The 72,089-nt window shown below is 41.8% G+C and overlaps 1 protein-coding gene across 2 annotated transcripts; it reads right to left on the reverse strand.

Moving 5' to 3' along the window:
• Nucleotides 1-1,527: 1,527 nt before the first annotated feature.
• MICAL2 (microtubule associated monooxygenase, calponin and LIM domain containing 2) lies at nt 1,528-53,428 on the reverse strand. 2 transcript variants are annotated; one of them, XM_058025966.1, is made up of 25 exons: nt 53,104-53,428; nt 35,719-35,926; nt 34,972-35,088; nt 33,918-34,019; nt 31,928-32,083; nt 30,625-30,725; nt 28,216-28,473; nt 27,309-27,424; nt 26,228-26,354; nt 25,949-26,039; nt 25,709-25,856; nt 23,676-23,875; nt 22,681-22,793; nt 19,556-19,627; nt 18,831-18,980; nt 17,618-17,722; nt 16,187-16,405; nt 15,883-15,984; nt 15,156-15,284; nt 9,522-9,620; nt 7,486-7,672; nt 6,321-6,409; nt 5,896-5,995; nt 2,988-3,045; nt 1,528-1,681 (listed from the first exon to the last, which is right to left on the reverse strand). In XM_058025966.1, exons 1-24 carry the CDS (start codon nt 53,365-53,367, stop codon nt 3,005-3,007), a joined length of 3,294 nt encoding a protein of 1,097 aa, XP_057881949.1. In that variant the 5' UTR covers nt 53,368-53,428; the 3' UTR covers nt 1,528-1,681; nt 2,988-3,004. The 2 variants fall into 2 exon arrangements, with proteins under 2 accessions (XP_057881949.1, XP_057881948.1); XM_058025965.1 differs by lacking the exons at nt 1,528-1,681; nt 2,988-3,045; nt 9,522-9,620 and having other exon boundaries at nt 5,494-5,995.
• Between the last annotated feature and the right edge of the window lie 18,661 nt (nt 53,429-72,089).

Raw genomic sequence — 72,089 nt, forward strand, 5'->3', positions numbered from 1 at the left:
ATCCTCCTCTCACGCTGATCACTTTGTCTGTTTTATCTCTTATCCATACACTGTGTCCTGCCTTGCCCACAAGTGCATGGGCTGTCTCCTGCAAGGTGATGCCCCTGCTGACAGGATAGCCTGTGATGTGACTGCCTGGGCCTCCTGCACCTCTGGGAGAATAAACCCAGGCTCTAACGTCACCCCAGTTCCAAGTTACTGCACCGATATTTTAGCAGGAATGAGCGAAACTTTATGAGAACAGCATGAACAGCTGATGCCTCTCAACGCTTCAGTGCCACACAAATCATCACCTTCTGCAGGCAAAAATGCTCTTCTGATGTTTCCCTGTCACTGCCTCGGCCTAAAACTGTAAACTGTGCAGAGAGCGAATTCAGTTTTACCCCAATTGCTTTGTCTGATACAATCAAGTGCCAAGGATTGTCCTCAGTGCCATTTGTTGCCCCATGTTTTCATAATGGATATCATCTTCCCCTCAGACAGCAAACTTTTAACTGAGCCTGGTGGCTTTTCCTTTGGCAGGGAAGATGGAAGAGTTCATTGAGAATAATATTTGCTCTTCTTTGGCAATGATGTTGTCTTTAGCAACAATTTTTAAAAAAATAATTTCTGTCATTCAAACAACCCCAGTGAGGTTCAGTTTTAATTCATTAAAAAAAAAATAAAACCACACAATCTTTCCATTAAAGTCTTGGGACTATTCTTTCTGGGATTTGTTTGTTTTCCGTTTGTTTGTTTTGGTTTTTTTTCTTGAAATGCAAAGGAAGAGATTATAGCTTAAGAATTGCAGAGTAAGCAAAAGAAAGAAAATGAAGGGGAGGAAGACTTAGGAAAGTTCTTTTGGAGAACCTGTTGTTTAAAAAGAATTCCACCACCAGCTTAAAATACAAAAATTAAAATAAAATTTTAAAAGAGTAATTAAATAAAGCAAGGCAACTGTTAACAGGCAATGGGTCACCACCAGCTTCAGCTTCCAGAGGTCCAGCAGGTACTGGGAAGAGCACTCCAGAGCGAGTAGCAAAGGTAAAGATTTATCCTGGGTTATTGCCTGCTTTTCCCGAACACAACAAAAAACCCAAACACATTAACTTATTACCTTTATGACATATGTTAATATGTAAAATAGCAGTGTAAGGAAAGGTAGCAGAGGCCAAAGAGGGGAGGACAGCGCTGTTTGTGTGTGCCCCATGCCCACCAACACCAGCTCCTCATCCCCAGGAAGGGTGAATCCCAGCACCAGTCACCCTGGCCAACTCCTCAGGGACCTTGATGTGCATCACAAGGGACACACATGCAATGACACCACCACAGGGAAACTCTGGGGCCTCTGCTCGGGCCACAAGCAGGGTAACACCACAGCATCCACCACAAGAGGAAGGTGCAAACCCAGCGTGAAGTCACTACTAAGTCTCTGAACCCAGGAAATCTTTATAAAAGGAAGAGATGAAACAAGGAGACTTATAAAGAACTACATTTATTTTTGTTTACAGCAGATATCATAAATAAAGCTAAAACAATTTTCACCATGTGCAAAATACAGAATTTCCATGTGAAAATTTAAATACAGAGTTAAAAACTATTTAATAAAAATATTCAGTTAAGATTATAAAGTAAAATGAAGACAGAAGATTTAGGAAGAGAAGGACAGAATCTTCACTGAGCAGGAAGAGCAAGGAAGACTCTGCAACAGAGAGTAAAAAACACAGCAATAGGAAGGGTTTGAAATGGCAGACCTTTATGTCATGACCTTCATATTAAAGCATGCTGAGCTTTGTAACAACCCACTGCAGCCCTGAAATACACTGGGAGTCACATCCCAGCCATTTGTGCAGGAAATGACGTTTGAAACACTGAGAGATTCTGTGTGGGCACAGCATGGGGACTTTCAGAGCCATCAAGTCATTTTAGGATACCCACACAAATAAATACAAGTGGCTGAGTCGTGCAAATGTACAGACCAGCAAGATAAGAGCTCTGGCCCTGCTGCCTTCCACATTCCTGGCTGAGGTGTGTGAAATGGAGTAGATGGCAGAGGATGTTTGGCCCCTCCTAAAACTGCTCCTAAGATCAATTCCCAAAGGCCCTTCCTTCCCTTTGAGAGGGGTCCTTGGCAGGGACAGCTGGGTTATGACCACATCAGCCAGACCCTCAGTGTACTTGCTGGTCACCCTGAGCCCTTGGGTCTTGCTGGGAATCATTTCCCCTTCTAGACTGTCACCTGTACAAACTGAACCTTATGTAAAAAATTCATACAAAACAATGGTGGGAGTTGGTCATGGAGAGGGGAGCAGCAAGAGAAACCAAATCATCAGAGTGCCAGGCAAGGCCCAGGCAATAAAACCACCCAAACCAAAGCACTCTGGCATGTTGGTAGTTCAGCCTGAGAACTACATGCACTTTTAACTTATTACCTTTATGACATACGTTAATATGTAAAATAACAGTCAATTTTAGGCCTGTCTACAATGTCACTTGGGGTAGAAGACTAGAACTTGCATAGTTTAGGCTACTTTGCCTACAGAACCTTTTACACCACACTTTTCCAGTAGGAAAGCAGGGAAGTGCTCAGACACTGCTTGCTCATTGGGTGTGTGAGCTCAGTGCAAATAGGTGCTCATGTTAACCCAGAGAATCAGCTGGGCAATCACACCCTGACCTTATTACAGATCTTTCCTTCAGTTCTATGAAAGAAATAAGGCTTTAACAAGTTCTTTCAAGAAACCCTCTACTGCCTAACTTACCTTAAAGGCACAGGGAAGCGCACATGCACAGACACAGAGAGAAAAACATTACTTTTTCTAGAACTGTGAACTCAGCAACAGGTTAAATAATCATGCCAAAGCTCTATTAATATACCAGACACACAGATTGCTTCAACAGTTAAAAAAAAAAAAACAAAAAAAAACAAACCAAGAACACACAATGAAATGCTTTCAAACAACAGGGTTAGTCATGTAATTTTGGATTGGAACTGGAAAAAAAATCACCTGAGAGCAGAAAGGCTTCAGCCAGTGAGCGGGTGCAGCACCGGAATGTTGAATTGGACTAAAAGCAATGAGGGAGATTGGCAGAGAAGACAGCAGGGAAGAAAACACAGAACTTCACTTGGTTATGTAGGAAAGCATCAGGAAGATTACATAGGTACAAAGAATAACTGGCCAAAATGGAACTGCCTTTTTTCATTTAATTATCAACGAGGACAAGCAGGTATGAGTATTACTAGCACAACAGTAAGATGAAGAAGTAAAAAAATTGAGCAATTGGAGTAATACCAATAAAATAACCCTCCCAACAGAATCATCTGCAAAATCCCAGTGGAATATGCATGGCAATTAAGATTCCTCAGGAAAACATTTTCATTACACAAGTTCCTGAACTCTGCTGTGGAAATGTAGGGATTTATGCCCCATTATACAAATCTATACAAAATCAATACCATATTTTAATTTGTTTTTAATCTTATTTTTATACTTTCTACTAGTAAGATTCATTTGGTTTAAGTTCATTGGCCAGAGATTCCAAGTTTCTTGGAAATCTTCTACATTTTCTACAAAAACTTTTGTAAATCACCATTTTCCCTACGTTTACCATTATGATCTCTCTGCCATAGTAAACAGCAGGAGAAAACTTTAGGAAGAAGTGTTCCTAAAGACTCTCCTATTGACAAACTGAAACCAAAATTGATAGCAGCCCAAATTTGAAAACTCAACTGCCCAGCAGTTTGCTGTGCTGCAGGAGTAACTACACTGCAGACTGCCTCCTTTTTAGGGTGAAACAGTTTCTATCATTAGAAAAATTATTAAAGAGAGTGCAGTGTTTCCAGGTCAGGTTTTTTAAGTACTGTAAGAAAGGTACAGATACATTACATATATACAGATGGCCACCATGTAACTGTAATTATTGCTGTGTCCACTCAATGTCATAGCAAAGTTTGGCTGAATACATGTTTGAGCATTAAAGGCAATTTTTGTCAAAGGAATGCTACCTTATATCTAATAATTTTCTTCAAGCACTTTTTCAAGTTCTGTGCATAAAAATAACATTTTTTACCCCAAAATACATAACCACTCTAAAATGTGAAAAGCTCATCCTCATAGTTTAAAGAAAGTCAAACTATCTAGTAGGAATATCCAGTTTGCCATTTATTTTAAACAGCAGACACATTTCCTTTTCATACCTAAGAGGCAAAACAATTCAAATCATCTTTTCCCACATTATAGCAAATCAAATCAAATCAAAACAACAAACCCCAAGGCCTGCCAGCCCATAGGCAGCACTGTCATTTGGGACCACTGGCAGGTGATCCTCAGTTTTGGTACTAACTGAATGCAACAGTATTTCCTATTGTTTATGCCACATTCTTCTGGCTACAAATAAATGCTACAGACGCTTTTCATTTTAGGCTACACATATTAGATTTACCTATTTCCTGGTAAACTTCTGAATATAAAGAAGTACTTGAAAGGCAGGGAGCATGCTTACCTCGCTGGCTAACTAGGCTGAAAGTAATGAGCATTGGGATGTCACTGTGTCCTTGCTGCTTAACAGATTAAGGCAGACCACCTGATTAAGGCTGAGGGACATCTGAAAGAAATGTACTCATCTGCTGCTCCAGATAATACAATTTCACCTTTCTGCCACTAGGTGCACACGTTGAAATGAATTACCCAAGTAAGAAGTTATCACCTAGGAATACATTTTTTGGCTTTTGATGTTTGTTCTAAACCTGCATTTTTAAAAAATTCCAAAAGAGACTGGGAGCAGTGCCTGCACAGAGGCACAACAGGAGTGACTTCACTTACAGAGGAGTGCTCCATAAATTGATATGCCTCATATCAGCCACCAAATGAGGAAGCCTTGACTTGAGGAATGTTCAGTCTACTTCTTTCTACCAGTTTCTTTGACTTAAAATTTCAATCAAGTCTTCACTCAACTATCATTTGCTCTTCAAATTTATTGAAAAACTTCAAATAAATTAGTAGAACAGATAGTACCCACTATCAACAAAAGGTATCCATCACATGTAAAGCAATGTAAAAGGCATTTGACTTGGAGCAATGTGAATTATGTACACTATCTTTTTGAAACATATTAACGCAAGTAAAAATCTCATAACCTAGAGCAAAGATGAAAGCAAGAAGAAAAAAAAGCTACGTGCTTTACTCAGGTTTCAAATCTCAGCCATTTGTCAGAAATATTCCTGAAAGAACAGACATTTTTTCATGGTCTAACTGAAAAAAGAAAAAAATAAGCTGGGGAGAATAGGAGGAAAAATGGTTTCAAAATGTACCATCTTCTCCAACAGTCTGATCACAGAAAATAACAGGGAGGAAAATAATCTAGAAAATATCCTTCATATGACTCCATGTTCTGGAAATGTGTTTGGACACTGTCCTTCATGCTCTAACATACAGTACATTTTGTGTTGAAAATTTCAATTGTACCTCGCTTCTATCAGAAGGAATCCACCATTCAATGAAGTCACGCGTCACATTGCACGAAGAGCAAAAACAAAGCCCTCCAAACCAAAATTTCCCCTCGAGAAAATAGCCAGGCTGTTAATTTTGAAAATTTGAAAGGCACAACTGAGCAAGACACGCGGAAAGATTCAAACCCTACAGAATCTTTTCACCCATTCAAGTATGTTTTCAAGTGATAGCTCTGCTTCCCGGTACATGTGAGTGAGTACCTCTAGGAGAGCGCAGAGGAGTGGCACCCCAAGGCTCAAGAGTTCGTACAGGTAGGTATAGTTATATGCATTGTCCCTGAAATGGAGGTGGGTAGCGTGCAGGACACCATGCATCCAGTTAGACAGGCGGCTGGGAATGTCAAGCAGATCCCTGGTCACCCGCAGGGGCCAGCTTAGCGTGCCCCCTAAGAAGGAAGTCAGGATACCTGGGGACCTGTCCTCTGGACTGCTAGCAGTGGACAAACTGCTTTCTGTGGTGATCTCTGTGGGTTTGGCTTCCACTTTCTTCCACGCGTCTATCGCCTCCTTAGGAAAAGCAGTAATAAAATAAAAAGTGTTAAATGTGTTTCTAAAGTATGTAAGTCCAGTTTCTGCTACTGTCTTCAAGTCTTTACATACATTTTCATTTCCAGTTGCTCCGAAGTTCAACTTTACTTTGCATAGAAAAGCTAAATTCCATTGAGAACCAGATTATTATTAGATATGCTAAGCTCACAGAAGGAGGAGGTTTGTATTTCAGCACTGATTTTCCTGCACATGAGGTAGAAAACATCCACACACACACATGTATTTCACTCTGCCCCAGATAAAGGTGCCTCAGCATTGCACTGACAATAAAATCTTTCCATACCTTTCCATGGATCTGTATTGTTGCCCTTCTCTTTCTGTGTTTCGTACTGATTTTGCAGTGTGTAAAATGAGGTTTACAGTAAAATTTACCTACAAGAGGGAAAAATCATCAGTTACAGGATATGTTATCTATACATATATGGAGTGAAAAAATCACAGTTGCATCTATTAAAAAAATGAAACCAGGATAATGAACAGTTGGGTGGCAAAAGGAAAGGGAAACCTGGCACTGATTCTGACTAACAGCTCTGAATAGGTTTCTTTTACAGATTTGCACATTAGTTCAGCAACACAAGGTCACTTATCTACCTCTCAGGTATAACATTAATAAACAGCAAAAAAACAACATCCCATAAATACAAAGTTACAAACCAACACAAGACATCAAGCAGGAAAAAAAAGAGGTCAATAATCTGCTCAAAAGACATCTTTTCAGAATCTCCACACTTAAAAAGAAAAAGAACCACTTTGACCTTGAATCTTTAGTATTTTTACAGAGGGAGATCAGGTTAATACTCTGATCTACTCAAGTACTTTGGAAGAGACAAGGGAATTTCAATTCAGTTTGATAATTCCATTCCAAACTTTAAAAGAAAAAAAAAAAAAGAAAAAAGAAGGAAACCCCCAGGATTTAGGTGGGATGAAGCACCCAAGATCTGAACCTCTTGTTCTACAGCAGCCTGGAATAAATCACACTGTGCTTGGTCAGTCCTACTGCTTTCAACTCCTGACCATAACACTGTAACAGAAATAACCTACATTCCCTGCATCCATGTAAATCTGCCACTGTTATGGCTTGTCCTTATAGATCATCTTATTTAATGGCCAGCTTTAAACGGAGATAAGAATAACTTTATATTATTGGAGAAACCTCACCCCTTTTTTCCCCCCTTACTCTGACCTGTGATTTGACAAATTGCATTTTGGTTACTCAACTTATTTTCCACTGAGGATTTCTTCATTTACAGCTCAGGTCTGTCATAACTCAACTCTTCTGAAAAACTAGGACTGCATGTACAAGGACTCAAAGATCAGCAGGGACACAAACAGCACACTTGGCAGACCTCCTCCTGACCGTGCTACCAGGACAGACCTTTCTCCTTAGTTCCAGCAAGAGCACCAATCTCAGACATTTCAAAATACTCCCAAAATAGCTCCTCCATTACCTTCTTCAACATCAAAGGCATAAATTCCTAAGCGGAGTGTTGTAGAACAGATTTCACACTTGAAGCACTCCCTGTGAAAGAAGTGGCCCTCTGCACTCAGCCTCTCCATGACATAGACCCGTTTCTTGCAGAAATAGCAGATGTCACTGCCCCCGATGGACTTGGGGAATTCTTTTCGCAGAGAACCCTGTTCAAAGATAAAAACAGAACATAAAGCTGTGGCTCCACACCCAGATATAAATCCTTATGAAAGGGGCAGCTGCTTTAGCTTCTTGAACGGTTGTACAGCACCCTCCAAGCAAAATTACAGTACGCATCAGTCAGCTTTTTAATTACTCATTATTGCAATTCTGTGGGTTTATGCAAAAATTAATAAATCAGACATCACAAGGACTTTAAAGGGGTGACTTTGATGCTGGACTTGCATCCAGTTTCCCTCTGGGAGTCCACCAACATTTTGATTACTCAGGTCCAAGAGCAGCATCATCCCTGAGTGCTCCCTCATCACCCTGCACCGTCCTGGCTCCAGGACTCGTGTCTCTCTCAGAAGGGGAAGACACACCTCACCAGCCCCAAATAGCAGACTTGCATCTGCAGCCAAGCAAAAAAACACCCTGAACTCAGTTCAGACACAATCTGGAGGAAAATGCAGGCTTGTGCTTTAAGTTCCAGGAGGAAAAGCAGTCTTCAAACACTCCATCCTTCCCATGGCCACAGTCGTGCCTCCCCTCTCAGCCGTGCTCCTCCTGAGACCACAGCCCAACCTGGGGCTTGGTTAGCTTTAAAAATCACTTGGTTTCCTACCATACACATTCAGAACATTTTTAATGCATTCAAAATACAATCCATATTAACCACACAAAACTATTTTGAAAGTTTGCTGCAATTAGGCTGGTAATGAACATTCTTTAATTGCCACAAATTTCATCCCCTCTTACATACACATGCAAAAGGTACAGAAAAGTGAACTAGAAATTGATTAGATGCCACTGGACTTCCCTTTTCTTATTAGAGGCAGGTATGAGGGTGTTACTTTGCATTACGGTATTATAGTTGGTACAGGTGAGCATGCTGTGCCTGCCATGTCGTCCATCACCACCTCCCTCCCCTTCCACTACCCCTGCTGCCACAGGAGAGCTACCACATGTGGCATGGAGGAGGAAAGGTCCAAGGCACATTCAGACAGTAGCACACAGTCCACACAACTCATCTTCCATTTGTGAGCAAAAGGCAGCCTTGGAACAATTTTTTAATGTTAAGTAGAACTCACAAATGTCGTTGTCACGTATTCTTGTGCTTAAAAGTTGAGAATTCTATTCCACATCTGCCATTAGTAATCCATTTTGCTCTGATGGATCATTTTAGAGCATGAATCCTTCCAAACAAACAACCATGCAAATGGAAAACCACACAGATGTGCTTTTAAAAGCATGGTGTTAATAGATCAGATAGTTACAGTGAAGCTGAAACAACTGAGTTTAGTGCTGGCTGGTAAGTAAAGTGTCATCAGCACAACACAACACCTTACTTGGCTTCCCAGTACCTGACAGCCCTGAGTGGTGGAGGCAGCAGATGGAAAGTGAGGAATGGGGCAAGAACCTGCAGCTCTGTCCAGAGACCGCTTCTGAATTCAAATTCAACACAGAAGAGTGTCAGAGTTGAGAAACAGCCCTCTCCAAAAGGAGGCACAGTGATTCAGCACTCGAGTGTTAAAAATAACTGCATAAGCATGTACTGCACAAAACTTTCCTTAGAAGCCACCCTGAGTAATAATTGTCTTCTGTTACTAATTCTACAGTAATTACATTTAATAAAAGCCTCCTGAAGTTTTAATTCAGTAACAGAAATAGAAATAGAAGATGTGGAGAGCAACATTTCCATCAGCACATTGTGCTGATGTGCACTTGATTCTTTCATAAAGTGTTAGACATTTCATAAGGCTTCAAGTGCTCCACATCTGGGGTCTTAATCAGGATGGCATTCTGGGAACATTACTCTTAAGTCAAGTTACTGTTTCTTTGCGGGTTTAGTCTTACCAGTTCAAGCTGTGGCTTGGGTCTGTGATCATTCACATATAGATTTACAAGAACTTCAGCCACAGCTCCAATTGCACGTGAGACCTTTCCTACAGTCATCTAACCAGGAAAGGGAGGAAGATGAAGAATAGAAGGAAGAGCTTTAGTTACCCTTGAAAGAGAATTTAAAGACAAAAAAGGACAAGAATGATTTGGGCACATGCAAACATCAATACAGGGAGGCAGGAGAAAGAGCAGAGGGGAAGCCCAGCAGAGCACAAGCATGTCCATGCGTGACCAGCGTGGGGCCACAGAAGGCTTCTGTGCAGCCCACAGACTTTTCCCTGAGGATGATCCTGATGGGAACAAATGCTTCTCCTCACGGCTTCCTGCTGTGTCCATGAAAGGCTGAGCTGGGAGCCACTGCATGGCTATCTGAGCTGGACGTTCTGACATTAAAAAAACCCCTATTGTTCACTTCAACTTCTCTGGGACTTGGTTATAACATTTCAGAACAGAGGGTGGGATTGAACTCCATATTAACACTCCCCAAACTGTGACATTTCAGGGAACATTCTATGAAAATGTATGAACCAAGTCCCACACAGAAATGTTTTGTTGGCGCTCACAGGGCAATCATTTGCCCTCTCCCCAGTGACTCATGGCAATGCCAGGGAAGACTGGAGAAACCACGCTCATGAGAGGGAAACTTCTCCTTTAATCTGCTTCATCACACTGCTGCAGCCATGAAAATTAGGCTGTTTTTAACCAAATGCATCAATCAGGCCTGCAAGAAGACAGCAGTGGCTTAGGCTGTGCCTTCAAAAGCTCAGTAGAGAGACCAATGACTGCATGGTGTGTGCTTCCCTGCCCAAACCCCTGCCTGGGCACTGGAACAAGGGAAAAGGGTATGTGCATGGGTGTGCAAGGGGCAGCAAGCAGGCAGGTACTCTGCTTCTGGAAAACAGACAGTAAAGGCTTCACAGATTCACAGAAATATCTTCTGCTCTAAATCAAATTTCCTGTATTGATTGGGATTCCAGCTTTCTAGTCAATGTAAGGTCCCACAGCCTCCCTGGCAGCAAATGCAGCAAGGGCCATCCTGGTCTGGCCAGGGGTCTGGTACTCTGCTTCTGAACTCAGGGCACTGCTTTTTTCCATGAGGACAGATACATGACATCATATCTAACACTCCTTTTGCCTCTCACAGAGCCCAGATCTCAAAGAAGTCACCCTCTTCTCAGTGAAATAATTTGTCTACTGCCACCACACCAAGTCCTGCTAACTGAAGGTCTTAAAGTACCAGAGAGTTACCATGAAGAAAGGAAAAAATATAAATGCAACGGTATTTGGAATACTTTAAAACAATTTTAAAGCATTTTTGATCAAGTTTAAAAACATTTATAATGCACTGTGGGTGTGTTTTCAAAAATTATTAGGGATTAAAAAATTCAAGGGAGTATGTCCAACCCTTTACAGCTCCCCTTATCTTTTGAGAGTTATCTCATAATTAACTTGATGTCCAGGCAGGTATAAAATATACACATTAAGACTACAAAGGCTATTTAAGGGACAAATTTCTTTCCTGTTTGGTTTTAGTTAGTATAAAAAGACTTAAAAATATTATTCAGTATCTGGACAACTTGTGGGTAACAACTGCAAAGTGAACTGCTAATTTCATACCACAACACTGTCCCAAGTGGCACATCAATTTATAAACCCCTACAAGAAGTGCTACTTGCTACTACAGGAAAACTATGCTCCTTTGATGTTCCTTTGATTTTTTTTTTTTTAAGAACATGGAACAAAAAAAAAATTTCCTCCCCAAATTCTGCACCTGTGAATATCCAGAGCCATTTCCAGGCCATGTTGTACATGTACAAGTAATATACATGTAAATGTACAAGTTCTTGTCCACAAGATCCAAGGTAAAAGAAAGTGTTCAAAGTCAGTTGAAGCAGAAAGTTTTCCTTGAACTAGATAAATACTGGAGCAATCAGTTAAATAACAAGGTTGTGCTTGAATTTCAGGAAAAGTATCCTTGAGCCTGAACTACACCTTGAAATTCTTCAGGTTGGCTGATTTCTGTTCTCCGTCCATTGGAACAACCTATGTCAACATTAAAGCAGTCAAAACAAAACAAAAAAAAAAAAAAGCATGTTTATACACACTTTAAAAATGCTATTAAAAGGAAATGTTCCTATAACAAATGTGAATTCACATTCCAAGTAAAAGCAAGTGAGTTCTCACTTTAATTTAGCAACAATGCCCTTAAAACCATGCTTTAACTTTTGGTCAGCCCTGACTTGGTCAGGCAAGAGATGTTTTGTTGTACATCCCTTCCAACAGAACTACTCTGCTCTGCTCCAGTGCCACTCAGTCACCAAACAGAAGCATCAGGGCAGGATGAGGATCCATCAGGGCAGCCCCAAGGGCACCTGCCACCCTCAGAGACACCAGAGAATGTCCTCAGTGCCCCTGAGGCTGCTGCTCTACTGAAGGCACACACAGCTTTGTAATGTTCCATGCACTGTCTGCATGGAACAGGCTCCTGCTCACAGCTCAGGCAGCTTTAAAGCCCTGGCTGAACAAGAATCCTGAAGAGTTACCTTACATGGTGAATTTCAGGCAACAAGCAGAAGACACTTAAGAATCCCAAGAGTTTGTGATTTCCTCAGACCATTGAGCTACAGTGGCACACTGCTTTTCAGCAGGTTGACCAGGGTGGTTATTGCCATGGGAAGAGAAAGCTGCCTTCTGTATTTCCCTGTGTTATTATTCAGAACTGCACAGCCAGCCAAGTAAGCCTCAGTAGCATTCTCATAAAACAAAGGAACTATGCTCTCTGCCTCCAACAGCATACAATGCTTTCCCTTTGTTCTTTCATATCCTTAATGATTTTCCTGGTCTTATTTTGCTTTGAGGGTGATTTATTTACTTTGTGTACAAGCTGCTACGTGTATTTTCCCTCTGAGATAAACAACATTTGAGTAATAAGTTACTGTGTGTAGGAAACACCCCAGCCCTGCTTACTGCTGGCAATTAGAGTCACGTCACTGAAGGGAAGTTGTCGGTCCAAGCTCTGCAGGGAGTAAATTGATTGCAAAAACTTCCCAGTTCTTACAACACACGGTGAGGACTCACTCATGCAAAGCTCAGATGAACAGTGTTTTCTGAAGGTCAATCCAACCTTGAGCAGAAAACAGGAATAACCAAAGCCCAGCCTGTAATGTAATATATGCTAACTCATTATTCTAGCTACGTGAATTTTGACAGCTGATTGAAGCTAGAAGGTACTTTTGATTACTATTGACATATTGCACACAGAAGGTAATTCTTACTAAGTTGTAATGACTGTGTGTCTTGAAAGAAACAATACAGTCCCACAGTCTTCTTTTCAAGTGCTCCTTGCAGGACTTAAATAACAAGTTTCTGTAATTAGAGAGTATGATTTCATAGCCACCCTTTTCAATAACTATGTCCCCATAACTAACACTGTTCCAAGCAAAACTGAACAGGTGCAATGGTTTCTCATGTCTGGTAACAACCTCAGAACTCACCTGAAATTTAAATGACAGCACTAGCTATTTAAAACCATGGGAGGGTGCTGATATTTATAGGTCATACATCATGAAGCCTTACAGAACTCTGAACACTTCTATTACCTTCTGTCTGTGCCGGGGAAAAAAACAGAAACACTGACAGCAACACACAGCAGATCTTCCTGTTGGTTTATCAATCCCAAACCACTTTCTGATACTGAAGTCTACACTCAGCTAATGATACTTCTCAGAACATAGAGCAGAAATTCACATTTTGAGACCCATAATCCCCCTCCTCAAGATAATGGAGAAATAGGCAGTTCCTGGCATATTCACAGCAGAGGTCCAAACATATTGTTGAACAGCACTTGAAAATGCACACTGTGCATCTGAAATACTGTTGAATTTTTATTTAGATAGCACTGCATATTTAGTCAGTGTTTTATAGAGCAGGATAAAATTTTCACATTCTGAAAAGTGTGCAATCTGTAAGGATAAAACAAAGGGACAACTACTTGACCATGAAAGGGCAGGGACAGATTCTATTACCACCTGTGCCCCTGAAAGGAGGAGCAAAGATCACCTGCTCATTACTAGACCTGCTGTTTAAAAATTCTCCAAAATGCCACACAAAATGCACCACATTTACACCTATGAAATGCATAGTGTACAAGAGGCTGGCAGCCTGTACAACACACGGAGCTGGGTATGCATGCATCAAAATGCTCATGCATGTAGATCTGCCAAAGTGTAAATGCAGGCCTACTTAACCAGCCAAATATTTACCCAGTGAGATGAACGTGTATTTACTGTACTGGTGACAGAACTCGATTTTCTTGCTTCAGCTGAACTGCATTCTACCAGTATCTCTAGAGAGAGCACTTTTCAGCTGAAGTAAGCCCAGCCTGAGTGAAACCAAGTAACAACAAACTATTGCCACACCAAATACAAAGGCAAACTAATCAAGGCAGGCAGTGCACTCTAAACAAAATCCATATTTAAAATATCCAGAAAAAAGATTGGTCAGGACAAAGGTTCTCCAAGAAGTGATGTTAAAATCCCAATGAAATTATTTCTCACAGAGTTCCCATATGATTAAAAGCCTAGTTCTCATATTCTAAAGGGTTTTTCAGATAGCTTGGGTTTGACTTTTGGGGTTTTTTTATTCTCTTTGCAGAGTCACAATAGTCCTCCAAATCAAATGAGCATCAGCTCCCAATCTTTTGGAAACCATGACTTAGCTTAAAACCCATCACATGCTACACCTCTTAGCTCATAAAAATAAGAGGTAAATCCAGGCAAAGGAATTACTTTGAAGCTGAATGAAGGGAATTAGGGGATTACTGCAGCAAGGCACCTGCTGAGCTTGCAGTGTCCTTGAAGGGCCATGTCCCCTGGATTTCCCTGGGGACTGGGAGCCAGGCAGTCACTGCAATGCAGCCCATGAGCATCAGTCTCTGTAGTAAGAACTGAGTATCTCTGACCCAAGTGTCACCTCCTTCTTCCCAAGTATGGATGTTTCCAGAAATTCTGCTGCTACAAAGAAATGTATTCTACCTATTCACTTGCAGAAGCAAGTTTAAAGTACTAATAATTAAACAAACAATAATTAAATGTCTGTATTGGTAAATGCTTGTACAATTCTAAGACATGTCCAGTCTAAGATGGGGTTAAAATAACCACCATTGTGCAGGTTTTCCCCTGCAGAGCAGATGGATATTCTTATGAAAAGAAACATAAATGCCACCCAAAAAAACTAACCAACCCCACAGCACATAGTTTGCTTTATAATGTGAAGCTTTCCTCAGCATGCCTGTGGTATCATCCTACAGCAGATCATTTAAAATAAGCAGCGATGTAAAATTTTCAGAATTGAAGTAAAAAAATGTTAACCATTTGCTTTGTTCTTCAGCTTTTACCTAAGCCATATCTGATGACAACATTTCTCTTACAAACATGCAGAACTAACAACAGCAAAAAAAGGAAAGCTTGATTTAAATGTGAATTACAACCCATACAACAGGTTTGCTGGCTGCACCTTCCATCCAAGCCATTTCTCAAGCAGCTTGAGCACAAGTCTGGGTTTTACATGAAAAATCTCTTAATAGAGTACCTGTTGAGAAGAAACAGCAGAGGAAGCTGAACCAACAGATGATGAAGCAGCAACAGCTGAATGATGAGGTGGAGGGCAAGAGGGAGTTGGGGGCTGAGAATGGGGTAAGCCTTTAGTAGGTAGCTTATTCTGTGTAGAGCAGAAACAGGAGAGTTATCCAAGAGACAGTGACATCAACACAGGTTAAGTTCACAGTCATGCATCAAAAAAAACCAGAAACATAACAATGACAGATCTACTCTTCTTGCTACCTCTGCACAGTAAGGGCCCATGGAAATCATCATGGCATCTTCATGGTAAATGGTATTATTGTACTATTTCTTTAATAGAAATATTCACAGTGGGCAGTAAGGTAAGATAGTACTGGGAGAGAGCATAATGAAATCCAGCAAAAACCAGAGTGCACCAAGTACCATTGCTCAGCAGCTGATCAGAAACTGTGAGCCAGCAGTGTGTGCTTAAGCACAAGACAGTTTATTTGAACACATTTCTCTCCTGCTAAAGCACTCTGATTAGCTTTAGGATTCAGATTGTTTCACCTCAATTGAACTATACAATAATATTTAAACAACACTTCTTACTGGTTTCAGTGGAACCCACATTACTTTTCAGATCCACACAGAATGAAAGGAAGTTAAAACCAAAACTACTTCGATTTCTTTCCCTTCATGAATTCTTATACATCTTCCAAATAAGCAGTTCTTCAGGTGCAAAACTTAAAATTCACCTTTGGAAACTCCATGTATCCAAACATTGAGGCGAGATGTGCTGCTTTCTCTTTAATGTTCTTTTTATGGAATTCCCTATTTGCTATGGTCTGAGCTCTTTTCTGCAGTGACAGCCATGGAAGGACAGCCAAGAAAAGAAAGAGAGAGATTTCAGTTAAAACCACATCCATCAACAAAACACAGAAGTTTGTAGAAAGACATCTTATTGTCTTAATACAACCTACAGTCAACAGAGAACAAGCCAGCAAAACCACAGTACACAGATTATCACAGAGACAGAAAGGAAAAGAAGTTGCTTGTCACCTGTTTCATTTTTTCCTCCAGGTGCTGAAGACGCTCAAGCACTCCAGAAAGTACAAATGCAGCAGAACAGGCAGAGGCGAGATTTTCAGAGGTTTCTGACAGACTGGGCTGGGGATCTGTTTTGTGCACAGTCTTTGCTCTCCTGGCCATATGATCAGAACCATTTAAAGACTGTTTGGGTTCCCTGACCTCGTGCTCACTCCTAGCTACCACCTGAAACTGGGAAACACTTGAAGTGAACAAAACTCTGCTTTCTGCACTACCATGCAGGATATGCAGCTTTTAAGGATGCTTCCGACAGAACGGCGCAGTCATGCACATAACCAGAAATAAAATATTCTCACATCACTCTTTGCACACTGTCTACTGCACTTGTGGTGCTTGTGCACATGCACTGAAATAAATCAGTCCTACACAACTTGTGCAGGCCTTGACATCCTTCTGTACACTTGTGAGCTTTTGTGAGTAACCTTGGACAGCAGCAGTGCAGAAGAACATTTTCCTCTAGGGTTTACAGCAAAGGTTTTGGGTTGGGGTATTTTAGCAGCACATCTGCCTAAAACTAAGCTTGCAATTATATTTATGAGGATTTCAACAGTCATTCCTGTCATAGTTCTAGATGTAGTCTGACCTAAATCAGCATATCATGTATTTCAGATTTAAGGCATTTTTTGAGGAGTTCAGAATGCATCTCTGAATTTGAGTTTTCATATAAAATACGTTCTGATCGGCTGATTTCCATATGCAACACGGATCTCATTTCACTGCAGACTGCTCTTGAAATGCCATTACAGGATGTTTACTTCAATTTAAAACTCTGATGAAAAGTGAGTATCAATACTGTTTGAGATGAGATTGCTTTCAGTCAAAGTACTAAGAGAAAAATTTAGACTACATTTTTCCCCATATATGTGATGCTGCAAAAGAGCTTTCAGCAGAAATTCTTATCACAAGTTCTACTTATAGAAATAAAATACCTGGGCACCAATATCAACTTTTCCATGCTGAAGCCTTTATCTTAGATATTTTTGCCAGGTTTCTCTCTTAGCCATATCATTACAATAACCCAAAGCATTGGGTATATGCACAAATTTTCAGGTACTACTGTAGTTTTCTCATATGTTAAAAGCAGCTGTGTAATTACATTCATACAATTTGGAGTCTAGATATGGTAACACAGAAATCAACACTTGTGTTTTCAGGGTATTTCCACACTTTCAGAGAGTTTTCTCATCTGGCAAAGTAGATGTAAAATAGCCTTTAATTTCTACTGGCATTTTTACAATTCTCAGCTAAATGTGTCTGTGAACTCCGCAGTTTCCATCCAAATATTGCTTTGTATCTTATGTAGCTCTGCAACAGCAGTGAGTTCCCAGCAGTGAGAGAAATGCTGTGCTTGCCAGGTGTTTGTTACCCACAGGAGCTTCCTACCTGCCTTTTTGGTTGAGGTGGAAGAAGGCTTGGATCCATAGGTTTAGCAAAGCGAGGATTAACAGGAGGGTCAGAGGAGAGCAGGGCTGGTCTATCTGTTAGCTCCTTGTAAAGCATTTTTAAAATTGCAAAGACAGAATGAAGGAGAAGAAAAGGAAGACAGTAAATAGGATTCAAAGAATTTCTGAGACAGAAAGAAAGAAAAGCTTATTTTAAAGATGCATTACTGTGAAGCTTAACAACACATTTTGCATATTTTTGCCACCTACCCATTTTATTAGCAACTTCTACCATCAAAGATATACTTCAAGATGAGCACATTCAGTACTTTTTAACAGAGTTTATGATCAAAATAACTCCCTTCAGCATGGCCAAGGAAATCTCTGGCCACTTACCACACACTGAAAGCTCAGGGCATTGACAAGTAGCCAGACAGTGTGCAAACAACTTTGGTTCAAGGATAGACAAAGTCACTGGACATCTATAAAGCCTACAGTACTGGAGGACCTCAATATTTCAATAAACAAGCAGATACAAGGATGAAGAATTAAGAAAGTCACCATCTTTGTCAAAACATCCACACTTTGCTCATCCTTCCTTCAGGTCTTTCAGATGACAGATCTAAACTCTGCTAATTCCAGCTGTTTCTGGCTGAAGTGTGATTTTGAGCTTCTCCCCTCTACCTTGGCAGCATGGGATTGTTTTTAAAATACCTCTAGTCACACTAACAACAAACCATGAAAACACTGTACAACGTACAAATATATTCCACTCTGCCTAGTTTTGGAATGAAAATGGCAGCCAGACGTATCTTGCAAGAGATTAGGTTTCCTTTTAACACGTCCTAGGTTTCCCATAAAGACAGACTCCACAGGATATGCAGTGTCCTTTATTTGAAAAACACAGGCCACAACAGGCCTTCTGCAATACTGTATGCAGCCACCTTAGACTTCCAAATAACACAAATTCCACAGGCTGGCTTCCATGAGATTCCTAGACACTATAACACAGCAATATGTTATTGTTAGATGCATTAGTCAATCTATATGACTTGTATTGAGAGAAATACTTTTAATTTGCATAAAGTATTAAAACAGACAATCCACTCCAAACACCTAAGAGACTCCTGTCTTCCTGGGAAATCTGCATTACCTCCACAAGGAGGGACTACAGCTCAATTTCAGAGATGCTTTCGTGTTCATCTCTGACCTACCTGTCTCCTCAGAACTGTATTTGAAGCATTCTCTTCAAACTTTGCCAGCAGCTGAGTTGCCATAGATTTGACTTTGTTCTGGTTCACTCCTTCTCTGCATTCGCTCTGTTCTTTCCCACTGTTTGTCCCCTGGCTTGGAAAGCCTGAAGTCTGCAAGGAAACAACAAACAGTGTTTTTCTTATGTTTCCTACAACACTCATGAAGGGAGAGGAGGAAAGAGGTAACATCCTTTTCAGCAAAGGGTGAAAGGAAATACAGTCTGCAGTATACTAAAATGACATGTTTAGCATGCAAAAGTCACCCAAAAAATATTTTCTTGGGTCCCAGAGTACAGTAAAAGGGAACATTAATCGGTGCTGCTAATCATAAAGCAGAGTCACAAAGGTGACTAATCAGAGAAGGGCTGGAAACCAAGCTGCAATGTAAACTCTTCAAATAAAAAATTGTCTAAATAGACAATTAGGAAAAGGAAAAACAAACCAATACCTTAAATGTTCCTGTGTCAGAACAAAAACTAGTGCAATTTAGTTAATGCTCTACTCCCTCCCAAATGATTAAAATTCATTTAGCTCTTCTTTAGTGCACACCACAGTAAATTCAAGATTTCAAGGGAGAGGATTCTTCTGTGCCATGCTCCAAAGGCCAAACCTCGTCCCCCCAGCTCCCACTGCTTCCCCAGCTCTGGTGCCCATGTGGACACGGGTGGGCACCACTGAACACCAACCTGCTCAAAGACACCAAAGAGGCCCTTCCGACGCCTCTTGTTCGTCTCATTCTCTTCTGTTTTCCCTTCAGCCTGAAAGGGCAAAGCCAAAAGAAGTTCCATGGGTTACTGCAGCAATTCCCAAGTTTACCCCAGCAGCTCCTCCCAGCCCAGGAGAAGCTCCATCCCCAGGCAGGTGAGTCTGGGCTGTGCTCAGCCAGGCACACACAGTGAGCAGTGCCAGCATCAGGGGGTCTCGCTGTCCCCCTGTCAGACCCCCCAGCTCACAGGACTGCTCCCCATGCAGGCGTCGGGGCAGTAAAAGCCATCACACAGTTCCTGACTGGGAGCTCTCACTGCACTCCAGTGCATGAGAACACATGCTTGTACACTGTGCTGAACAGGCCCCACAACTTGGTGCTTATCTTTCCCTCTTTCAGTGCTGAGGAGTTTAGAATTCATAAAGTATTAACACATCCTTGAAGAAGATGGTTTTACAGCATGAGTAATTCTCTGAATTTTCAGCTAGACTGCACTGTTTTCCAGAGAAGTAACAAAATCCAGAAACCCCTCAGTCTTTCACTGTAACCCCCAAATCTCTCTTGAACCATCTGTCTGCATGCAGATCATGAATTCATAGCACAGTCATACTTTAATTTTTGGCTGCATTAAAGGTCTGTCTCCCTCATAAGGTTCACCTCCCTGACTATGGCTGAACATTACAGCACTTAAGCAAACAAATTGCTTATTTAATGCTCGAGCCATGAACATATTTCACTATTTTACTCAACTAGAGATTACACAAATCAGTAATACTTCATACTCAGTCTGCACAAATTTGAAAAGTAGTCAATGCTGGCAAATTTTTATCACTTCTTATAACATTCAGTCGTGGTGATTTGATACGGTGATAATTTATGAACAATAAACTATACTCCACTTATTGGCATTTGCCCACGTTGTAACTTAGTGTCGTGTCTGCTCAGCCAACTTAAAAAACAAATAAAAAGAGTAAAAGGAATTCCTTAAAAAGAAATAAAGAAAGAGCAAAGAATGCAGGCTTCCTTTTTACATATAGACTGTAATAAATCATTATGCAATGAAGACAAGTAATCCCAAACAACCTGTGGGCAAACACCAAAGGATTCAGATGACAATATTTCAATTACTTTGCTTTACTACGTTGTCTTTCAAGCAGCAGCTCAGTAAAACCCAGCTTTGCACTACCTACAGTCATCAGTCAACCCAGAAAGGGTGAACACAAAGCAGCACAATGTATTCTGCATAATAGCCTGGGCCACATAAAAGCAGATTTTGCTTGAGTGAGTGGAGCAAAGCAAGATGCTGCCTTTCAGAGATGGGGCAGAAAGGACTCTCATTAACACGCTGACTAAGAAGTGAAAGACAAAGCAATTTAATTGCCGAGCAGGACTCCAAAAGGGCTGCGCCCTGCATTGTGTAAACACCTCCATTCATTTATTAGTCTGGAGCACAGGAAATCTCAGTTCCTCTCCAGCCGGGCTGACACTCCGAGGAGAATGGAAAACATGACCCAGCCCAGCACAGGCTGCCAGAACAGCCACAGCCAGCCCAGCTCCAGGCCCCGCTTCCTGGTCTCTCACAGCCCAGATAAGGATCCCTCCTCCAGCCCAATCCAAGGACAAACTGCAAGCCATGGAAGTTCAGAGAGCAACACTCTCTGCTCTGCTAAAGCCTGGACAGAACATTTGATATATATACACCTTGATAATGCTCAGCACCACTTTCTGCAGGGGAAAGAACCCTAAAACAAACCACAGCCAGACCCTGAACTCAAGCAATTGCTTTCCAAGGAGCTTAATTTCTCAGCTAGTTTCAGCTGGTTATGGCACTCTCAAGTCTGTCCTAATCCAAGAACCCTAAGCCATCTTGCTTGGTTTCACAGCCCATCCGTGACAGAGCTGCAAAACCTCGCACACAATGCCTTGTTTCCCAAGCTGATTTGGGAAATAACACTTCCACTTCTCATTTCCAATGGGCTCCCCTGGTGTGAAACCAGAGGGGCCCTTCAAGCAAATCACCTCGTGCTTTCATGTACTGCCAAGAACTCCAGCTCCTGCTATGACAGAAGGCTTATTTCATGACAAGAGGTTAATCAGAGGCTCTATGGCTCAGTAATGGAAAGCTCTCCCCACTGCTAAAAGTCTGTTTACTTCTGCAAACAACTCGTTGAAAAACAACACTGTTGTCATGATAAAGGTTTTCCTTCTAAAGAAGTCACCCACAAGAAAATGCAAAGTTTATTCTGCCTGTTTGGTTTCTCACTGCTTGGCTATCTGGGAACCATGTCACTTAGTTTTGTGTATACGTGGGTGGCAGGAAAAATTATTTCCTAACAAGGATATTTTAAGTTACTGGACAATTGATCATCCATAGGTTTTGAAAAAGAGTTTGCAGGATGGAAAATATTCAAGACAAAAGCCAGTGTAGGAAGTATCTGGAAATTCTGGAGTAATTCTTCAGGTGAAAAAAATAGAAATCACATTTCTACAAGACAAGAGAGCAACAAATTTAAAAAGCAGTATATTAAAATACTGAGAAATGCAGTAGATGTGTACATGTGTTAACTCAGGCCTCAGCAAAGCTTCAAGGCTCTGTAGTCCTTAATCACAGCATACATGGGCATGGGGTTTTTTTTATAATACAGGGATATAACAGGGGCTGTCAGTAAGTTTTCATTAATAAGTAACCAAGAGAGAAAAGTACACGGGCATGACTAAGAGATTGTTATCCCAAAGTTGCTGATCAACCTGCCCACTGTTTGTCACCATTGCAGGTTTCCTCTGTAGGAGCTGGAAAGCTTCTCTTCAGAACCCTGACAGCATCCAAAAACTGTGCAAATCACTGCTTTTTTCAACAAGCAGCACTCCCTCCCAGTCAATAAACAGTCTAGCATAGCACTGATTATTTGAACTGGTATAAAATGAAATGGCTGTATATTTAACTCCAGGAATACAGAGCTACAGGACCCTTTCTTACAGGTAGAAATAGCTCAGAAAATTTTAGCAGTGTATATATAAACCCCTTATTTCTGAGTCTGAAAGCTTATTTTCATCTTTTCAGGAAAAAAAAAATATTCACAGGGCAAGTCTTGCTTCACAACTCACCTTTGGTACTCGTTTTCTTGGTAAAGTTAAATTGATATAATTATTAAAGATGAAATTTGATGATTTTAGTGAATCAGGATCATTATTTTCTCCATTTTGCTTCTCAGCAGCATCTGTTGAAAAAACAACTGCTTAGGATATTTACTTAGATTTGTTTTTAAATTATTCTAAGCCAAAGTTTTCCAGTTGAGTGCTGGTAGCAATTATATACAAGAAACACAGACAAATAAAAGTAAATACATACAATGTACGGTGGCTTTTTAAAAAAAGGAAGAGAGAAAGACAAGCATCAGTGTGCTACCAGGGAATCACACCAACAACTTGATACATGCCCTCCATGATGTCAAGCAGCAGTTATCCAGCTGCTCCTACTCCCTGAAACCACCAAGGACCCACAAAACCTTGGTCTCCAATCAAATTCTCCCCCATTTCCTGTGTTAAGCCCGAGGTAACTCTCGCAGGCCTGAAGGGCTCTGCTGGTGATTTGTGGGAGCAAACAAACTCCACAGCTTTTGTGGAAGCTGTAAAGCCGGTATGTTTATTACAGTGCTGGATGTGGGGATCATCACCCTAACATGACATGCGTGCCTCTGGGAGCTCCAGATCCTTTTTTATCTCCCTCTCAAACACATATGCATGCAATGTCACACTAAGTTCATTTTACTGATTTCATGTGATATTTGCCACTAATTCTTCTTTATCAGAAAGAACTCCTGGCTCATTTTGACCCTGCTCTGTCTGTCTGCCCCCTCCTTATCTCTGTCCTTCAGCTGAAGCTGTTTCTCTGAGCATAGGTTTTTGTGAGAACAGGCAGTCAGACTAAACAGCCATGTTTGCAAACTACAGATTCAAAGATACACATTTCGCCTAAATCAAAATAGTTTGATTTAGGCGAAATAGGATTTCTATTCTGGAAAATTCCTACTGTGCCTCAGCGGGAAAAGCCTGTCGGCTGGAGAGCAGTGCCCATCAGCCGCTCGGGGCGCGGCGCTCACCGACTGCGCGCAGCGGCGTGCCGCGGAACAGCTCGTAGAACTTGGACAGGTAGAGCACCATGCTGAGCTTGTCGGGCTCCCCGGCCGAGCCCAGCTCCTGGCCCGTGGTCACCGGGGGGATGCCGAACTCCCGCTCGGCCACGTCGAAGGCCAGCTGGTTGTTCCTCACCGCGTCCTCTTCGTTCAGCGCCTCGAAGTCACTGCGGGGACAGACAGACAGCGGCATCGCTCGTTCCCGCTCCACTCAGGGACGCACCGCGCTCCCGTGGCACAGCAGCACCAGCATCTCACTGGGCCAAAGCTACAAGAGCCTCACACAAATCCCCTCATTGCAAATACTGACTTTGCCAGAAATGGAATTTAAAAGCTTTTTCACTGAACTGGTCCTTGATGTGGCCCCACAAAAAAAAATATCTTTTATTTATTGGAGAGACGCAGTTCTTCCTCAGAAGTGCTAATAAACCTTTTCCTTCTCCAAATACAGCTGAACTACTACAGACTTCATCCATTAGCAAGAGATTACTTAGGTTCAATTAGTTTTATAAATCATCAAAGCCAGGAGGAAGACATTTAGGACAGCATTCTATGGAAGTAGCATATTATGTGTGTGCACACACATGCACAGACACTACCTTTCCTTTTTTAACGTGTTACGCACACGGTTTGAGCAGGGACCTCCTGCCCAGGTCATAACTTAATTTAGCAGTGCACTAAATAAGTGCATCACACATCTGGAACTCTGTTATTCACTCTCTAATCCATTTTCTATGAGATCTATTCTAAGACTCTGATCTTTTGAACAGCTTCCAAAATTCATGATTAAAATAAACATGTAAATAAATTACAAAGCTCCAGGCAGGGAAGTTTCTTTCTCCTCACAGTGGAATGCGAGTTTTTGAATTCCCAAAGAATTTCTCCTCTTCTCTCACCCACCCACTGCCCATTTCTGGAGCTAGGAGCTGTCACTGGCAGCCACCTCTCCTGCCTGCCTAGCTTTCATCCAGCCAAGTCCTTCAGCAGGCTCACTGAATGCAAGAAGCCAACAAGATCCAAACACAACATTAATTGAACAGCAGGAGGTCTGTTAGCTCAAGATAAATTTATCGACCTTGTAGAGAGCACTGTAGAGAACATGTTTTCCACAGTCAGCAAAGATTACTTTGCTTTCTGTATCCACTCTCCCAAAAACATCCAGAATTCTAATTCTTTTAAACCAACACAAGGCCAAAAAAAAATTCCTGTTCTTAAAATCTCAGCTCTTCCTCTGGCAAAACTGTACAAACAAGCACTCTAGGTACCACTCCTATTCTTTTCCAATTTATCACACCTCATAAAAAAGTTCAATCATTCCTTTCATTTACCCACAATAAAGGGAGGATAACAGTAATTCATGTGTGACTCCTAAGGCTCTGCAGGAAGACAAGAGAATGCATCCACTGCATTTTGGAGACTGGTGAGAAGAGAGAGTCACCCTGCCGACTGCACCCAGCAGTGCCAGCAATTGCTATTTCCTGACACCTGTTACACACTGACCTTCCTGTATCTAACTATGGGACATTACAAAATATTCAGATGCATGGAGTTGGGGCATGCAGCACTAGGACCCCAGAAACTGTGCCAGAAGGGGAATGCTGGCTTACACACAAGCTCTAGGGCAGTTAATTTTCAAGGCCCAGCCCTTGCTTTGCCCAAGTGAGAGGACTCTGTGCTCTCCTGGACAGACTTGTGCAAAATCTCCATCTCCACAGTCCAACATTTCCCTCTTTGACTGTCACAAACACGATAAATCATAGGGTTCAAAACCCTCCTAGCTCTTTGAAAGCACATCTGTTTCATTCTAAACAGCATGCAAGGACATCTAGAAGAAACACAGCAAACCCAACCCCATCCTTCCCCCCTCCACACCTGGCCAGGGCGTGCAGTTCCTTGCAGAAAGCAGCCACACAAGGGGACTGCAGAGCGCCAGGGCTGCCCTGGTCTTACCCTGCCCTTTGCAAATGCCTCAGCCAAGGAGTTCCCCTGCTGTCACTTACATGAGGTCAGGCCTGAAGCGATGGATGATGGCACACAGGGCAAGGCCACTTTTCCAGGAGCTGGTCAGGTCAGTGACGTTGACGTTTCGGTATCCCTCCGTCTGCTTCTGGCACCACGTCAGAAGCTTGTTAGGTCGAATATCTGACTCTGCAGAAAGGGGAAAGCAAACCTTTCAGTCAGCTTCTCATGCTCAGAAGGCCACAAATGTTAAGCCACAGCAAACAGGAGATGCCACTTACCCTGTCTTGTGAGGTTCACTGATCTTCTAATGGAGCTCACTCTCTCAAGAGGACACTGCTGTAGCTCATTGGTAACATATAATTGTCTCACCTACAAGGAAAAGCAATCACCAGCCTAACATCAGACAAAAAACCAGTTCTGTTTCCAGGTTAACTTTATCAGCAGCTGGTTCTAAATTAAGGAGTCTCCTGAAGATTTTGTTTACACACCCCTTGCAGCCCTATTTACTCTTGATAAAATAAGAACTGATTTCACAAACAAGTCTTTTAAGTACTGACCTGGTGAGGTCGAACACAGCTCGAGTTCAAGTTTGGGTATCTTGTTCCTGGGTCAATGGTGTACTGGTCAAAGTTCTTATTAATGTTTTCAGGGGTCGTCTGAGGCAAGAGTCGATAAATGCTCTCTCTTGGAGAGGAAAAAGATGCAAGATTTATGTAGTAAAATAAATATTTATTTATAAAAGATCGGGGGTTTTTTTCAGCTGCCTAAACTTCATTTTGTTTCTGCCAGGACAAGTGTTAGGGACCAAATGCATAATGTATCCATCCCATTCCTTATCCCCACTCAGCAGAAGAATGCCAGACAGAAAAAGGACAAGACGGACACTTAGAGATTATGCCCACATTTTCCTGAGGCAGGAAGTGAGCAAGAAAAAGGAGGGAAAAAAAAAAAAGAGGTTACATCATCTAGTCATCTGGTTTTGCTTTAACATCTACTCAAGAAGTAACTTTTTTACCACATAATAGCACTAAATCCTGTCATCCTGCAATTCCTACAACCACCACAGCTTTTTTTACTATGCTGTTCAATTTTCCATTTGGGATTAGGCCGTGTTTGAGTCATCCCACAGGCTTCTACCTTAAAAATTCCCAAAGTGCAGTAGTTAGTAAAGCTCCTGCTTGCATTCCCACAACCATGACTCTTCCCCAAAACAGCCTGGGCAGCTGTAGGAGAGCAGGGTGGCTGCCAGCAGGACCTAAGTCAGCAAATTCAACCATCAGACCATGATGACGCCAAGACTGCTGCTGTACTTAACAACAGATTTTGTTGCTCCAGTCAAAAAAAGTTTCTGGTGCAGCATTATAATAATTCTCCACATATTTATCAGCCTAAAGAGAGCACCACTATGCCAAAATGCAGTTAAAATCACAGAGACCAACTCTGAAAGCTGTTACTATTGAAGAATTTAATACAAGGTCTCTTTGGTCTATTTCTTTAAGGACCACACTTTAGTGCCATAAATCAGTGATTTAAACCCTAACACTATTTCTCCTGATAGCACTCTGACATCCCCTGCCTTGCAGGCCTGCAGTGGCTCTTTAAAAGGCTGGGAATGCCGGGGAGCAGAGCAGCACTCACCGTTCAGCCAGGATCTCCAGCGGGGGCTTCCCCTGCGCCCAGCCCCGCACCATCCACGCCGTGTCAAAGGCAGCCAGGAAGCCTCGTGCACAGCCAGTGCCCATTGGCCAGAAGGGCTGCAAGGAGCAGTGACACTTTAGTTCTCTGCACTTCCTAAGTTCTTACCACAACAGTAACTTTCAGTGTCAATTTGGAGTCCAGGGTTACATACTGTCTAGGAAAAACAGCCCAGAAAGAGTCAAAATGCAACACAGGTTTTAAATGTGCCTCTCCTTTAAGTCTTAGGCAGGGGAAGAAGATTACTTTTTTCACTTTTTCCTTTTTTTAAACGTCTACATATAGAAACAAATTTCTTAGCCCTAAAAGGTATAGGCTGAGAATAAAAAGAAGACTCAAGAATGATTTAAGGAAAAAAAGATGCCCTTTTCACCTCCTAAATTTGCTTTGGACTGCTCTTTTCAAATGCCTCAGGCTGTCAGCATGAATTTAAAAAAAAAAGTTGCAGCATACACTTTTCACTTCAGAAAGAAAAACAAGGGAACATACTAAGACAAAGTGACTGCAATAATAATTTGGATCAAGTTTTTGTCTATGATGGAATTCAGTAAAATTATGCCATGCACCCAAGCTGAGGACACGGAGCTCACAGTTTTCAGACAGAAACACAACTTGCATAAAGCAAAATGGGATCTCAGCCACAGGCTGCCAGCCAAGCATTAGCTATGACAAACTATGGCATAATAAAGGAGAAAAGAAAAAAGGGGGAAAATCTATTCCAAAGAAGGCACCACTGTTTCAAGACATGTAAAAGAGGGCATTTTATACAGGAGGCTAGATTGAATGGTTGGATTAAGGAAGTAAAGTAAAAAACCTGAAAATACTACTTGGAAGGCATTCCAAGATATACCTCAAGCAAACTATCTCCAACAAGAGCCACCAGGAGCTGATGTCTGTGCCTCTCTCTCACCAGTGCAGCGTTTTCAGATGCATACATGGAGGTAAAATCAAACATTGCTACATCTGGTTGGCCATAATGATTAATTGCAAAATCCAAGGAAGGCAGCTGGTAGTTGGTTGCAAAGTCAGCAGCTTCTCTGGCGTAGGACAGCAAATTGCTCTGGTTCACATTTTCCCCACAGAGCAGCAGCTCAGTGTCAACAGAGTCCTGCAAGGAGAGAAGGATGAGGGATGAGAGACTCCAATGTCCTCTCTGAACTGGAACACTGCAGTCTGACAGCAGGACTGGGAGCCACACATCTCACAGCAACAAGAAACAAGTGACACTTGTCATCTCCAAAAAGCCAATGCACAAGCACAGGTACTGCCCCAAACAGAAACTTTCCTTGCCCACACTGAACGAGCAGCTTTGTTTGCAATGGAAAATTACAGCTCCTCCTGGTTCCTTGGTGATGTGATCTTTTCAGAACATTACTTCCCTCACATCAAAAGACGTCATCTACATCACTGCAATGCTTTTCTGCACACATACACCCCCCATCTAAAACCACAGGAGAGCAGAAGCACTGATGCTGTGACATGGAGGCTCAGCCTCAAGGCTTGACTCGACATCTCAGTAACAACTTCACACTCAAACCTGGACTGTAGCAGCTTTTCCGTTCATTTTTGGGCCAGGTTTTTCCTTGGGGAGAGAGGTAAAGGACCCTGCCTTTATAGGTCATCCTACTTAAAGGCAGTGATTATTAATGAGGCAGGTTCTATTTCCAGCCTAATCATGGATGAGACCCCTAATCACAGATGATACCACAGAACTGCTATTAGCCCAGTTGCACCAGACACTCTGGGGTGGTTGATTTTTTTTCCATTCAGAGCCGAGTAGGTCATGAAAACAGCTCTGATGAGCCACAGCTGCTGCTCCTCTGCTCCAAACTCCCCACAGATCCCCTGGGACTGCCCTCACCTACAAACACGAGCCCCACAATCTCAGGGCCTACACATATCAGCAGTGATGAATCATCTCGAAAACATCATCTTAAACAGACACGTATTTATGGAAACAGACACAAAATCACAGAAAGTAAAGAGGATTTCAGAAAAATTGCTTGAAATGAAAAATACACAATTGATATTAGTCCCTCCATTTCCAAGCTGTTATAACTTCAAGCGGGGTTCAAGTAATCTAGTGAGCCTGGAAGAAACTGAACTCAATGTCATAGGTCATCTTTTACAGAACCACAGGTATGTGAAAAATGCCATGGGGCTTTTATTTATTTACTTTATTTTATTTCTTTTATTTTGTGTTACTTGGTGCATTTACTCTACAGTTGAAGTTACATACACTCAGTAGAAAAGAAAAAAAAGAATAAAGAGGGAAAAAAATTGCCTATGTTTGAACAAAGCTTGAGGCCAATGAACTCCAGGAGGTAGAAGATGGTGGGTTTGACTTACCAAAGCCCATTAACAGTTTAAGTTAGAATGCAAAAAAACTTGATATAATATTTCCTGAACACCATCCCTTGCAAGCTCTAGTGGCACTGCATTTAGACCAAGGGGTTTGACCCTTCCTCTCTCCTGCCCTGGTTGGTCATGGACAGCAACTCTGCCCTGGGAGCCCCTGGCCTCCAAAAGGGCAGGGAATCATGGCCCTGAGCTGAGTGGTCCTATCAGAAAGCCAAAAGCCCTCTTAACAGCTCCCCACAAGTACTTCCTTCAGGAAATTACACTTGGCTGTTTTGGCACTGCTTTGCTTTCCAAGAAAAATTGAACTCTTTTGGGTTTCCAGAAAGGGAAATTTAAGTGGTGCCATAACACTTCCTAGAAACAAAAGAAAATAAGCCCTGTATTTCACAGAAGAAGAAAAAAAAGAAAGAAAAAAATACCTCAAAATCACACATACCCCTGAAAGGTCAGGCCATCATGTTTATAGCCTTCTTCTATTATGTTTCACCCACTTTAAAGAATTTGCAATTTAACCTAGGGTAGGTTTTTACACTTCCTTACTAGCCTGATAAAACTGAATATAGCTGTGCTAAGTTCACCCTTAAATAACTGAGGTTTTATTTTCTGCTGTGACGATCCCACCACGAATTTCCAAGGTGAGTCAAGATCCCATTTCAGCCAGTTTCAAAACTGATTAATTTAGGAAGTATTGTTTTCAGTTCTCTATTGAAACTTTGAGCTGACTGAAGGGGAAAAGCAAATCCTAAAAATGTCAGAGTAAGATCCAAGTGGCCTGAGCTTGAATGAAGTGATTAAGTCTATAAACACCCTGTCTAACATCCAGCAACATTTATGCAGATGTTCACACTTACTCTGTGCCAAGTAAATAAAACAAGGTTTAGCCAGCATTTTTACATACGTTAATAATCACTCCTTTGTCCAGAAGACTCTGCTTTTTTGCTGTCATCACAAAATAATGCGTGCTGTCTTTATAGTAAACAATATTCTCCAGGTCAATCCCTGAAAAGAGAGACAGACACATTTGTCACTGAACGCAGAGCTCTGCCCGTGTCATTCACCAACAGCACAGGACTGATCCCAGCAGGTGCCTTTCCTTCTTGGGCTGCATCCCCTCTCCCAGCTGGGATGAAGGATTAGAGGGCAGAATGCTGTGAAACAAAACAAGAGAGGACAGTGGTCCCAGCCTATCACTGTGGGACAAAAAGTAACACAATGCAGACATGCAGCTGTTCCAAGGCCAAAAGAGAATTTTTAATTTCTGACTCCAACATTTATAGATTTCCAAAAGTGACAGTGGATTGGAGGGGGACAGTGCCACCTCTCCAATGACACTGGACAAACCAACAGTCCATCAAATTTCTCCTCCTCCATAAAAGAATGCAAAACAATGAGTTATTTACATAAAGTGTGTGAGAAAGTTTGTTACAAGAATCAGAAGGCTTAGAAAAACTTAAAAAATCAGGGTGGCATCACCCAATCGCAGTTTTTTCTCAGCACAGTTTAAAGTTACTCAGCATTCTTTCAGGGAACATCTAGTTAACTACAGCATTAACAGCTCCTGAGGTAGAACTGGGTGCCAAGGGAGCAAAGTGTTTTTCAGGTTGCCAGGGCTCTGGCACTAGGTCTAACCAGGGGGTTTGGTTTCAATTACAATAGTAATTTTTTTAAAAAAACAGTGAATGCAACTATTCTGAACCCCCTTTCCATTAAATGTGTTTCACAGTTTATATTTTTAGTATTTATGGCAGATTCTAGGTCTTCTCAGTTTATCAGCTCCACACATCAAAAAGCAAGAATGAACTCCTCCCAGAAGGGCAGAGATTTTTTCAAAGGGTTTAAGCTGTTCAGCATGTGAACGAATAGAAACAAAACAAATCATGTCTTAAGGGAAAATCTCTGGGCCCTGAAAATGCTCTTCCAAATTTGTTCAACATAGCAGAAATTTTTGCAGTTGAGAAAAATTTAAACACTAAAACAAGCCATGATGTGGCAACACCCAAGCTAAAAAAAAAAATCCCACTGTACCATAAATGGACACCTCCATCTGCAAGCTTCTGACATCAACAATATTTTATCACTTGGAAATATTTTACACAGATTATTCAAAACTGATGATACCAGTAACAAGAGGGTGGCCTGGCACATAGAGTTCCCCTGCTGCATCTTGTATTTGGTAGTGGAAAAAATGAGGATGCACTCACCCGTTTCCTCTTTCAGGTCCTGGAAGAACTTCTGATTGAAGATGAAAGCAACCCCACTGATTTCTTCTACCTTGGCTTCTGCAGTTGTATTTCTGTTTATGAAATTGGCAGTGATTGCTATAGCCAGCTTTCCACGAAATTCCTTCCTCCTGAAGCCTGCGGAGCAGACAGGAATTAAAACCACTGCAAACCTCAGACTGGACTTTCAGGGAGGGTCAGCTCAAGGCAGCTCAATGTCTTTCCTACACTTCATCAAACAACATGCCGTCAGTAGATTCCACCATGCCTCCAAAATTCCTTTGAATGTAAAGAGTCTTTTCTCCCCATTTTCAGCTGCAAAGCTAGATCAGCACTGCATTCAAGATAAAGTCTCATTGAAAAATGGTTGGATGGGGAACTAAGGGAAGAATTTCAGGAAAAACTATGACTAAAGAAAAACGTGAATTTTTTTTTTTTTACATGTCTGGGAATATAACAGGTCAATTTCAGTGGAGGGAGACATTTTTAACATGCTAAATGGCAAGTTAGGTATTTCTTATATAGGCAATAAACAGCTCTTGAAAAAATATGTAAGAGATCAGCAGTTAAAAAGCAGCAGAGAATGATGTGAAAAATAGAAACCTCTGTAGCAGAGCTGAGGAGCACACACTACCAGCTAATGAGGTTTTCCACAGGTATTTAGAATTGAAAAATATTTAGTGGGTTAACTGTTTATTACCAAGGTGAGACCAACTGAGAAGCTCCTTGCTCCATCTTTGCTTTAACTTTTCACTGAAAAAAGCCCTCTGAGCCACAATCCTGCAATCACACATTGAAGTTTTTCCATCTGTATGTTCCCCTCATCTGTTACTAAATTATGAAGTAGAATAGAGGATCCTTAGTGTGTTTTTGGCTCACTGGAGATGGCATCATATGAACGCTATTTTATAGCAAGAAATAAATTGGTTATGGATTTTAGTCTCTGTGCTTCTTGATATGCTCTCGTTATTTCATTGGGATAGATTTGATAAGACAACACCAGCTTCTGTACATATGTTCAGTGCACCTATCACTCCCCTAGATCCTGGTATGATGATAAACATTAACCTCTTGATAGAGTCTGCAGGTGAGGTAAGAATAATTAGGTTTTGATGGTGCCTGACTATTTAAACAGTGTTTTATGGGGGACAGCCAGATAATAGTGTAGGGAAATTTCCAGTACAGCATTATAAGGAATTAACTGGGAGCACATTGTAGTTGGCAGATAAAAGAATAAGCAGACAAACTATGAAGCCAATTAAAAAAAAGGAAAAAGTGTACTTAGAGAATGGAAACTGGCTTGGATATAATTAGAGTTAAAAGGGAAATGCATAATTAAGTAAAAGGTTTGTTCCTGTGATGCAGGAGCAGCTTAGCCAGTGTCTCTCTAAGAAACACAGCTCAGGTGCTCTGAATTCTCAGCAGTGACTCAAGTTCAGGAAACATTTACACCCTCCACTCCCACAAACCTTAGAGCTATTTATTACCTTTTACCATTGTTTCTAAAGGAGCTGCTTCTGAAGTTCAGTCTCATTTACAAAGAAGTAAAGCCTCTGTTGCCTTCATTAAATACCTGACAGTCACCTTTTAGTCACGAGTTCAAGCACATAGGGCAAATTCACAGCACAACAGCAAAGGCTATGCCATTCCTGACCTATATCTTGTCAGCTTCCTTCAAGTTAAATCATCATATAATTACTTAACCTTGAAGCAAGCCCAATGGCACCACAATGCATTCTGTATGCACTGCAAACACACAGAGCTCAGAAGCAGTAATGACATTAAATGTCTTTTACTTTGAGCTATAACTTAACAACAAAACCAAAAGGTACCACATAAAATAACAGCTTTCACACAGATTTCCATGGATTGAAAGGTAACCTGCTGCTTTGTTTCTTTCTTTGCTCTGACTTTCAGATCTTTCAAGGTACCCTAAAGACAGTAATAAGGCTAAAAACACACATTCACTCACCTTCCAACGTGTTCCTGCGGCCGTCTGCACCAATGATAACATCAAATTCATACTCTGACAAAGGGTGATCCATGGGGAGAAATTCAGCTCTCCAACCCATCTCTGAAAACACAAATAATATTTATTAATTCTTCAGTATTACAACAGAGAAGAGATTTCAGAGTCTGAGGAAAGGGCACTGAGATACAGGGGTGCATTCCTCATTCTCTGGATCACCTAATGCAGCAGCTTCCTCTCAGAGCCACACCACAAGAAGATGCTCAAGCACTTGATTCTCACAGAAACAACCCCTCAGCCACCTTACCAGGGCAGTACATACATGTGCTTACTGCAAGAAAGAACTGGCTACAAAAGAGGAAAAATAGCATTCCATCATCAGTGCTTTTGTCTTCTAAATAGAAATTAAATGGAAGCTTATTCACAAAGCTAAATTTATTCTTTTTATAAAGCTGATTATGTGAAAGTGTTTGTACTGTCCGTGTTTTAAAATTATATATACTTTATTTAAACTAATCTACTTGTTCTGCTGTCACTATGTGACCCTTTGAAGAGATACCACAGAGTTTAAATTAAAATTTTAAAATATTTTAGTGATACTACAACTAAAAAACTAATATTAAAAAAAATAGAGAATTAGAATATTTTTCTATTGTTTAAAAATCTTGCATAAGAATGCTGATAAGCCTCTGTGTGCCAGTGGGAGTTATATCAAATGTGAATGCAAAAACAAGGCCCTGGGCACTTCATCCATCCTCAATATTTATATTATCAAGAAGATCCTGAGAAGCCACACCAGACTCCCTACAAAGCCTCAAACACATGCCAGAAGGTATAGTGCAAGACCTGAGCTTCTCAGCCTGGGTTGTGTTTTAAGATTTATCAGTGCTCTGTCACACCGATACTCATCACACTGCACAGAACAAGGATGGCTGAGGAAGAAGGGCAAAAAAGTCTTTATTTCTGTAAACAGTGTTGGACTGCCTTATGCAACTTCACGTAACACCTGGCACAAAAAGAAATTGCTGTGAGCAGAATGTATTATGATAAATAATACTTTGGTTTTCTTGATCTTCAGGAGGCTCCAGGACTTTCACGAATTCCAGGTTCACGTGAATTTCCACTCCAAGGATAAGTGCTACTTTGAAGAGGATGAGTTGAAGCTGTCGAATACCTGTGGAGAGCAAGTGACAAAGATGTATTTGATAAGTAAGCAACCCCAGCTGCCACCAGCCTGCTAGAGAACTGAAATTCATTGTTAACACAAGTGTGTAGCATTTCTATTTCCCATACTGTAATGAATGCAAACATAGCAACTACCACAGGATGTTGTTCTCTTCCACCTCCCTTTCCTCTTGCAGCACAATCTTGTTGGCAAAACTCATTTCAGCTGAGTTTCTTAGAATGCTTTTGTAGAGGTTTGCCTCTTGATGATATTTAAAATGTGCTAACCAGCACATTTTAGAATACAAAATTTTACAGCATATTTCCCTGTAAAATAGTCCGCTCTGTTATTTGTGTCTACCTTCAACATACTGGAATAAATATCAATATTCTTCACACCTCATAATCAAAACCTTTTGTTTAACCATACCAGACTAACAAGAAAATCTGCTCCATAAGACTGTGTCTTGCTCTATTTCCACCTTGCTTAAACAAGACCATTTTTTTTCCTCTCTGTGCACACGTGCACTGGCACATGGCTAAAGTAGATGAACTTTCCACCAAACCACGAACATCTCCACCAATCTTCTGATCCTGGCAAGCTCTTATCTCAACAGTGCCCATGCCCTCAGATACTTACTGATGTGATCAATAGATCCTGCGCAGAACTTGCCATAAAATTTCTTTGCTCCCAGTCCCCGAAGGTCGTGGATGGTGAAGGGCCAGAGGTGCAGCACGTTGTTCCTGGAGAAAGTGTCCCGCTTCTCCACCACGACAACCTTGGCTCCCAGGAAGGCAAGCTCTATGGCAGTCCGCAGGCCACAGGGGCCACCTCCAATAATTAAACACTGGCAGAGAAAAGGAGGGGTGGGACACAGGGTTTTGGATTACTTCCACACAGTTTCCATCTTACTCTGGTTGGTATGACTTGAAATACAACTGGACTTGCACTACTGAGAGCACAAACAAGTAATTTACTTAATTAATTTTTCTTGCATGTGGTATTCAGCCCATGTAAAAAGAGGATAAACTGTGCTTAATGCCTACACAAAAGCATCTGATGAAGAGAAGTAAGAGAAAAAACAACAAAAAGCCGAACATTTTTGAGCATCTGCTTGCACATTTCTAACCCTCATTTAGCGTTTCTCAAGTGCTTGCAGCTGTTTCTCAACAGCATTACAGTTGTGTAAAAGGGAGGGGAAAGGAAATAAGTGGTCTTAGTGTAGGCTTTTTTTATTTTAAAGAGGAAATGGGTGTACATTTACTAGATTTGTTGAACAAACCCACGATAAGCCAGTAGCCTTACACTATTAGCTACTCTCTTTCAAGTGAGGGTGGATGCAACAGCCTGGTTCACCCACTGATGTAAGGAGGACAGCAGACTTGCCCTCCTCTGCCAGGGCCAGGGAACTCATCCTGTCCTATTCCATTTCACCCACTGCTAAACATCCTCACTTTCAGGAAAATCACACTTCAGAAGCTTAAATCTATGTTGGAAGAATATCTTCCAAAACAATTACAGAGGATTCCTGCCCAAATTTTAGTTGACAGCTGTAATTTTTCACAGACCAACAAGGAAAGGATTTCCAGAAAGCAAACTAATTAAACCCCAAGCTATCTAGTGCTTACATTCCCTTGACTGATTACTAAAACCTGATTAGAAGCAGTCTTATAGCTGGACAATGCTGTTGTTCCCTATCTCCTACGAACCCCTTCCACTCCTCCAAACGCCCCCAGATTTCACAAAATCCCTGCTGTGAGTTCCAGCTGTGCCATGGGTGGAGCAGGGACAGCTAAGGTGGGTCTGGGAGGATGGGAGAGCTGCAGCACAGCCAAGCTGGGCCGTGCTGCCCATCCCAGACCTTTGTGTCAGAGGCCAGACACGCTGCTGGGTGTCCCACACACAGAGCCAGGCACTGACTGCAGTTTCAAAGCAAGCACGGGCTCTATCTGCAGCCTCGCTGAATTCCAGTCTGGTTCCCATTACATTGCAATTGCAGAAAGTAGAGTCATTTGTTTATTTTGGTTTGGTCATCATTTGTTTTCAGATCCAACAACTTGAGCAAAAAGTATCTGGTGCTGACTTCTGTCCAACCCAAATCATAGAAGTGCAAAAATGTCTTTTTTCAATTTAATAAATAATTCTAATAAATTCCCATTGAAAGAAAAACTCCTGTGAGGTGCTTTGGCTTTGCTTTAGGCAAGTGTTTTGTTAACCAGAGATATTAAAGTTAGGCTGTTGCCTTAGCCACTTGGCTTTGTTCCTTGTAAAAGAACATATTTAATTCACAATTTCTGAAGAACACTCCTCGCTGCATGATGAATACTAAAAAAAAAAAAAAAAAAAAAATCAACAGATGTAACAATATAAAGGAAGAATAATAGAGGGCACATGAAGCCTAGCTGAAGAGGACCTTTTTGCACATGCTCCTTGTGATTAGCATGGGAACTCTGAGGTCTGACAAGTGAGTGACTCAATTGAGCCTTCACAGCTTCCAGTCATGTTGAGCAGGCAGTCAGAACCCTTTCACAAAGCAAGCCCATACATGGTCTGATAAGGTGAGGCTGGTTTTTTTTCGCTTACAAGCTGTATTATACATAAATAAATGCAACTTTAAAGAAAATAAAAAATAAAAAGAAACAGCAGTCTTTGGAGATTTAGTCATAGCAGACCCTGCCAAGTAACAAAACCCGCACAGAAAACCCTTCGTTCCTCCTGGTGCTTTGCAACACACTATGTTAGCATTTTAAGGAGGATTCTGCCCTTTTCCCTCCTCCTATCACATTGACAAAGTATCTTCATAATTGCATAGAGACACCATGAAAAATGGTTGTATGTTTGCCACCACCCGTGGTTACCTCCAGAAACACATTTATCTACATCTCAGAGCTATTTGTTCTAAGATTTATTGAGGATGCTTCCTGCTGGTGTAGAATTTACTCTTGGCACTTCTTCATCTAATTTTGAAACTTCTGGGGTCAAAACCAGTACAAAATCCTTGCAAAAGTAATTCTTATTACATTTGTGTTCCTAACTTTATTAAGCAAGGGAAGGGCCCATGCCACTCCCCTGTGGTCTGCCTGCCAACAGACTCCCAGAAGAAACCTTCTGCAGCCAGACTAGCAGGAATTTTGAATGGCATCCTATTTTCCCCTCCTGTTATCCCAGCCTCCTGGCTCATCAGGGCCTGCTTTTGGAACTAATTTCTTGCAATTTAACACAAATCATGACAGCTGGCATCACACAGGGAGTCTCAAACAATCAATCCTGAATGAACAAATGCCAAGGGCTTCTTGACATCCCCATCACCATTCACACATCAACTGCCTTTTAACAGTGCCAGATCATCTCCCACAAAGCTAAAGGACAACTTGACTTTTCAAAGCATCTCTCACAAATTATCCCAAGTAACAGTTGCTGAAAAGAACAGACAAAGAGCTTTTGCACATTTCTTGCTCAAGCTGGAAACGAAGGGAGAAAGTCTTGTTTAGTTTTATGGAAGAATAAGATCATGACCAGACTTCTATAACCTGCCTGAAGAATCAGTATCATGTTGGATGTTACATCTTGTTTTACCACTGAGATAATAATACTGAGAGGAGACATTTTTCTTGGTGAAAACCTCCTAGTGCAAATGGCTGATCTTCTGCCTGCAGATGTGCATGAATATTTTCTGTCAAAAGAGAAGCTTCATTGAATTTAACATATTTCCCAAGAACAGCACCTATGTTAAGGCAAAATTACAGAAAGAATATGGGTTACAAAATTCCCATTGAATGAAACTAATGTAGGTTTCCAGGCCAGTAATAATTGCCTAGTGACTAACTTGAGACTATTTCAGTTTAAATTCATACTTAATAAGTAAAGGATGGACATTTTTGCACTTCACAATAAAACACTAATAAGCCTATGCATATTTTATAAAAGTTGTTTATTCAAGTTGCTGAGTAAATAGTCTGTTTCTATGATACTGTTAAAAAGTATTGTACTCTTCCCTAAAAGATGATTGTTTCTGTATAAATCTTGTCCCACACTACAACCAAGCACAGTACACAATGCATTATTTATTTTCAGACAGAAATAGAATAGAACTTCACTGATTTTTTCCTTGTGCAATTTAAATGTATCAGAAATTTTCACTTATATTAACTAATATAAACACACATAGCATTTGGTAAGTCTCATAAGCTTGATTGCACTCAAGGGTCAGGCTGACTGTAAGAGATGCTACTTTCTCTCTCTATGTTTAGGAAGAGCAGTGCCTTGAAAATCTCCAGGAAATATTCCCAGTGCTGAGCTAAATGGCAGCACAAGTCACCTCTCCAATAGCAGAATGGCTTCTGTGCCAGGCACAGGATTTTGATATGACCTCCTGTAGATAATGTACTCAAAATAGGAGGGAAGGGAGAGGGCCTCTTGCAATCCCTCCTTTCCCCTGCTATTAAATCAGCAGCCGCCTGTGAATCCAGGCACCTGCATTCCCTTGTGGAAAAACCATATGCAGTTAAACAGCTGAACATCACCACTATGTTTAACAAAAAACACCCAAACAAACAAACCAAAAAAACTCCAAACCAACAAACAAAAAATCCCCACAACACCAACAAAAAATCCAAAAAAAACCCTACCTCAAAATAACACTCCACAACAACCCAGTCACAAAAATCTCATCCACTATAACTGAAAGGCTGAATCTATTCACTGACCTTGAAAAATTAAAAAAAACATTCACTCTCAGCATTTAGATGCTCCAGGAATCTAGCAGGTGGTAGTAGCATGGGGGTGGGAGATACAACAAACAGCATCTCTTGGCGCAGCTAAGAGCAGACAAATCCTGTTGTGGCCCAGTGCGTTATCCCATTGCTGTCATCCCACTCTAAACCCCTCACTCCTCTCCTGCCCAAGGTACCCAAATATTAAATTCATCTTGGAAAATAAGGGGGTGTTAAATGATGATCCACTCCCTGTATGTCCTTGGGATGAAGACAGAAGCTTCAATAACTCCAGGAATCCAAGATTTCCTCATTTCTGCCTTTCAGCTGTTTTGGAGGTGATAAAAAGGGGATTATTTTTAGCCTTCAGCTCACCAACAGTTGGACAGACACAGGCACACCCTTCATTGTCTTATGGCATGCCAAGCCAGAAGCATCACTGCTACTCTTCAGTGGAAATGGTGAAAAACCAGCAAAACCCATCTGCCCAGGTTACTGAACTGCCTTTAGCCAAACCACCAAATGGAAATTGAACTACAGGCATGGATCATGATCCCAGAAAGGAGCAGAAAGGGGGGGCTTTCCCACAAGCCTCAAAGCCCCCTGATCCTCACAACCACAGGTGCCCTCAGCAGCTGTGGGCCTCCCCACCCAGTGACAGGAGGCTCTGTGCAGGACACAGAAGGACAGTGCTTTGCTTTTCCATGGCAAACATTCATTTCCATAGTCAGCAGGTCGGGGACCATGAGAGAAGACAACTTTCACACCGGCCCAGGCCTTTGTGCAACACCCAGAGTGACAGGGGTGCACCAAGGACTAATTTGGCTGATTCCAGAGGGTCACATCCTGCATGGATTTGGACAAGTGCTTATTGGTGATGGGGCTTAATGTGCTGCAACATGAGACAGGCACGAAACAACACATTTTCTATGCCTGTTCCCCTGGAAAGGCTCCAGACAAAAGCAGCTGCACAAGCAGCTAAGGCAAAGGCCACCAGGAGCTTCCTCCACCACGATGCTTTCCAGGCCATCCCCTTTACTAGATATGAAAATTCTCCTGGCAAAAATAGGACTGCTCAGCAGGACATTCCTGACTTACTGACTTATAGTTCATCTCCCACTTGCAGCCCCAGATTTTAGCACATAAATCCACTGACAGCCACCAGATTCAACACTGCAGCCCAATGCACCCTGAACCCACTGAATAATCAATTTAAAGTTTGAAACATCATCATGGAAGACACTGAAAAATGAAAATCTATATGCCACTTCAGACAACATTAAAAGTGTCACAGGCTGAAGCTTTATTGTTAATAAAAATCAATTCTTCCATCTTCTCCCCCAGGAAAGGGGGAGAGAAGGCCTAGGAGTAATTAAACTTGACTACAAAGATTACATAATCTTTAAAAGGGTTTTTTCCTCTGTTGTACTGTTTTATGAGCTCTTTATAGAATTAGCAAGGTTAAAAAAAATGTCATTTGACAAAAATAATATTCACTTAGATGTATTTTAATAAGAAATCCTAACTCTCCAAAGGGTTACATGGACAATTCTTAAATACTCTACAGATAGGTCTAAAAATCTACCTTAAAATAATATTAAGATAATACTATTAGCTGGATTTTGCTGAACAGGCATTTTTGGAGAGTGAACACCACATAAATACCACTGCTGGGGAAGTTCAGAGGTACCTGGGAACAGCAAGGCTCACACACCCCTAATTGCAACAAAACCTTGCGTCAATGCACGAATTCAATGCCTCACTACAATTCCACCTCTGCTTTAAATCCCTCCAGTATTTTACCCTTTGTAATCCTAGCTGAGCACCTCAGAAATGTGCAGTTTTGTCCTCTCCCAGATCAGTGATTGGCAGAAATGGAGCCACAGCTTTATTTTTTTCCCCCCTCTAAGACTGTACCATGGATCTGAGGCCACCCAACCCAGGGTGACTTTGGCCACAACTCTTTCCCAGCAGCTGGACACAGCACAATCCAGGGATCAGAGGATCTATCTTTACTGCCCTCCTCTTTTATTGAGTCAAAATGCCAGAAGTGAAACATTAGCACATTTATTGCATTCATCTGGCTCATCTTTACCGGGATTTTTTTCTCTTTTTTGGAAGATAAGCTTCTGCACGGAAAAAAGTACGTGCCTTCATTTTTCCTGGATGTATTTGGACACACTTGTCCATCCATCCTCTCTGTCACATGGATAGATGTACTAATATTAGACCTGTGTATTAAAAAAAAAGCCCTTTCCATAGTTTGAAATTAAAACAATGGTATGAACGACGTCTGTAATCATATTCTGCTATGCCACGCATTAAAGAGGGGCAGTGTGCACTCAGGGTGTTAGAAAGTCAAGACTGCCTTCCATGATGCATCAGAGCTGTCAGGACTTTGGGGCTTTTCTGAAGAACTCAGGTGGCATTTGTTGTATTTAAATCTGGTGACTCGATCTCAGATCTTTTAGAAGAATATGCAAAAATGCTTCTTGAAAAAATTGCAACTGACAGTCATAATACAGCAAGAATGCCTGGAAACTTCCCGTTGCCCTGCACCAGTTACAGTTATCCAAAAAACCTAGACATTACTAACAAAAAAACGTTACACTCATTTCAGTAAACATATCCACCAGAAACCTGGCAAGTGCTTTAATCCAAAAATCTCCTCAAAAAAAGCACAAAATAAGCCCTCCAACATCCTTTGGAATTAAGTGTGTTTGCTGTTCTCTTACCTGCCTTTCATTGTAATCAAAACACAGGGAAGAAAAAAAGAACAAGTCCACACCCAAAATCCAGAAGAGATTGCTTTCTTTTCTTTTTTTGGCCAGCTTCTTAAACAATCAAAACGAAAACAAGATAAACCTTGCAGAAAGAATGTTGCCTGACTATCCCAGCCATGAACATGGCTGGCAGCATGTAAGTACCTGGCCTGTCACACTGAGATAGTGCTCTGAGGCTACACTAAAAACTTGGCAAAAACAAAACCACAAGACAAAGAATTCATCCAGAAACAAAAACTGATGGAGAGAGATAAAGGCAACAAGCGCCTCACCTCTGAGCATAGCAGAGACCAAGCCATCAGTCTGGGGAGCTTTGTGAGCAGTGACAGAGAGAAAATGGTTAATCCCCTCCCTGGTTTCCAGGGGCAGGGGCTGTGCTGGGCAGCCAGCAGAGGAGGAAAGGATTTCTCATGCTCTATGGCATCTAAAGCATGCCGGCAGGTTGGTCAACAAGCACGGCTTGATTTCAGCAAGAGCTTGGTAACATGCTTTAAAAATACACCCCTGCCGCTCCAGTCTGGCCCATCGACAGAGAAACCTGGAACTTTTAACCAAACATCACAACAACCTAACAAACGAGCTGAGCTTCCACTTGGAAATTGGCTTTTTCAGCTAAGTGGGGCGTTAGCTTACTTTGAGGGTATTTCACAGGATATTTTAAAATACATTCTAAAATTCACTTTTCTATTAGGTGAATTGTTAACCAATACCCATTTAAGACATGGTTTTTAGAAGCCAGTCCTGAGTAAATGAGCTCATATAGATATAGATATCAAATCTGAGTCTGAATCCAGATTTTACAATTTTATTTATTTTTAAAGATTCTAATAATTTAATCCCACTATTCCTAACTCTCCTAAGCAGAATGACTGTACAGCAGGGTACATCAGCTACAGATGAGCTCAAAGTGCAATACAGCACCAGAAACCAACAGTTCTGGGCTCTTGGAGCCCTTTTTTTTCCAGCTCATCATGCAGCCTTCAAAGTCACTGCATTTCTACTGCTGACACTCACAGATATTTAACTAGCAAATCTAAATACAGGTCCAAAAGAGTGATAATCTGATTTTTTTTCTAATTTACCTAGTCACTTGCACAAACCAGTTCACCATAGGTAGATAGTGCCTTTAATTTTGACACTTTTTCTTACAATCTGAGAACACTAGGAATTACTAACCAGCACTTCTTAGTAAGACAGCATCCAAAAGTGCCAGCAAGCAAAATGGACTTGAATGTTCAAACAACCAGAATTAAAAATATTTACCTTTAGCACATTTTTAAGAAGGCTTCTGATAGCGGGGAAAGTTAACAGCACTCACAGAACCCACAAATCAAGCTGCTGGCAGCATATCACAGTGAAAGCTAAATCTTGGCACTTCTTGCTCTTATTTCCAAAACCTTTTTTGGCTGAAAACAAGGGTAGTACATAACCCTTATTACTAAGCAAAAGAGTCTCAAAAAATAAATATAAAATGGTGAAAAAATATAAAAAGATGCACACATCAAAAAAAGGGGCAGAGAGCTGGAAACAAACTTTGGCAGCAAACTGCACATCACGAGGCGCAATACTCTCTTCTACAACAACATCCCATCCGACACAACAGAAAGGAGATAAACATACAGCAGTGTTTATTTACACGTATTAATGAGTCTGTTTTCACATTCCAGGCTGGGTGAAATGCAGATAGAGGCACCAGCCATGCTTGTTCTGCCACTATCAGGGCTCTAGCTGGGCTGCCAGGCACTATAGGCACAATAGGCCAGGTGCCTCCAGGCAGGCAGGGAATGCAGAACCATGGCAGCAGCCCCAGCAGGAATGGCTTCCTACCCCATCCCATTGTTTCCTACCTCGCTAAAGCACAAGCAAGAGAAAAAGCGAGGAGAAGAAACCTGAGAGAAATGTCTTTGCTTTCCACTGAGTGCTTGCTGATCTGCATAACTTGTCATTACTGCTCTGGGCGTGTAGTCCTTGGCAGGAAGCTCACTGCCATCTCCTGAAATGTCTTCTAATCTGAGTTGCAATTTACCCTGGAGCAGTTGTTTTATCTGAATTGTAAATCCTGCAAGGACGGCAGGCAGGGTGCAGGCAGGACAGGACCAGGAGGAAGGAGCACTTGCTGTTGCACAGGTCCCTTCAGAGCAGCTCTCACAAACCTTTCCAAGGGGCAGGAGAAGCAAGCAGCACAAGGCTGACTCTCAGCACAGCAGAAGCACATGGTTTCTGCTCAGACAGTATCTCAGTCAGATGAACAAATCCAGAGAGTGCTGCAAGACAAGGCAGGCAGTGTCTCTTGGCTGGTTTGTCCATTGGAAACAGCACGCCCTTGGAAAAACAAGAGCTGCTCTTCAGGAGCAGCAAACGTCCAGGGCAAATGGCAAACTTTGAAAACCTAATCAGAACTTGATCTATCAGCATCAGCAAGATGACAAGAGGCAGAAGGAGAAATGCCACAGCAGTTCTGTGTGGCTTGGCACTCCAAACACTCCCATGGTGCTCCCCTTGGGGCTTCCCTAGCACAGATTAGGTGAAGGTATTGCAGCCTCTTCTGCTGGTCCCGTTCTGCAGAGCTCTGACCATTCCTCCTGCTCTGCACTTGCTCCACTTTACCTGCCAGAACATTCTAGCTGGGGTTTCATCTGCACTAAGGAGGTGGCTGGATGTGTGGGTCCTCAGAAGCACCAGATAATTTTCTGCAGCATATTCCCAGTTTTCTCAGAGTATTACACTCCTCTAAGGGAAAGTTCATAATCACCAAGTAGCTTCTAGCAATTTTACCCTGTTGATCCCAGGTTAAGACACAAATATCCCAGAGACCTGAGATGCAAACAATGTGCAGAAACCTGGTTGCTTGTAGAAACAAATTATGTAAGTGCAGACTTGTTAGGGAATGTGGAAATTTCAAGAACCATCTGACAAAAATAACCCCTCTTTAAACAGTGTAGCAGAGAAAATAAAGCAAATTAAACCAAGGGCATTAAAAGGGAATTTCTACTTTTTCTTTTCAACAGATACCAGCTAAACTTCTTTTTTCACCATGAATGCCATCAATATCATGGCTTTTTAGAGAGAAAACACAAATAGAAATTGTCTTGTTTGCTTATGAAAATAATCTTCTACTAAAATATTTTACATTTTCTCTTCTTGTACAGCATCTTAGAACTGTGATATTTTGCATACTGCAAAAAGAATATTCAAAGCTATCTGCACTGAGGCCTAAGCAGCAGATAATGCAGAATTTTGTTTGTCAGCAGAAAGAGAGCAACCACATCCCCAAACCCCTGTTCTCAGGGCAGACATGGGAACCTCAGGAAGGACCTCAGCTGCAGGAGACAGGAAATTACCTTATTGTCTGAAATCTGGGGTTTAGCAGCCAAGTGTTTAATCACTTGTTGGTAGCAAAAGCTATGTATTTCCTCACTTATCAGTACACAAACATTACCAGAGGGAGGCTGGAAGCGTAGCTAATAACAAACCCCTGATGACCACCTTTGGCACCAACCCCACAACAACCACATGTGTCTCTTGGAAGGCAGGAGAAAGACCTGGCCCAGCAAAGCATCCTGCCCTGGAGCTCCCCTTGCCCCCCACACCAGCCTCCCTGGTGGATGGACACAGCCCAGCTGCTTCAAAGAACCAAAGCCCCGCAGAGCCAGGGCCATGGGAACACACCCTGTGGTAACCTTTTGTTTCATTCAGACCTCATTAAGCCACTTGTGGTGACAATAGTGCTGGTTTGTGTGAAAGTAACTGTGTGTCACTCCCTGTGGGAATCTTCATAAAATATCTAGGAAATCAGGTCAGGGTGGGACAGCTTCCTTCTTTCCATTACTTGCAAAGCCATTAAGTGAGGGACAGAGAAACAGCACAGTTCTGTTAAAATACAGATGTAAAGCTACTGTTACCTTCCAAGCCAAAAAAAAAATTTAAATTCCACATGCCTAAAATGTCTTATCTAGCCTGTCTGATTGCTCTGCTTTGGCCAGGCTTCACTGCTTTTCATAACTGATAAAGCTGAAAAAACTGTGTGTTTGTGGAAGTGTCTCCAGGATAATGAAAATAAAGTGATTTCATTACCAAATCACATGCCAAACATTTGCTTTTGCTGATGTAATTTGGCCCAATCTCAGCTTAAAACACATCACAAAGAGTCAAATACTTTGTTTTGCTTTCAAAAAACTGTCTGTTGTGTGTCCTGTCATCACCACAGCTTCTGCCTATCCCCGCTCTAAAAATCCTTGGAGAAATGAATGCGAATGCAGTGCTCAAAAACTGTGGTTTCACTGCATGTTCAGAGGTGATTTACTGTTTCTCCACTCATCTCAAGCAAACCTCCCCTGCCACTCATCCTCATTAGTCCCCTGTTTTCTAGAGCTTTGAAATATAAGTTGCTTATTAAAATCTTTAAAAATAAATCTACACTCGAAATCTGGTGCAAGGCTTTAGAATCCCCATCCTAAAAGGCAAAAGCAAAGAAGCACCAATATCAAGATCAACAGCTTGTCTTTCAAGTGTATGAAACACACCCAGGTGCCACTTAAAATGTCAGTAGAATGTGGCCTTCAATATTCCCAAAAACCTTGACAGCTTCTGGATTCCACTATCCAAGCATTATTTGTTTGTTTCTTTAAAGAAAATACACACACACATACAAAGGAACTGAATGCCTCTTTGTAAAAAGCCACAACCTTTCATTCACTCAGCTTCCTAACTTGGCAGTCATCTTCTGGCTGACTAGTTCAAGTTCTGTGGACTTCACAGGAATGCTTTTTTATTAAAATAAGCAAGCCAGCAACACTATCTAATATATCTGCAACAAGTTTGGTGTGTTCATTATAAACCCTGATTATCAGGTTTGGAAATCTCCCTATTCCAATAATTATTTTGAAGAAAATAGTCAATCTGGCAAAAGGGATCAGTATTTACTCTTTATAAGATGAAAGAGGTTACAATTTTCATTATAATATGGATATTTTTTCTGTTGGAGCATAACTGGCTTTGCCTTCTTTCATCTTACAATTCAATTACTCAATTAAAAACCAAATGTTTGTCTTGAGGGATGCAATCAGTCAGGTCAGTTGAACACTCAAACTCACTGGCTTCTGTACCAGTAGGTACAGCACTGGAGTAACCTGGCTGAAAATCCCCATTGCCTCTGGAGGATCAACAAATGCCAGCACCTGGGGAGGAAATTTGGCCACTTTACCTGCAGGTTCATACACGCTGGATGATTTGCTTAATTAGGAGACAAGTATTTGTTAAGCAGGACAGAGGAAGACATGTAGAACCCAACCTGCCTGATTTACCACGAGGGGCAAGGCTGCAGAATGGGATGTTTGTAATCAGCTGAGGACTGGAAGGAAGGCACTTTGTGGCCAACAAGAAGCAGAGAGACCCGGCACCCTGCGCTCATCCTGCCCATCACCCTACGGCTACGGAGCAGGGCAGCACCCAGACACACCAGGAGCTCCTTTCCCTTTCTCAGCCCCAGCAAAGTAGGTTTGGTAACTCCCAAGGTATTCATTTGGCAGTCTCTAGAAATGGAGACAATGTGAAAAGCAGTGGAAGGGGTTTGCAGATAAAGACCATCCCCCATTTTATTGCTGATCGGTACACCAGTCTGGTTAGAACAGGGAGACGTGGCTCGGGTTCAGTCAGAAAACCTCCAACCCCAGCTGTGACCCAGGGCTCCTCCTCTGCTGACTCACACCCTGGCCCAGCTCCCCTGAAACCACAGGCTCTCTGCACTGCTGTGCTGGATAAAGCACCACCATGGAGCCCTCTCTGCAGCAGGGACACAGATGCCACCGGGTCCTGGTCAGACTGACAGCACATGACAGTACCAAAAAGAGTCACTTCATCCTTATGTAAGTCCTGGAAACACAGTCAAAAACAATTTTAGAGTCATTCTCTTGCAATAAGTCTCCCAACAGGAGTTTTTTGAAGGAAACCTCATCTATTGTAAAACAAGATTTGGAAGGCTGAGTTCAGGAATGAGTAAAAGAGAGGCATCCGAGGACCATGTTTAGTGGTGAACACAGTGGTGTTGAGTTAACCAGCTGGACTCAATCTTAGAGGCCTTTTCCAACCTAAATGATACTAAACTTCAAGACCATTGAATTTGTTTTTTAGGGTTTTATATGAGTCCATATACACATATACCTACAAATGCACATATGTATGGTTTTAAATGCACAGCTTTCAAAACTTATTAGCTTAATTTTATTTCCTTTCTTTATGCTAATATTGTTCAGCCTCAAAACAGCAGCTCAGACTGTACAAGTCTCCCGCCCACAAACTGTGCCCAAGGTAGGGTCCAAAATACAGGCAAATGCTCAGAAGAACAAAGCTGCACCCAGGCATTTGTCCTCCTCAACTGGAGCTTTGTCCCAAAACTCAAATACCCAGAGAGAAATGCCAGAGTCTACCAAGGCAGCTGATAATTACACAGTAGCACTTCAAGCACAGTTTTCTTAGTTCTCAAGTGTAAGCATGTATTTTGCAAAAACAGCATGCACCTTTGAAGGGGAAGGCAACACCACATTTGCATGCTTCAGAGAACTAGCACCCCCTTCTCAGAGTGAGCCTGGGATGTTTCCATGTGCAGAAATTTCTGCTCCCCTGAAGCATGGGAGAGCCTGAATTTCGGGTGCACAGCATGAGCCAGGTGCTACCCCCTGATACATATTCATAACTATCTCTAACATCAGTGGGAGCCTCATTTACATGCGCATGCACATATTCCCATCATTTACACAGGTAAACTGAAAGTAAATGTAAATTAAGTGCAAGTAATGGATCTGCTCCATACAGAGAGGCAACATTCACAGATGTCTTAAAAAGGCTAATGAATATACTAACACTAGCTGGATATACCCTTGTTCATTATTGCATGATGTTATGCATGTTCAAAAATTTAGACTGATATTCAAACTGCTAACGTAGGAAACAACATGCATTAAACCTTTAATGTTCTTTGATTGTCCAGCTCCATCCCCCAAAGAAACAAATAATCCAGAGTCCAGCCATGCTCCTCTGCATTAATTAGTAGAAGATGAAAACCAGAGAGAAATTTTGTCAGCATTAAAAAATTGTGCTTTTTCTGCACATATTTGCAAAAAACCACAGTGTGATATCTACAGTTTTGCCTGGTTAGTACAAACTTTTGTTTCTCCCTAATGCTGGTGAACTAGGCAGGTGCCAGCTCCGGAAACAAATTTTGAACAGGACTCATTCCCATCTTAGAAGTTCAAGATTGAAGGAAATTTATGTTTTGTGAAGATTTAACACTCACACAGGCAGACCCCTACAGTTTCAGAAAAATCATTTCTGCCCCAGTTCTGTTCATGTCTTTCTTCAGCAGTCTGGCTTTATTTTGGGGCAGGTTGTTTTGCTTATTTTCCTACAAAGAATTCAGGGAAAATAATGCTCCCAATAAAACAACTCTGAAATAGCAGTGGGTTTAAACTTCTTGAAAATTGCTCAACCAGTTTTATTCATCCAGTTTAAAACTGTATCATTGTAGAAACTTTGAAAGCCATATTTGGCAATGTTCTTCAAGAGCAGTTAAGACACAGGATTATTGTTATTTAGCTGGAGTGGAACGTTCTGTATGCATAAAACTTGTGCATATTGCAATGAGTAACTCAAGTGTGGCTGAAGAGTTTACAAGCACAAAGTCAACAAGTACAGCATTCAGCTCTTAAATACCATGCAAAAACAAAAAGAAAGAAAAAAACCAAAGCCCAGCAGTTTTGGGATGAGGCAGTAGATTTTCATTTTGTTTTAAAAAAAAACCTAAAAAAAAAACAAAAAAAAAAAAAAAAACAAAAAAAGCCAAACAAAAAAAACCCAAACAAACAAACAAACAAAAAAAGGCACCAAAAAAACCCATCTCAAAATATCCAAAAACAAACAAAAAACCCAACAAGCCTCCTCTGAGTCATTTAGAACCCAACTGCATCTTCTCTATCTCCTCCAAAGATTGGGAAGATTGCAAAGCCATATCTAAGAACCATGAGCTGCAGGCTCATCTACAGCATTCAAGGCCACAACCTCATTTAAAGCCTTGAAGTCATGTATTTTTTTTTTAAGTGATGCCTACTAGCAACCTTGGCTCTGCAACAACAAAAATCCACTTAGCTCATTATTTCTCAAGTTGTGATGCTGCTTGTTAAAGCAGGGTTTTTACTTGGGGCAGATGTGCCTCGAGCAGCCCCATGGAGGTGAGCACTGGGCACGGCTGCCAGCTGTGAGCTCCTGTTCCACCACTGCAAACAGCACAGAATGAGACACAAAGCCAAAATCACCAGCTGCACTGCAGGTAAGGGTGCTGTGCATGCTGTAGCCTGACCCCTCTGCACTGCCTGGGCTGCCAGCATTTCTGAGAACCCCTTATCTGTGAGTGGGGCAGTCAGAGCCCACCACCGCAATGGTTGGGGGGCACACTCCTCTCCCAGCACAGCAGCCTCCCCTCCTGCAGGGCCAGGCACAGAGAGGCTGTGATTCACACCCCAGGAATGTCTGGTAGATATCCCCACTGTGGCTGCTGCTCTCTCATTGCCAGCAATGTGAAGATTCATGTTTCTCTCGTTAAATCAGCGATGACACGCTGAAGTGCAGGGCTGGGCACGGGCCAGGCTCGTGGTGAACATCTCCAACTATTTCACGGAATATCTGTACCCACACTCTTGACATGCAGACATTCTACAGCCATTTGCAAGTTGGTCATATGTGCATCATAGAAATGCCCATTAATTTCTGCAAATACTTACACCATGCCACTAAAAATAAATCTTTCATCTCAAGGGGCAGTAATAGCATACTTTCAACACTGCGGAAGGTGTTGATTAGCTTCCTCCTTGGCAACACTGTAAAGCATTACACAGACTATATATTTTATGCACCAACCCATTTCCACAAAATCTTCTCACAAAATAAATATTAATCACTTTGCTTAGGAAGCTTACAGAACAAAGCCTTGGCTTCGTAATGTCACCATTTGAGAGAAGACTTAGTTTTTACATTTCACATGGGTCTTAAAACTGCTTTTTTGTGTTGCAAACACTTCCCCAAACTTAGCACCACAGAAATTTGGACCTGGGGCTGTATGTGTATGGTGAGGTACGTGTGGAATATTTCCTAAAATTTGTTAATCATCAGACACTTTCTCATTCCTTCCCTTTCCTGTCTGTTTTCATCACAAAGATGTTCCATGACATATGTTGAAGGACTTTTCCAAAGAACAAAAAGGGAGGAAGGAAGCACAGGTCAAAAAAGAAAATGAAGGGAAAAAGGAGAGGAGAAAACCAGAGCCTGCCAGGAACACAGTCTAAATAGCTGCGATGACACTCCTTTACTATATAAAACTATATTAAGGACCCTTATGACCTTAAAAAACATTAAAAATCATTGAGAGCATATGAAAAGTAAATAAAACCAGAGGACTCTCTATGTACTGAAGGTAACTTGGTGTTCTTCTCACGCTTTTGAGAAGTTTCTTCTGGTTTGCATCATTGACAGAAAGAGACTTTCAACACTACCTGTCTACTGAGTCCATGAAAGAACTCTTCAGTGATAGTTTTAAATAAAAAAATCCTTCACATTTTGGTGTCTAGTTATACCCCCAGTATGCCCCTCCTCTCTGTTCTACCTCTTTAAGTTACCCTTCTTGGGGCAACATTTAGCCATCACTTGGCAGAAAATGAATGAATTGCTCTTGGGACAAAGCAAGTAGAAATATTCTGTGATAGCCAGATGAAACAACTGGCAGGAGTATTTTGTACAGTTTTGTCAAGATTTAGAGTGCTCATTGGTGCACTCTATCAAAATATGTCGTGCATGCTCTGTGAAAAGATCATTTCCTGTCCTCTCCACAACCAAGCAGACCATTTCCCTCAGTAACTACCACAGAGCAATTACCCACACTCTGCCTGTGAAAAAACACTACCAGGAAAGGACTTCAATCCATAAAGAGAGCAGGATTGTCTTCTGCTGTTGTACAGCAACTGGAGCCAATGCCAGGTGACACCAGGTGACAGAGACAGACCCCCAGACCTCCAAGCAGCCCCTTCAGGGAGCAGCTTAGGAACTGCTGCTGAAACACATTTGGCCAGCCCTGGTCTCTTACAGCATGCACAAAGCTGAAGAGCCTGAATATGTCACAGTTTGTACTTTGCAAACCCCTGTTTAATAAAGCAAGCAGTTCTTGAGAGTCTGTAATGAATGCAGCCTATTTCTTCAGGAGTTTCCATCTTACACCTATTTGGTGATGAGATATAAAAAGGACAAAGTCTAAGACAGACTGTAAAACAGGATGCTTTAAGGCTCACTCATATATTGTGAGTTTCCACTGAACTTTCAGAAAAAAAACACTTTAAAATTTGTCCAAAACAGTCAATAACCAGTTTCAGCATATTAAAGGAAGGGTTACTGAACAGACACACTGTATGTGATGGAAGAAACCTTGCTTCTGCAGAAAAACAAGTTTAAAAATTCCTAAGCTATGAAATCCAAAACTCAATTCTACTTACCTTAGTGTTCATACAAGACTTCCCACGTTTATACTCTTTGTGACTTGCTCTCTTATCAAGCTTGTTCCACAAAGCTTTGGCCTTCCATGTGGTCACTCTCGATTTTAGTTTGGTGTAAAAGTTTCTGTTGTCCAAAGGATCTAAGTCAAGTTGGCGAGTGAGAATATTGAAGGCCTGAATGGTGCCTTTGCATGTTGATGCCTGTACAAAGTTTTCAAATATCTGGCCAGCTTGATTGTATTTTTCATCATCATTTTCCTCCATGTTCTGAGAGCAGAGAATTATTAAGCAGGAGCTCTCGTGCTGGAGTACAGGTGATCAACAATAGCAAGTACTTCCACGCATGTTATTCCTAGAAAAGATAAACGCAAGTCATATTCAAGCAGGTTCTGTGTGGCAAAATTAAATCCACCAACTGCACATACAATATGAACATAAAACCCCAGCATACAGTGACTAGACTGTTGGGAAGGATGAAAGTTTGACAAGAAAGCCTCACAGATATGTATGCTTAGCAGAAAGATTTTTAAATGTGGAGTCTGATGAAGGAATAGAGATGGAAGCAAGTTTTGATATAGAAGAAAAGAATTGCTGAGCCAGTCTTACTGGATAACCAAGGAGGCAAAGGTTGTGTATGTGTGTTACAAACAAACATAACATATCCGTGCTGTCACGACTTACACTCACAAAGACTGTGATAAAAACCCTGCTAACTCAAGCCTACTGCTACAAGAAGAACCAGCTTCACTGAGAGCTTGAGGATATTTTTTTTCTGTTCAGTCCTAGATAACTGATGTACAAACCCCAGAAGTCCAGATTTTTTCCCCAAGCAGAATTTATGTAACAGCAAGCAATATTTTGGTCTTAAAAAGTCATGGAAACCTGCAGCCAAAAGTCAACATGGTTTGATGGATTTTTTTTTTTTTTTTTTTGCTGTTGCACAAATTAGGGCCGAGGGTGCAGCTTACCCAGAGCAATTTAGAGTTGGCACAATCATTTGCCACAAGCAAATGTACAAAACAGGCTAAGCAGAAACATCATCACAAGTTACACCAGAACAAAAGGAACCAGAAAACAAGTAATCACAGAGAGCCCCCCTTTTCCTAACACTCTTGCCAAAATGAGAAAGGGTTTGGTGCTCTAGCACATAGAAAGGAATTTTATCTCCACGTCTCCACATGTTCCATGCTGAAGTTATGTGTTTGGAGTCTTACCTTGTCATGTGCTGATGATATAAAGTAATGATGTTTGTCCTGCTAAGCCCCACTGGCTTTTCCTAGTAACATGATCACTGTCAAAACTGTGCCTGATATTCCAGATAAATGCCCTTACATTCTGGAAGAGCAATGCTATTCTAAATTAACACAAGTTTCAAAGAACTAAAATACTTTCATTGCGGCACTCCCTTATCCTTCTTTAACCTTGTTCTTCATCTCTAATGGGGAGCATCTTAGAGTCAGCCAAGGTCCACAGAAAGTATCCAAGTGGCTTTCACATTTTCCAAGAATATTGTTACAGGTTATGTATAAACTTGTCCTCAGAAGAAGGTTTACCTGGACTCAAGTTCAGAAATGTAAGTCATGTATTCTTTTTCTTGCTATTAAAGAATTATCTGCCAGTCCAAGAAACCAAAAACTAAATCAATGCTTGCCTAACTTCCCACATAATTAGTTATTTTACTTGGAACGTCATCTGTTGGCTGATAGTTTCAGAATAAATTGTTAGAAAGGCCTTTGAAGTCATGCTTCTCAGTCTAACACTGTTCACAAACTACTCATTCTTTGCTTACATTTCCTCCAAAGAAGAAAAAAGAAAACATAACCAGCGTATTTAAGTAAAGAAGAGCCCCACCATGTCTGTCTTACCATCTTCTAATACAGAAAAATATTATGCAACTTATTAAAGAGATCCCACAGGGAGATATAAGGAAGCATTTGGAATACTCACATTCCCTGTCTGTGCTCAAAATAAATAACCTTCGTATGCACATCATCAGTCTGTTGTGGGTTTGTGGGTAAAATGAATTGGCAATGTTGAGAGTTGCACATTTTCTAAGACCAAATGTCATGATTAAATGTTTGGTGCCAAGAACAAGTCAGGAAATTTTTGTTTTCCCCTCTGAATACTTCATTTATAGTACGTTTCATGCCCTCTTCTACAGAGCTTTGTGAGGTAAAAGCACAAACGTTTTACACGCCCCACCTTTCAGAAGATCTAATTTTTCAAGCAGCTGAGTACCACGAACTCCCATTGCCTCAGAAGGAGCCCAGGACACGGAGCACTTTCCCAGGTTGGAGCCCTGGATGATGAATGAGCAATGTCAGCAGGAGGGAGCCTGCCTTTGCCAGCCCCGGGCAGGTGCGAGGGAGGCCCGGCATTCCCCTCACCCTGCTCCCTTTGGGAATGAGAGCACACAAAGGGTTTAGGTTGGTCCAAAAAGGACCAACAGATCCAAAAGTTCCACAGGAAAGGCAAGGAACAACCTTGAACAGCTTGGTGTGCATGCACCTCAGGATTTGAGGCCCACTAAAAAAAATACTTAAAAATCAAGGCTGAACACTTACTTTACCCAACGTTTATACTTGCCTGAGATATTTCACTAACAGAGAAGTATTCATTTTCCTTTTCTCTTAAAATAATTCCGAGTGGCTTCTCAGGGAGCGGGGCAGTGTCAGCAACACATCCCGCTGAGGGCACGTTGCTGAGGGTGGGAGCGGCAGCCACACACGCTCTCCCCTTCTGTGCCATTCACATTCTCTGAAAAACCCCTTCACCCAGGATTTTTTCCTGGGAAGCTGAGAAGTCTCAGAGAAAAAGGAAAACAAATTCTTATCTCATTTGCTTCTCCTGTGTTTTGCTCATATGGAATGTGTTTGGAGATTGTTTACCCACAGGTGATTGTTTCATTGCATTCTGCTGTGAGTTGTTTTGGCTCTTTGGCCAATCAATGCCAAGCTGTGTCGGGACTCTGGAAAGAGTCACGAGTTTTCATTATTATCTTTTTAGCCTTCTGTAAGTATTCTTTCTGTATTCTTTAGTATAGTTAAGTATAATATTTTTAATATAATATAGTATCCTAAAATAATAAATTAGCATTCTGAGAACATGGAGTCAGATTCATCATTACTTCCTGCCACAGGGCACCCTGCAAATACAGTACTCTGCCACCAGAAACTCAAGTTCTGCTCCTGCTTCCTCTGCACTGCTTTATTAGCTCACCCCGAGACGCTTGCATTCATAAAACACAAATATCTTTGAAAGGTAACTCTTGGCATAACTGGTAAGCGCGTGTGATCACCAGCTCTTAACTCAGTGCCTTTTCCAGCTCCCAGAGACTGGAGTTTTATGGCCTCAGCTGCTGCCGTCCAGCAGAGAAGCGGGGGAAGAGCAGAGCTCAGAGAGGAGAGCAGTATCTGAACCAAGCAAAGAAGAAAAGCAAGCATGAGGCAGTGCTGGTAACAGCAGTACAAGGCAGGACCCACTGCAGACAAAGGGAAGGGACAAAACATTTTTAGCATGGAGTGGAAGTAGGTGCCGTACACACACAACAACCCTGGCTTAGCCTTCCTCTGCCTTTCCATTGGAAAGGACAGGCAGGACTATCTCCAGCCACAAAACCTCCCTTCTCCAACTGGGACTACTTTTTCTGGGCACAAAATCTTCTCCTCAGGAACTTCCGACACACTCCCTTCTTGCCCATACTGACAAACTGAGGAGTGGCACTGGCATCTCAGTAGACATTTGCTCACTAGTGAAGCATTTCTCCTTGCTGTGTCAGAGGTCACATTCTCCAAAAAAGTAACATTTTGTGGTCAAAAAAGCAGATGAGACAGGAGACTCTGGTTACTAAGGTTTCTGGATTGCTGGAAACACCACTTAATTTCTCCTTTTTTTTTTTTTTTGGCATGAACACTGTGTTGACAGATGACAGAGCTGAAGATGGTACTCTAAGTATATGCAGCTGATGGAAAATTATGCATTTCTTTCTGAGGAGTCACTGATATTTCACTGCAGTACTGCAAATAACTCACTAGAAGCAATGTAATAAGGATAAGGAGTTCACCAGGGTCATTCTTGCCTATAATTATAAGTTTCCTGTTCTGTAACTGTCCCAAAGACTTAAGAGGCAATGCATTAACTGCTTACCTGTAGCAGAAAAATTAACAGTGTTTGGCAAAGTACTTGAGTTCTTAGAGTATTATAATTTATCCTTTTACTTCCTTCATCATATAGATCACTCTAGGGATGAAATATAGAGCCAAAAATCTCATCAAGGTGACTATTGATGCTGAAACTGCAAACCATGCTTTTTGAAGTGACTTGTAAACTTCCTCTAGTAGCACAATCCAAAAATAAAATGCATTTTATTTTAAACTTCATTGAAGTGGTGCAGAGCCCAATAAAAATTTGGGTCAGTGAAAGGAAAAGAATGAGAGAGCAGGAAACAGGCTGCACAAACAGTTCTTTCAAGTCAGAACTGAAGCATCTGTGGGTTAGACACAAGAATTGCCATTTTAGGTCCCCTGCATGATGTATTAAGCACACACAAGAACTTGGCCTTGCACACAGCTTCCCATGGCATTGCAGGAGTCTCTGGAGGACACAAAGTACACTGGGAAGAAGAAGGGCTCCATTTCCATGGTTCCTCCACTGTCAGAAGTTATCCCTGGCTCCTTTCTGCCTCCAGCCAGGGCCAACAGGAATGTCAGATAAGGAAAGCTGAGAAGTGCTGCTCATGCCTGGTGGCTGCCCAGGAAGAAAGCAAAGATCTTGTTACAACCAAAAGGAAAGCAGTGCAAAAGAGGCAGAGAGAAAGCAGAAGTTAAAGCAATGGCACGTGCACAGATGTATCCATAGGAAAACTAATGGCTCCAGTCTTGGCTGACATTTCCTGTCAGCAAAACAAGCTCTGCTACTGCAGACAGTCTTGAGAATACTGAAAAAAGCAGCTCTACTGTCAGGGCAATTCCACTAAGTGTCTCTAGTCAGATGGATGTATGGAGCTGGCTCACATCTGCACATGGAGTCTCTCAGCAGCAGCTGAGCAAGCAGTAAAGCTGACATATATGAGTCATTATAGGAAAATAACATAACTTTTTGACAGCAGCACCATACAAACTGCTTGTCAGCAAGGTCTCGAGGTACTACCAACAAAAATTAAAACGCTCTTTTGGCTTATGTGTCCCACTGGAACAAGAACAACCCTAATTTAATTCAAAATTGAAGCACTTAAGTTCCTCCTCAGTCCCTTAATGCGCTGCTTCTAATACTTGAGAACATGTTCCTTGGGGAGATCAGAAAAGGATTCAATTCCCAGCACTCAATATCACTAATCCTGATTCCGCTTTCAATACAACCCTCATTCTGCCACGTTTACCAAGAATAAATTCTTTTCTTGAGACTCCAGTTTGGCACACAGGATACAGTACATTTACTGTTGGCTTAAGGTTAGAAACAACAACAGAAACAAAAGACTGCAGCAATCACAGCAGTCATCTACTCCAGCCCTTCCTCATCATGAGTTTAAAGCAGAATACTTCTGCTGCCTCTTTCCTTGACTAAACTAAGAGATCAATACCATCATAAAATGTGAAGTTTGCAAGTGAAACTGGCTGTGTTACAAAACTTCCTGAGTCTTTCAGTTTAGTTTCTATTGTGATGCACTTTGTTTTTGTGGAGACCATTTTAAATGTAAACACTTCTGTCTGAAGGAAACACAGCTTTTTGGTGGTTTGGTTTCTTTGCATGCTGTCCTAAAAATGACATAAAATGAAAAAAGAATTCGATGTAATTCTGGTAACAAGTGAAGTTCTCATTTGCTTTGCTTATAAAACTAGTTAAAAGCATGTTAGCCTGAAATACTAGTTTTGTGCTGGCCACAAACAGACAACCCATCCCTTAAGATGCACAGTCCTACCACAAACATCAGTGAAGGGAAGCTGCCTCTGAACAAAGCTTCACAAACTGTCTCTCTAAACAGCCAGATTGCTCTTCTGTATTTTTACAAAAAAGCCAACTTCCACAGAACCCCTGCAAAATAACTTTTTTGGGCCAAGTCTGGAATTCCAAACAGCTCCTGCTGAGACACTGTGTGCCTGTGAACTTACAAGGTTACCATGCATGCTATCAGCTTGTTTTGCAGTGGTTATATGAGACATTTCAAACACAGTCTTCCAGCAAGTGCTGCTGTGCCCGTTTAACCTGCTGCAGCTGGAGCACCCACGATAAAATACAGCTGGAAATGTGCACAAGAGCACTAAGGCTTAGCACTGGGTATTTTAGATTCGTTCACAGGAAGCATAAAATAAAATGACCTATCTGCAGGGTTTTATCTGCCACAACACAGACTGAGTCACATTCCACACATTTTAAAGCTGGAAGCTTTAAAAACAGTCGGGTTTGTTTCTTGGTGTTACCAATCTGAGCTTTGCTGTGGGACTGCACTAAGGACAAATAAAGTGAGATCAGCCCCATAAGGCAGACAGCAGCCTGCATGTGTCCCCACTCATGGAAACACACGGTGCTGGCAGGGGTGAAGAGTGGGAGGCTGCCCCAGGGGCCACATGTGCACCCCAGGGATGGGGGCTCAGACCTCTGTTGGGCCCAAGGACACAGCACTTGCCAGCTTTCAGATAAACCCCACAGAGAACTGGCAGCCACAGGGCTCACACTGTTCTGCTGCCTGCACAAGGAGTCCTGTCCTGTAAACATCACTAAAACCCTCAGATACTCATTTTGCAAAGCAAAGGCACAGATTTTTCAAATGAACGACAATACATAATTTTGTATTGTATATATACTCAAAGTACTCATCTACTTATCAGTAATACCATCATTTCTGAAGAATAAATTATAAAATAAAGAAATTTTCTTTTTATTTTAAAGCAATGTTGTTGTAGCTACACCAGTGGAAATTATAACTGAACCTTCAAGACCAATGGTTTTAAGGAGAAATGTCTCCAGCTCAATTCTTATTCTGTGCAGGTTACAGTAAGTACTTTAAAATTATTTTTTACAGGCCTGCTAAAAGCTCTGCTGCAAAGTCCCAAGTTTCCATACAGTCTGTATCTTCAAAGGTAACTGTAGATGATTCTACCACAGTCATTTGGGGTTAATGCTATGCATAAACAAGATATTAAAACCTGACTCTTGTTTAGACTGGTTATGAGGAAGAACATTTTTCAGCTCTGTTGTAGTAGATGAGAAACACAATATAAACAACAGTAGAAAGTTTATGCTGATGTTTTCCTAGGTTAGGATCACAAGAACAAAGAAAGACAGTATACCAGAAGGGTAACTAACATCAGCCTACCTCTTAAGAAAAAGAAAGCATACTCTTAAGAAAAAGCACCTGTTATTTAAGCTAGAAAGATGTTTTGGATGTAGTCTCAGTGAAAACAATTTAAGCTCTTTGAAACTCCTGCCTTTCTTTTTCTATACTGACACTTATAATTTCAAGCTCACAAGCTAGAACAGCATAGATAGTAATCACAGAATAGGCAGTGCTGGCTGTCCTTTGATCAGCACAAGATTTTCTACTTTCAATAGGATGTTTGGAACACTGAGCCAGACTAACTTGGAGAGCAAGTAATACCCTATTTTCCATTCCCAAAATCACAGCAGCAGGGAGATGGCAAGGCCAGACACACTGAGCAGGGATGGATGACACAAGAGGATGATGGAGAGGGAACTCTGGCACCACTCCTGCCCAGCTGCCAGTGGGAACTTCAACATCCCACTTCTCTCACAGCCCTGCGTCCTCCTCTCTGTTCCTCACCCTCAGGTCACAGGCAAAACTTTGATGGCACAACTGTGACCATGAGGAAGACAAATGAAAGCATACCCTGTAGCTGACAGAGCCCTGTCAGCAGAATCCCTGCTATATATAAAGTTATACCAACAAAACTGTGCCACATTCGGCAGCAGTTCCTCTACTACAGCATTCCCTTTATGCACGGGGACATAATTACGGAGGTAAACACACCATAAAAGAGAACAAACACATGAAGCAGTAAAAAGCAGACTTTCTTAGTCAGCAATCACAGAAATGATGCTGGTTTATGGTACTTGGAGAATAGGAATAATGCAGAAGGATGGGGCAGCAAGACAGGCTGACACAGCAAGGTGACAGTGCCAGAGGCCAGGAGGGGCCACCTCATTGCTGGTGGACCCAGCAGGGAGCAAGGCACAAAGAGTGCCACCAGCCTGGAATCCTTGATGCCCACACACAGCCCATCTGTCCCCTCACTGATCTCCCCCAACCCAGAAAGCAAAACAGAGCAGCAATGCTGCTTCTCTGAGAGCTGCCCAAAAATTATCAGCTGGAGACACCAGAAAGTGCCCTCAGAGAGCACTGGATGCCAAAGCAAGGCTGTCTTTTTTCTCCTCACAATTTCTGTGAGAAAGGAAATTAATATTTGTCCAGGGTTTTTTGAAGCAAAAATATGAAATTATGGCTGTGCTGAAGCAAACACTCCAGGCTATGTCTTGGGGGAGAAAAAGAACAGCACCAGTATTAGTTTTCATAGATTTGTGCCAAAAGCTCTCAGAAGTGTATTTCAGATCATCTTTCCAAGCATGGATCTGGAGATCTCTGCTCTCCAGTATGTGTCCCTCTGGTTACTGGGGCCGTGGCAATTACCCAGGAGGAATACACAGCTGGCACTGGGGCTGCAAGACCCTGAGGGCTCCAGGCCACAGTAATTCATTTGGCAGGGCTGCCCTCATCTGTAGACATCAGACTTCCAGATCAGTAGCGAGGATTAATCCATTGAAAACACAGACAGGATTGCTTTGCCAATGATCAAAGAAATGTAACGTTCTGGGCAGTATTTCATATGCATACACACACATTTTTAGGAATCAACACATTCCATTTTCCATTACTACAATTTTATCTTTTTTCAACACAAGGTATCACACAGTTCTTCCTGTGTTTTACTGGGGCATTAATGTTATCAGTCACACTGAAATCCATGGAAACCACAAAGTTAAAGAATCAAAGATGCCCAAAAACAGTTTTGAGTTGTAAATGAGGTTCCTTGGGTGCAGCAATGCCAATTCCAAAAAACAAACACCAAAAACCAGCCATTGAATGGCAGTGAAGAACTGAGAAGCTGCATCCAGACAAGTCAGCCAGAGGGTGATGGGAAACCAGAAGATTAGGTTAAACACAAAACTCTGCTCCAAGGAGTATTTACATAAAAAGACAAAAACAGAAAGCAAGCTACTGTGTTAGTTTTGTATCTGTTCTATGTTTTTTGTCCTTGTAAACTGGACCCACAGTTACCAGAAGAGATTGGAAAAGACATAGTTTCTGAAAGTAGAAACAGTATTTTTGGAAGAAAATGTGCAGGACAATTTCTACCCTCCCTCTGCCCAGACTTCCCAAAAAATGAAGAAAAACAAAGTATAAAAAAAAAACCAAATGAAGATGCCAAGAGAGTTACAAAAACATAATCCATTTCTGCTGCAGAAAAATCCTCCTGGTCAAGCTATAGAATACATCTTGAAATATTAGTTTTGGGACATCCACCAGAAAAAGAAAAAAAAAAAGACCCATGGGAGTAATATGCTAGGAAGTAGTCCCATCAAGAAATTTAAAAAAAAAACAACTCTGAGGGCAGAACATCATTAACCAGCAACAGGAGGGATGGCAAATGCATCACTGTTTTTACAAGGCAAGCTGAGATACAGTCATGATTACATTATGATTCATCTTCTCCAGCACAGCAAAGTTTCCAGTAAACTGTGAAATACCAAAAAAACCACTTCTTAATCGTAATTGTTCATCATACTGCCCAAAGTTTTTCTCTATGTAAGTCCTATCAGTACTGAAGGTCAGAGGTTGCACCTTCTGTATTGAAGTTTTTATGCAACAATGGCCATTTGCTTCCAGTCACCTCCCAAACTGAATGACCTGTGCTGTAATATGTAGATGTTATCATCCTGCTCTTCATTAGTCACCCATTCATTTGGAAAACTTACTTTATCATGCACCTGTACTTCACTGCATGTAAGTGGGCAGACATTGTAGAATGCAAGCACTTGTAAAGTGCCAAGGCAAACGACAATGTGGATTTTTTTTTCCTAAAAGGCTCCTTTTCTCACTGCCATCTAGTCCTAACATTCCTTTTACTGCACAGAAGAGCCAAAATCTCTCAGTGAAAGCATCTGTGGCTAGCATCAACACACATACCTGAAAGGCAACGTGAACAGGGCATTTAAAGAGCTGAGCCTGTGTAAGTGCAGAAACATCACAAGCATGTCACACAGACCCAGGAAGTTTTGAGGCAGCACAGCCACTTCATTCCCATTTATTGCCATGAGGCTATGTGGAGCAGCCACAGCTGACTGGGGATCCTGAAATGCTGCCATGTGTGACTGCATGGTGCTCACTTGAGCGTGGTGTTTTCAGGGCAGAGGAGATAAGAGGCATCACATTTCCCCCTACAGCTACAGGAAGGCAGAGCTAAGCTGCTTTGGTGCCCCAACTCTCAAAGAGCCTGTAATTTTCAGAAAGGGAAGCGATTAATTTGTTCTGGGTTCACAGAGTGCCCAGTACCCAAGGTGCTGATTAGAACTGGCTTTGTTAGAGAAAACAACAATTTAGGAAGGCAAGTGGTTTGCAGAAAACGTCTTGGGTCAAGCTGGTTTTGCTTTAGCTGATCCCCTGGGCGTCACATTCCTCCCTCACTGTGCCTGCTCTGCCAAGAGCCAGGACTGGGGAATGGCGATGTTCAGCACACGGGAAGTTTTTATCCAACTGCTGATCAGGAAACCCAGAACCCATTCATCCAATGTACCTACACAAAGCAGACCAACTGAAGACACCAAAGATGTGTTTCACTATTACAGTCCCTTAATAAATAGCTCCAAGAACTTTAGGATTCCCCAGTTGATAGAGACCAAGAAGAACAGAGAACAGACCTTCAAAAAAAGGACGGAGAGAATAATGTGTGAATCTAAACTATCCACACATAAGAAATACTGTTTAGTTCTCCATTTTACAAATATGATTTTTTAAAAAACATTTTGTTACTGAGCCCAAAACCTTAAGTTGGCTTGGACTTCATTCTGTTTCTATATTAGTGCAGGTTTCTCCCTCTCTTCTGCATGCAGGTGAACAGTATTGCTTTTATTTCACTGAAATGTGTAACCAGATCTTTATCTATGCTCCAGTTATCAAGGTCTAGTTTACTAGGAATACGGAGTTGGCTAATGCCCTAATGCTGTATTCCCAGTGTGATTAAATACCAACACTACCAGCACCCCAAAAGCCATATGCACAGAACAGCCTTTGTTGCAGTGTCTTTCAAAAGAAGGACATCCTTGGAGCTCACTACATGGGCTCTGAGGTCACAAACACATGAAAACAGCACAAAAGCTCATCTTTTCTACCCAGATAGGGATCTTTTTTAGTATATTTTATCCTCTCCCAACAATTGCTTGGAACTGCTACTTGGAGTACTAAAGAGAACAAGTCAGTGATACACTGCATAAAAAAAAGTTTGGGACAGTTGGCACACCCAGTCCAAAAGGATACAATTTACACACTATGAGCTCACCCGGTCCAAAAGGATACAATTTACACACTGAGCTCACCCACACCAAGGGTAAAAAAATTGAGTCAACAGAAAAACTAAATCTCAGGTGAACATTACAGGATATTAATATCAGCTCTGGAAACAACATTTTCAAGAAACAGTGCTTTATTTTGCGTGCAAGTTATACCACAGATAGATACTACTTCAAAGAAAACGCTCACACCCGTAACCAGAGTAAAAAAAAAACAAACAAAACAAAACACCAAAAAAAAAACAAAAAAAAAAAAAAACCAACAAAAAAAAAAAAAAAAAAACAAAACAAAACAAAAAAAAAAAAAAAAACAAAAAAAAATTAAAAAAAAAAAAACAATAAAAAAGCTCATATGCCAAGTATTTCCATAATGCATTTCTAAATCAGAAAACCTTATGAAAGGAAGTCTGGAAGTGACTGCAACAGTCACTGCGTCAGCCCATTTCCTTAAGGTACAACATGAGAGGTTTTACCCCTGCCCTCATTCCTGCCAGTACAGAGCACTGTGAAGCACATGAAGTTCAAATCCTCCAGCACCTCCTGAGTGCAGCACAGGCTGGGAACATCCCTGTCCCCTTGGTGCTGCTCCTGGTGTGGCCGGGCAGGGCTCTCAGCCCTCCTGGTCCTACCAAAGCCAGACTGAGCACAACTTCTCCACTGATGCTAACAACTTCAGGCAATTCCTTCCAAACTGGGCCCACCACACAGACCAGTCTGTGCCTGTGGGAAATGGGCTCCTCTCTTGGCAGATTAACCTGCTGCCTCAAACTGCCTGTTTAAAACCACACACACACGTCCAGGCAATATTACAGTGATTTGGCTTGGGAGCACATATTCCAGCACTCCTGCTGCTACTAATGACGTGGAGCCTTCCACAGGAGAAACTTTTTCTGCATTTCATTTGATGGTTTATCCGTCCTCCACGATCAGAATTCTGCCTCCCTCCACCACACACAGCAAGGGCTCTTCCACCCCTGCCCTTTGCTGACCACCAGTCCTGCCAGACAGCACAACCAGTGCCCTGCCTGGGGGAGCAGCACAAGGTAACACACAGAAAAACCTTGGTAACCAAGGGTTTGCTTACCACATACCCCAATCCATAAATCAACCACATCCAGAACAGTTTATTCCTAGCTTTCTGTCATTGACAGGACAAGCTCTTAGTGCTAGAATCCTGTTTTCTTCACTGGCCAAAAGATGCCATAGGTTTGCATAAAAGAAGACTAAAAAAATTGCAAAGAGGTACAAATTTGTTAAAAATAGGTTAAAAACTGTTGTAAAACAGTCGATAGATCGTTAAGCATGTACTGTTAGTGTGGTTATTATATTGTAAAAGGGTTAAAAGGGTAGTTACAAGAAACAGGGTACTCAATATACCATATTACACCTAAGTAAAGTGCACCACCCCCAGTGAAATGAGCCAGCCTGGACAGAACTGTAATGGGCCAATCCAGCACCTTAAACCTTCATGCAAATGAAGGATCCAAACAGAAACCAATCCAAAGGGACAAAAAACAGGATAAAAAGGGGCTTCTGACCCACTGAATGTGTGCTGCTTCATCTGGGACATCGGGAAGTTACAAATGTTGAGTTGGCGGCTAAACCCTGCTTATGCTGCCCATGAATGTATAAACAGAGTCTAAGGGAGATGGCTAGAAAAAAGTGCAGAAGGCAGCACTTTGTTGGATTCCTAATATCCAGCATATCATCTAATTATGAATCAACTTTTGCAGAGCCCATTTCCCCAAGGCATCTTGGCAGGCAGGGTATGGCAGCACATGAACAGTTCACCTTGGTATTTTCAGGTCAGTGCAGCACCAGGCAGAGAGCACCCTTGCTTTCCAAAAACAGGAGCTGACAGCTTTGCACAGGCCCCTTCCAGCCCGAATTCTTGCTGCTGGGGCAGCTGCACTTAGGTGCTGGCTCCTTTACCTTTCCTGGCAGGGCCACCCTGTCTGGTCTGGCAGCTCTTAGGGCAGAGCTCTGATCATCTCCAGCGGGTTAAAAGGTCAGCTGAGCAAATCTGCTTAAGGCAGAGCCCGGCAGGCAGGGGCAAGGATCACAACAAGGACATCCAGCACAGCCACTGCTGATGTGGCTTCACCACTCTCAGTCTGCAAGTGCTGGACTGGGAGAGGAAACACCCTGGGCACCTCTGCTCACCTCTGTGGAGTTTAAATCTAGACAAATCTGGACAAAATAAAATCTGAGTCTGGAAGAGGCACTGCATGTACCTGCTACAGCTGCTCAGAATGGCAGATGTCTGAATTTTGTAGCAGATTAAATAACATGACTGTGGTGTATTGATAAAAATCAAACCCACCTGCCTTTTCATGCAGAAGCAACATGAAAGGCTCCATCTCAAGAGCAGTCCCTGCACACTAACCCTGACTGGCGCAGCAGTTTGGCTGCCAAACTGCCTTCATGTACCTGCAGCAGCACAGAGCGGTGTCAGGAAAGAGAACTGCTCTGGATCAAAGAGAAAGGGCTCACCCATTTCCTCATTATAAATTCTTGACTGGCAATCTGGTCTCTCTTTGTTCAGAGACTTGAAATTTTGCCTTTAAAACACCTGCTGGAAGAACATCCACCCCAATAATGACTCAGTTGACATTTCTTACACATGTGCCCATAAGAGCATAACAAATGTTGTGAGGACCAGTGATGAGGGGGAAGAGCGCACCCAGCTCTGACACACTGTGACTGCACAGACACTTCTGGGGTTAAATGCAATAAATACAATGTCCTTGCACTCCCAGACAGAAGGATTTTAGCAACAGCTACCTACACAAATCCCCTTTCTTGCCTACACCCTATTTTTCTGAACTCTGCAAGGCTGCATTCACTGGTGCATCTCACAGCTCAAAGCTGACAATTTTACTGCTGGAAGAAGTCTAGTCAACAGTGGTAAGAACATAATCTAGAATACAGGCTTAGGGGAGAAAAGAAACAGGTAAAGGCAAAGAAACGGAAAAAGCAATTAAAGTAGAATTTGGGTGGAAGAACCCTTAGCCTAAGTCTCAGCGCCACTCTGACACTTTGTGACAGAAGTTCACAACAGCCTTGTAAGTGACACTGACCAAAACCTTCAAGTCACAGCACCTCTAGTGAAATTTCCAAACATGCAATACCAGCAAAAAGCTCAGCTGTCTCCACCTCTCCTGAGCACTGGCAAGGTTATCATTACAGTGTCAGCGCTGTAAAACAAGCCCAGTCATCTACAATTGCAGCAGGGAGGGAGGCGGTGGCTCTGCTGAGAGCAGGGCAGGGACTGCCCCGGCCAGGGTGTGCCAAGCGAAACTTGCCATCAGCACAGCACATGACTAAGCACACACTGCCCATGCCAATACCCAGATGGAAGAAAGGGAATTCCTCTTTACCTCCCCCTCCCACGGACCAGTGAATACGGGCAAGCCAGAGCACTGCAAATGAAGCTTGAGAAACCTCATGAATAATAAAAACAAAAAAGGCCAACATATCACAAGATGCAAAACAAAAACAACTCTTCATCCAGGACAGTGGCTACAAATACTCTTTTTAAGATTAAACTTTATCAAGTAAGAAATATCAAATGTGGATTCCGTTGACAAAAATAGAAAGGAAATGCATATACACTTAACAGAGACTCTCCATGTGAATACAGATCTGTTTGGTAATTAAATAATTAATGTAAATTTTACCTTTTTTTTCTTCATTCTAATTGTGTTGCCAATACTAGTTTCTAGTCAAGAGGTCCAAAATAATCTATTAGTTTTCATTTTAAATTCCCCAAACCTGGCAGAAAAGAGACAAGCACTCACTGCTCTGCATATTCTTCCTGAAGAAATCAGAATCACCATTATAATCATACTAGAATCATCAGCCAAAAGGAAGAAAACACTGTTTGACTTCACCTGCTCCTCCAAAATTAAAAAAAAAAAAAAACTTATTTCAGCTCTGTGACTGGTAAAATATCCCAGCTAAATATTTTACAACAGACAAAAACCAAAAGAAATGTAGGTAGAAAATTTGGACTGAAAACATGAGGTGCTTCTTAGTATGACAAAGGCGCATTTTTTTTTCTTTAGAGGAATCAGTTATTAAAACTAATGTAGTGATGGCTCCATGAACTCACCAGAGGCTCTGATCACAACCTTACACTGCCTCATGAAAGCCAGCAGGGAAGTTGGGCAAAGTCAAAGCCAGTAAACTGGCTTTGTAGAAGTCCCAGTAACTCTCTCTTGCCCACACTTCCAATAAATTTTGCATGAGGGTTGGCCTACCAGCTGGATAACAACCGATTAGGGAGAGAGACAAGCAAAACCCTGCCATCCTTTGCTACTTCAGTAGGACAAATCAAACTGAAAACCAGTGATTCACATTCTTTGTTCACTAGAACTTATTAAGGTAAAAAAACCTCTGATATATCTGCATTAATATTTACCTCTAAATTAAATCTTGTGTGCAAATGTAAATCTGCTATACTACGTATGTTATTCCTGCATTTATCTTGGAAATTAATGAACTAAGAGAGACACTCAGATAATTTCACAGTTGGTTTTCAGAAGCCAGTGGCTGTAGTTCTATTGGCTTGAGATTTCAAATGAGCCAAACTGCATCACAAACATGTATCTTATCAAGTTCTGGGTCAGAATCCACAAAGCTTTACGACAAAAGGCAGAAGTTTCACACTGAAACTGCTCTGCAGAACCACCTGACCATCCTGAAGGATGCATACAGGTGCTGCCTTAGAAAAAGCTGAGCCAAGAAACTCTGTCAAACGCAGCATTAAGTTATTCATGTGCTTTACTGAGTGTCAGGCAGAACCCTGGACTAACCTCTGCAAGGGAAGAGTATTGTGAACAACATACAAAAATATCGCACCTTGCTCTGAAACAGCCATAGGGTTCTTTTCGGTCTCTATTAATGCCTGATAAACAAAATAATTGGGAAGACATGCTTTGATTCCATAACTGAGTTTCAAGATGCTTCTACACACAGGTTACTAATACCATCAATCATTAAGTCAGGTAGGAGCTGAACAAGTAGCTATAGACAGGTGTGGTGGTCCATATCTAAATGCATAAGTAGGGCATTAAGGTGTCAAGCTTCTGCAGTTGTCATGAAATAGAACCAGAAATTCTGCTGGAACCCTCTAAGTGCATGCACTCTGCAATCCTCTGTGTGAACATATTCAGCCAACAATCACAACTCCTTCCTCAGTCAAAAAGAAAACAGAGAGAGAGAAAATAACATTGCCCTCTACATTTTTGCATAGGGAAGTGCGAGATAAAACCTTGTGGCCCTTCTTTTCCACATAAATACACAGAAGTGAATGCTTCACTGTGACTTTTCATTCCCAGGTGGGAAGAAGCCAGGAGGAAACCCTTCTCTCAGAGTGAGGGTGCAGCACCCAGCCCCTGACACTGCTCCTGGTGCCTGTGCCAGCATCTCCCAAAGCACATCTCCCTCCCAGAGCTGCCAGCCCCAGCTCTGCCCTGAAGCACAAACCTCACTGCCCGAGGTCAGCATCCCCCTGAGCCCCCTCCAGGGAGGAGTAACACTGCTCTGTTCTGTGCTATCTTTAACCTGACACTGATATGTGAAGTAGCCATCAGAATTACTCCACAGGGGATACCAAAGGCAGTCCTTTCCCCACAATGCGCACAAGGCTGGCCTGGTGCACATTAACCTATTTCCCTGTCTGCTTATCTAAGCATCCCAGCTACAAATAAGATGTGGCTGAGCTGTGGCACTCGTGGTTGTGCCTCCCTGCAGTGTGCAGAGCAGCTCTGCAGTAGGTGCTGGGGAGGGCTGTGAAATAGGGGTCTCCTCGAGCCCGGTCTCATCAGCTCTTGGAGATCTAGTTCTCACCCAAGATAGCTCAGCTACCTTGGAAGGCATAAAATCAGCAGGATGACTTCTGTGGTTTGTATTTCATATTTCTAAAGTCCCGTACCTTCTCAGCAATATTTCTTGGGGGCAGTTCTTCACAGCACAGACTACTTCTGCTCATTGCTTCTTCTTAGTCAGGACTCCTTCCAGGCTCCCCCTGACTGGCCAAGCCCACTCCCTTTTATCCCAGTTATCTTCACTGGCCACAGCTGCAGCCCAATTAAGGACATCACAGCTGCAGCCCATCAAGAACAACCAGGGCTTATCAGGGAAAGGCCTCTATACAGATATTCAAATACAATACAGATATTTTACTAGGACTCCTACTATACTGTGGTAGTGTTGGAAATGAAAAAGTTTTAATAAAAGGCAAAATAACAAAACTCTTTACGAAGAAAAACCGAGCCAAGTGCAAAAAGTTGTTGCTTTTAGTAAAACACCTCACAAAAGCAATTCATTGCTTTCTTCTCTTCTTTTCCTAGTAAATTGCTCAAGACTTTTTAGCTTCTGTCCAATTGGCTATCCTTAAGTTTAAAGTGAAGTCCCCCAAATCCTATGAAGTGTCTTTTCTAAAGGAAAAAACTTGTGAGCATTTTTCTTTTTTGAAAAGACAAAAGCCAGTTTTGTCACTCCATCACCAAAGAGCCATTCCTGTAGTGCTGTATGACCCATCACCGCTGTGCTGCAGCTCAGACACCCACTGCCAGGCAGATCCCAGGTAGCCGGGACAAGGCCCAGCACACCAGGGAATATCTGCACAATTCCCTCTGCCACACAGGGTTATTTATACACCGTGGCAGGGCAGCATCACAGTGCTGTGTGCCAGCAGTGCAGGCAACAGATTAATCCAGTCCCTGCTCCTTGACACTTTCACAAGGAAACAGGTCACAAACAGAGTGATACCTGCTTGGTGCACTGAAAAATGAGTGCTGTTCGCTTCCAGAAAATAAAATTAACCACCCTACCCCTCTTCCCTCTCATACACAGCCCTCTAACAGAAAGATGGTTTCTTTTGTCTGAACAGGTTCACTGTCATGTGTTTAGCTCTCTACATAAGCTTTGCTTTCCTAATGCATTTTTGGACACCTAATGTTGACTTGGTGCAAGGGTAGAGTTTCTGAGAGTACAGCAAGAGGTATTTGATTATATCCACAAACTCAATTTTTGAATGCACTGATAGTTCATATTTATGGAGCTTGTGTGCAAGCCTTAACTATGTGCATGTTTCTGACATTCAGTCAAGCACATGAATGTTCTGAACACAAATATTGTACACAGGAGTGTCAGCTGTTACTTTTAAAAATCCATATATAGAAACAGGAGGAACCTACACTCCACATTCACACTCTGAAATCTTAAAAGTGGCTCCAAACTTCAATATTCTTCTGTCCCTACAGCCATATAATTACTGAAACAATTTCTGAACTGACAGAAACAGTTGTCTGCATTGGTGGCAACCATAGGAATTTGTAGCACTCAGAGAAAGGGGAAAATCAAATACCAAGCAGAAGGCCAGGAGATCAGATCTGAATGAG

The sequence above is a fragment of the Melospiza georgiana genome, chromosome 6, assembly GCF_028018845.1.
Source record: "Melospiza georgiana isolate bMelGeo1 chromosome 6, bMelGeo1.pri, whole genome shotgun sequence".
Lineage (NCBI taxonomy): Eukaryota > Metazoa > Chordata > Aves > Passeriformes > Passerellidae > Melospiza > Melospiza georgiana.

Coding starts and splice junctions, on each gene's coding strand:
- MICAL2 (XM_058025965.1), bottom strand. CDS start 53,367: ATGGAGGAAAATGATGATGAAAAATACAATCAAGCTGGCCAGATATTT. Junction 26,040..26,227: donor GCTGTGTTCGACCTCACCAG/GTCAGTACTTAA, acceptor TTTTCCTTGTAG/GTGAGACAATTATATGTTAC. Junction 5,996..6,320: donor CAATACAGATCCATGGAAAG/GTATGGAAAGAT, acceptor GCTTTTCCTAAG/GAGGCGATAGACGCGTGGAA.